The 60,948-nt window shown below is 34.6% G+C and overlaps 5 protein-coding genes across 11 annotated transcripts; 3 read left to right on the forward strand and 2 right to left on the reverse strand.

Moving 5' to 3' along the window:
• Positions 1 to 30,594: 30,594 nt before the first annotated feature.
• On the forward strand, positions 30,595 to 32,300 carry LOC112785375 (protein FAR-RED IMPAIRED RESPONSE 1-like). The gene is made up of 3 exons (XM_025828848.1): positions 30,595 to 31,420; positions 31,508 to 31,585; positions 31,633 to 32,300. Exons 1-3 carry the CDS (start codon positions 30,595 to 30,597, stop codon positions 32,298 to 32,300), a joined length of 1,572 nt encoding a protein of 523 aa, XP_025684633.1.
• Positions 32,301 to 34,615: 2,315 nt separating this feature from the next.
• On the reverse strand, positions 34,616 to 39,134 carry LOC112785376 (uncharacterized). 7 transcript variants are annotated; one of them, XM_072230014.1, is made up of 9 exons: positions 38,839 to 39,120; positions 37,585 to 38,139; positions 37,178 to 37,471; positions 36,976 to 37,073; positions 36,795 to 36,885; positions 36,270 to 36,694; positions 36,043 to 36,164; positions 35,201 to 35,276; positions 34,616 to 35,068 (listed from the first exon to the last, which is right to left on the reverse strand). In XM_072230014.1, the coding sequence occupies exons 3-6, from the start codon at positions 37,391 to 37,393 to the stop codon at positions 36,686 to 36,688; spliced, it is 414 nt and encodes a 137-aa protein (XP_072086115.1). In that variant the 5' UTR covers positions 37,394 to 37,471; positions 37,585 to 38,139; positions 38,839 to 39,120; the 3' UTR covers positions 34,616 to 35,068; positions 35,201 to 35,276; positions 36,043 to 36,164; positions 36,270 to 36,685. The 7 variants fall into 7 exon arrangements, with proteins under 7 accessions (XP_072086115.1, XP_072086112.1, XP_072086113.1 ...); XM_072230011.1 differs by having other exon boundaries at positions 36,270 to 36,671; positions 38,839 to 39,100; XM_072230012.1 differs by having other exon boundaries at positions 36,270 to 36,407; positions 36,477 to 36,671; positions 37,585 to 39,100.
• A 3,427-nt stretch (positions 39,135 to 42,561) lies between these two features.
• Positions 42,562 to 43,775, forward strand: LOC112784047 (uncharacterized). Its single transcript, XM_025827143.3, has 2 exons — positions 42,562 to 42,933; positions 43,015 to 43,775. The coding sequence occupies exons 1-2, from the start codon at positions 42,606 to 42,608 to the stop codon at positions 43,494 to 43,496; spliced, it is 810 nt and encodes a 269-aa protein (XP_025682928.1). The 5' UTR covers positions 42,562 to 42,605; the 3' UTR covers positions 43,497 to 43,775.
• Positions 43,776 to 50,811: 7,036 nt separating this feature from the next.
• LOC112785377 (protein MAIN-LIKE 1-like) lies at positions 50,812 to 51,917 on the forward strand. Its single transcript, XM_025828850.1, has 3 exons — positions 50,812 to 50,892; positions 51,016 to 51,782; positions 51,878 to 51,917. The coding sequence occupies exons 1-3, from the start codon at positions 50,812 to 50,814 to the stop codon at positions 51,915 to 51,917; spliced, it is 888 nt and encodes a 295-aa protein (XP_025684635.1).
• A 1,620-nt stretch (positions 51,918 to 53,537) lies between these two features.
• LOC112785378 (uncharacterized) lies at positions 53,538 to 55,414 on the reverse strand. Its single transcript, XM_025828851.1, has 2 exons — positions 54,922 to 55,414; positions 53,538 to 54,829 (listed from the first exon to the last, which is right to left on the reverse strand). The coding sequence occupies exons 1-2, from the start codon at positions 55,412 to 55,414 to the stop codon at positions 53,538 to 53,540; spliced, it is 1,785 nt and encodes a 594-aa protein (XP_025684636.1).
• Between the last annotated feature and the right edge of the window lie 5,534 nt (positions 55,415 to 60,948).

Here is a 60,948-nt window from a genome sequence, read left to right on the forward strand (position 1 = left end):
ATTACTGATCATATTGTGGATATATAGAGTATAGGCTGAGAGAGTTATTGGAACTGATTTTTAAATAGATTTTGGTTGTCTGTTAATTGAAGGGAAACATGTAAGAATGGGATTTTTCACGAATAAAATCATTTAAATGCCCAAATTAAATTCCGAAAAGTTAGAATGAGAATTTGGGGATTTAAATATGATTTTTGGACTCAGTAGGTCCTTCTGATTCAGAAAATGTGCTTTTTGTGAAAAATCGTGAAAAACTACGAACTGGCAGTTGAACCGATTCGAATATGCCCGGTACCGCACGAGAAAAAGTAAAAACCGTCAAAAACCTTAGAAAAATATTAGAAATGAAAAATCGGACGTTAATCTTAAAGATTTGGCCCGAAGTTGGGCCAAACAGGCTAAAAACGCTAACGGGTTGGACCGGGCCCAAGTTGGACCCAAGCCCAACATATATAAGGTTCATTTAATGAACCTATGCAGCCACAACACCAATTAAACACAACACACACATCAGAAATTGAAAGAGGGAGAGGAGAAGAGATTGAACACTATTCACTTCAATCTTCTCAAACTCATATCTTGAGCTACAGAGCTCCGATTGCTGCACCGTTTGCGGCTACGCGTTTCTTGTGAAGAGCTCTACAAAACCCATATAAGAAACTGGTAAGAAAAATCTCGAATCCCTCTCAGTTGTTCTCTTCAAAATTTCGGTTCTTAGGGCTTTGGGATTAAGTGATTTTTTCTGATTTTGGATGTTTAGGTTCACTCTAATCCTTGATTAGCATTGGGTTTTGGCTCCCAAATCTATTGGGAAAGGTAAGAGCTCTTGAACCTTTATGAGATTATGTTTATATTGAACCCTAGGTTGATTTGTGGTGATTTATATGTGTATAGCTTGATTGTTGTGAGTTTGGGAGCTATTGGAACATATTGGTGCTTGTTGAAGTGGAATTGAAAGCTTGGTTTGGAGTTGAGAGCTTGCTTGTGCTTGTTTTGGGTTTTGGTGCATATAGGGAATCGGCCAAGGTATGGTTTCGGTTTCTTCTATGTAGTATATAATATTCATGGACACTTAGGCTAGTGACCCATAGGATAGGTCTGAATTTAAATGGTTGTTGAGTTGTTAAATGATGGTATGTGGTGATTTATGATGAATTAATGATTGTTGGGTTTGAGTATGATGAATGATGGTAATATGATAATGATGATTGATTGTGTAAATTGAAAAGGTATGGTGATGATATAAGTGATGTTGAAATTGATGATTTGGTATTGTGGTTGTAAAAATGTGATATATTGGTGTCGATGTTGAAGATGATGAGATGTGAATGGAAATGTGGTAAGTTTGGTGTATTGTGATATAAAGGGTGATATTTGATAAAAATTAGAGTTTGGAATGGTTTGTTATTGTTTTGGTTGGTTTGAGATATGAAAGTTGGAAAAATTGATAATTTGGGAACAATTGGTAAAAGTGAATTTTGGTGAACTTTGTCTGATCATAACTTTTGCCTCAGTTTTCAAATTCGGTTAAAATTGGTTTAGAATTAAAGTTTATTGAAAACTCTTCGAAATGATATAAAGTTTGAAAGAATTGGAATTTTGTAGAGGAAGTTATGATCATTCAAAGTTGGTGTTGAAAATATGAAATTCTGCAGAGTTGCAGAATTCTGTGTTTTCTGGTATGTGCATATGCACACTCGTGTGCGGACACACACCTCTGTGAAAATTTCAATATGTGCCCACGCACAGACCTATGCGCACGCACACGAAGAGGCAGGCAGTTTGCTTGCGGCGCTAGCACAGCTTGTGCGCTCACACACCAAGGAGAAAATACAACCTATGCGCACGCACACATTGAGAAGGCCAGTCTGTTGGGGGCGCTAGCACAGGTTGTGCGAGCGAAGACTTTGTAAATTTTGACACCTGTGTGTACGCACACATTTTAAAACTCTCCGGACCGTGCGCGCGCACACCTCTGTGCGGACGCACACGCCCTGTTTCTCAAATTTTACTTTGTTTTCAACTATTCTACCTTCCCAACAAGGTTGTAAGATTCTTTAACACTATTTTAGGACTCTTGGGCCTAGTTTTAGACATTTAAAACATTGGAAAAGAATTTGGGGGGTTTTAGATGACATTATTTGGAAAACTTAGAAAACGGAGGCCTAGGTTTCTGGCGTGCTGAGGACGGTTTGACATTATGTGATGAATGGTTAATGTATGATAGTATGAGATAAAGAATTGAGAAACTATTGAGTTCAGAACTGAGATGTGAATTTACAGTGGTTGAGATGAGTCGAGGACTCTGAATGAGATGATGGATCCATGTATATTGAAAATGTTTTCTGAAAAACCACTGAACTACTGTTTTATGATTATGAGACACTATGCACTCGGCAGGGACGGCGGTTGGATCCCACTTACGTTAAGATGCGAGGTCGGTGGCAAGAGTATCATGCTCGTATCCCTTCGGATCATCAGAGTGTGTAGGCACAAAACCCTGGACAGTGATCCGAGCACTATATCTCGGGGGTTCCCAATAATGATTCCGAAGGGCGACATATCCATGGAGATTTGTTAGGTGGCAGTTGAACCGACAATGTGATATCATAGCCAGTAGGATAGGCATTCATCATATGCATTTTCTATCTGTTTGTATGCTTTGACTGAAATGGCTTGCCTATTTGTATAACATGCCTAATTGCTATTTGAATTAATTGTCTTATATGCTTCAACTTGTGTTTTACTTGCATTGTACATTATCTGTGTTTTCTACTGGGATTGAGGAGGTTCGAAAGGCAGTGGCGATGGGATCGCATGGAGGATCGGTTGGTGAAGGCTGTGGGACAGCGATGTTTGGTTAGAATAGAAATCCCCTAAGATAGATTACCCCGTTTATTTATGTTAAGATTTATATAGCTATGCTTATTTGTTTTAGAATGCTTTAAGTTTGAACTCTTGTGATGGATATGAAGCTTAGGATTGCCTTTGGCGTCCTGGGGTCTTATATCCTACATCACTGGGCACTGTTACCATATTGAGAACCTCCGGTTCTCATACCATATTTCTGTTGTGTTTTGAAGATGCAGGTCACAACCCACCTTAGTGAGTTGTCTGGTTGGTGATAGAAGCGGAAGATCCGGATACTTCTTTTGAGTCATTTGAGTTATTTTGTATATGTCTCTCACTTTTGTATTTTGTTTTGCCTAGAGCCTTGTATTGAGAGAACAAAATTTGTATAAGCTGTTTTTACTGTCAGATCTCTGTTAGTCTGTATATGGCTAGCCGGCTTAAACTCCGCGAGTCGTGGCTAGTTTTCTATAATATTATATACTTATCTTTTTCTATATCACCTTTGTTTCTTGTGCTTCAAGTTAGAAGCTACGCTAGTACGTTTTGTGCTTTTCAAATCCTGTATTTGAGCTATATCCTTCATCGGGCTTCTAAATTATACTATTCTTTCTATATATGGAAAAACTACCAAAAGTACCCATGAAGTTTACGAACGCTGATAAAAGTACCCATAAACTAAGGAAATTAACGCTGTACCCATGAAAGATGGGTTCCGTATGACAAAACTATCCAAATCTAAATTTTTTGTTGATTTTTTAATAAAATTCCTAAACTACCCTACACTCAACCTCAACTCACTTTTCAACCTTTTATAACTCAATTTGCACCAACTCTTGCCATGGAGTCCAAAACTACTACAATAAACCAGACGAAAATCAATGGTAGTGGTGGTGGTGGTAGAAGATCAGACCTCAACCGATTCACTCATAAGTTTATAATCCATACCCAAATCAAATTAATCGAACACAAAAAAAATACTCAAAACATAAAAATTTTCAAATCCATTCATCCAATTTCAATTCACTTTAGCAAAACTAGAAATAGAAAAAGCCATCAACCATAAAAAATCAACAAATCCATTCATCAAATTTGAAATTTATTTCAGCAAAAATCAGAAGTAGAAGTAGCCATCAACTGGATCTTCTGTAAATCAATCTCAGCCTTTATAAAAAATAAAAGCAGATTTAAAAAAATAGAACAGTATCATTTTAGTAGTAACTAAATCAATTTCTGAAAAGAAGAAAAATAAAATAAAAATATTTTAAAAAAAAGAAATACCTTTTTCTTTGCCGGCCGACTGTAACATCGTCAATGGCAGAACCTCCATCCACAGTGCCGCCTCCCTTTCTTCTCTGATTTCTCTTTACCGAACCCGCTTTCTGCATGCAAGAGTACCACGACCCCTCTCTCTTCTCAGGTGTGCGATGACGGTATTCTCCTCGGCTGGGTCAGACACGCCACGACGACGTTCTCCTCGGCTACAACAGGCGTGCCACGGCAGCATTCTCCTCAGGTTGGGTCACAGGTGTGCGATGAAGGTGTTGTAGTCACCTTAATAGTGAGAGGAAGAAGCAGTGAGAGGGGAAGAGATTGGCGGTAATGGAGTAGGTGGGTAGCGGACGGCAATGAGAAAGTAGGAGGAGAGTTTCTGTGATTCTGTAAGGGTTTTTGAGGGATAAGTGAGGAGAGAGGAAGAAGAGAAGAGAGGGAGTGACGGTAGAATGGGGTTAAGGTGGGGTAGTTTAGGAATTTTATTAAAAAATCAACAAAAAATTAGGATTTGGATACTTTTGTCATACGGAACCTATCTTTCATGTGTATAGCGTTAATTTCCTTAGTTTATGGATACTTTTGTCAGCGTTCGTAAACTTCTTGGGTACTTTTGGTAGTTTTTCCTTCTATATATATTATATGTATGAGCTTAAAACTGTCGTAATCTCTGATTAACCTTTGCTTTACGACGCGAGGTAAAGCTTAGGCTAATTAGGGTGTTACAAAACAAATGTATGTTCCTTTAATGGGTATTTGGTTCTTTTCGTGTGGATAATTTTGGGTAGCTGGAAAAAGGGGTTTTGCAAGGACTTATTTGAATTTTATTTTGAATTTATGACTGTGTAATTGTGTTTATTTTACTTCCTCTGAATTTTTGTTAGTGTGTTTTTTATTATTCATTATTTTATATCAGTAAAATGTTTTGTATCCCTTACTATTTTGATTGGTGGATTGGGATTTTGAAGAGTGATAGGATAAAAAAAGCAGATGAAGGTCAATGTTATTAGCTTGTCACTGTTCATCATGTATAGGGTTGTTATGCTAATGTATACATTTTGGTGTCTTTGTCTTCGTTTTATCTTTTTTCCTTGGTGGTTGTTTGATCTTCCATGCTTTGTATGTATCTTAATTTGAAAGGGTTTATTATCTGTAGTTTTTTTTTTAGTTTTTGGTGTTACTGTAAGCATCAAGTTTATGTCTTTTTCGATTTTTAGATTTTTTTACATCGGGATTTTTGTCTTGATTTTTATTTGGGTATCTGTTTCTTTTTGTGTGTGTTATTTAAGGGATTGGTGGATTGGGACTTTGAACAGGGATAGGATAAGAAAGAGCAAATGAAGGTCAATGTTATTAGCTTGCCACTGTTCATCATGTATAGTGTTGTTATGCTAATGTATATATTTTGGTGTCTTTGTTTTTGGTTGTGATTGAGCTGTCTCGTGGATGAAAAGATTCGCTGCACTGCCTAAAACCTTGCTCACCTTCTCAGAGAATCCCCCTTTTGGTTGTCCTACTTTCTCTGATGTCTCTGTCATCTGCTTTGGTCCAAATTGTCGCGGTGGTAGTGCTGTCTCCAATGGTGAAGGTGATGTGTTTTGCATGTGTTCTCTGATTTTGTTTCAAATAAATATTAATTTACTTTTTTGTAACTGTGATGTGTTGGGAAAAAAATTGCAAATCTTTTATTTGTGAAAAGATAAATTAAAATCTTCTTTCCCGTGATTCTCTATGTATTTGTGAGTGTTCTTTGTGTGTTTTGTAGTTTTTATTTTTTAATTGAGATACTTGTATATATTTTATTCGGTTGGGTGATACTAATACTGATAATAGTATTAGTAAATCATTGGAAGTTGCTTGTGATTATGTTGTTTCGGTATAAGTTTATTGGGATTTTAGATAGAAGTTGTGTATTTTTAGGTAGATTACTGATATTTACAGTTGTTGGTTACAGAAATTGTGTATTGTTTACGTAGCTTACTAAGCAACTTCATCTCCAATGGGTCCTCAAAATCTCTATTGGTGGCTAACTATTGGGTGGACACTGATTAGCTGGTTGAACCAGGTGATTTGAAGAATTTTCGCTCCTGTCTGGGTTAGCTACAGGCTTCGGAGAAATATTTCTTCTAGCACCAAGTTAAGTTAAATCATTTTTCTTCTTATCTCTTCTAAGAAAAATTGTTCAAACCTTAATATTTTGAATTGTGTCTAATTCCACGGTGTCCTCTGTTAAAAATGATATAGTGTATTTGTTGAAAATGATATACCTGACATATTGTTTATTTTTATGACTCAATATATATAGCACTTATTTTTTAATCAAATAATGATGGAGTCTTATTTATGAGAAGAATTGAATAGATGTGCCATATTTTTCATTGTGTGTGAAAGTTTCTGTGTTGGTTGTAAATGTGGTTGGTTTATTGGCTGTTTGTTTCTTTTAGATTAATAGTAAATTCTTTTATTTTTAACTTTATATTTTATCTTTTTTCTTTGGTGGTTGTTTGATCTTCCACGTTTTGTATGTATCTTAATTTGAAAGGGTTTATTATATGTGGTTTTTGGTGTTATTATAAGCATCAAGTTTATGTCTTTTTCTATTTTTGGATTTTTTTACAGTCGGGGTTTTTGTCTTGATTTTATTTGGGTATCTGTTTCTTTTGTGTGTGTTATTTAGGGCTGTTGCGAAAAAATTGTATTGCATCCACTTGTTTAAAGGCTTATAAGTTCTTCTTTTGCTTTGGTTGATTTTTGATGGGTATATCGGTTATGACGTCGATTTTGAAGATGAAGATTAATTGCTACTCCCGTCCTTTGGATTTTTTACAATTGTGGTTTTGGACTTTTTTTTAATGGGTATTTGGTTCTTTCCGTGTGGATAATTTTGGATAGCTGGAAAAATGGGTTTTGCAAGGACTTATTTGAACTTTATTTTGAATTTATTACTGTGTAATTGTGTTTATTTTACTTGCTCTGAATTTCTGTTAGTGTGTTTTTTATTACTTATTATTTTATATCAGTAAAATGTTTTGTATCCCCTATTAATTTGATTGGTGTATTGGGACTTTGAACAGTGATAGGATAAGAAAAAGTAGATCAAGGTCAATGTTATGAGCTTGCCACTATTCATCATGTATAGTGTTGTTATGCTAATGTATATATTTTGGTGTTTTTGTTTTTGGTTGTGATTGAGGTGTCTCGTGGACCAAGAGATTCGCTGCACCACCTAAAATGTTGCTCACGTTCTCAGAGAATCCCCCCTTTTGGCTGTCCTACTTTCTCTCATGTGTCTGTCATCTGCTTTGGTCCAAATCGTCGCGGTGGTAGTGCTGTCTCCAATGGTGAAGGTGATGTGTTTTTCATGTGTTCTTTGATTTTGTTTCAAATAAATATTAATTTACTTTTTTTTAATTGTGATGTGTTAGGAAAAAAATTGGAAATCTTTTATTTGTGAAAAAATAAATTGAAACCTTCTTTCCCGTGATTGTCTATGTATTTTTTAGTGTTCTTTGTGTGTTTTATAGTATTTATTTTTTAATTCAGATACCTGTATATATTTTATTCGGCTGGGTGATACTAATACTAATAATAGTATTAGTAAACCATTGGAAGTTGCCTGTGATTATGTTGTTTTGGCATAAGTTGATTGGAATTTTAGATAGAATTTGTGTATTTTTGGGTAGATTGCTAACATTTATGGTTGTTGGTTACAGAAATTGTGTATTGCTTAAGTAGCTTACTAAGCAACTTTATCTCTATTCTAAGAAAAATTTTCAAACCTTGATATTTTGAATTGTGTCTAATTCCATGATGTCCCCTGTGAAAAATGATATAGTGTATTTGTTGAAAATGATATAATTGAGGTATTGTTTATTTTTATCAGTCAATATATATAGCACTTATTTTTTAATCAAGTAACGATAGAGTCTTATTTATGAGAAGAATTGAATAGATGTGCCATATTTTTCATTGTGTGTGAAAGTTTCTATGTTGGTTGTAAATGTGGTTGGTTTATTGGCTGTTTGTTCCTTTTAGATTAATATTAAATTCTTTTATTTTTAACTTTATATTTTATCTTTTTTCCTTGGTGGTTGTTTGATCTTCCACGTTTTGTATGTATCTTAATTTGAAAGGGTTTATTATATGTGGTTTTTGACGTTAATGGAACACAACCATTGTTTATTGCTAATGAGGGCAAGGGTGTTTCATTAGAAGATGATTTTATGCGGCTTACTAGGAGATGTACTATTGAGGAACTCCATGATAACAATGAGGTTTATTGAGTTTTTTTCATGTCTTTAATCAATTTTGACTTAGTTGTCCTTTGATGAAAAAATTATACAAAATTATGTTTTCCATTTATATCTCAATGTTTATTTTTTATGTTATAATAGGAAGGGTCTTTTGTGGTTTTTGGTATTGTGAGATCTATTGTGGATGAGGAACCTTGGTGGTATTCAGCTTGTGTTTGTGGGAAGTCAATTAAGCCTCAAGGTGGTGCATATTATTGTGATTTTTGTCAGCACTATGCTACCAATGTGACTCCTAGGTACGTTGTGTTTATTCCTTTAGGTGTGATATTCTTTTTTTTTCTTTCTTTTTCCTGCTGTTGTTTAATTCTCCTTGTTCCATTTTTTTAATTATAGTTATTTTGTTGTTTTTTTGTTTTTTGTGTTAAATTTTTTATTGGGTAATTCTTCTATGGTCAGATATAGGATCAAAATAGCTGTTGAGGATGATAATGGACATGGTGTATTTGTCTTATTCGATCGTGAGGCTGCTTACTTATTGAAAAAATCATGTGCTGATCTGTTTGGAGAGGTTTAAAAGGATGCAAGTGTATGGTTTATTCTTTTTTTCTGTTGTTGAGTTTAATAGTGGATGAGATCTGTTTGTGCCATCTATAATTATTTGTTGACTGTGTTTGAGTGTGTATTTGGTCCTTGATTTTTCTAAGAACCATGTGTTCAAATTATTTCACAGGTTGTTTATAGAGATAGTTATCCTGTGATGTTCCAGCAATTGTTGGGGAAAAATTGCTTCTTAAGATAGATACCAAGAGTGTTAGTGTAGACAAATATTTCGGAACTTTTCGTGTGAAAAGAGTTTGCGATGATGCTGCTATTATTTCCATGTTTGAGTTGCCTAACTATGATGCGGATAATGAGCGCACTCCATTGAAGGTTGCATCTTCAAACTCGTGTATTTTATATGTACCTTGATGGGTGGAAATCAGATTCTACACAAAACTCACCGGCAAGTGTACAGGGTCGCATCAAGTAGTAATAACTCACAAGAGTGAGGTCGATCCCACAGAGATTGATGGATCAAGCAACTCTAGTGGGTGATTAGTTTAGTCAAGCTAACATTGGTTAATTGAATGAAATTGAAGCAACAGAACACAACTTGCAGGAATTGTAAAATGCAGAAGGTAAATGGCAGAAGCTTAGAGAGCAAGGAATATAAATTGACAGAATCTTAAATGACAAGAAAGATAAATTACATGAAATGTAAAGAGAGCTGGGTGCTGGAAATTAAAGAAAGTAATAGATCAATCAATCGGAACAATTGCAGAAAATATAAATGTGCAGGAAAGTAAATCAAGCTCAATGTGAATGTGAAATTGCAGAAGAAGAGAATTGCTTAGAATTGCAGGAAAAGTAAATTTGGATCTCAACCATTTCAAATGTAAAGTTACAGAAAGTAAAACTGCAGAAAAGAAAATTGGAGCTGAGAATTGTAGAAAGTGAAATTTGCATAAACTGAATTCAATACTTGGAATGTAACAGTGCAGAAAAATTAAAAGTGTATCCAAGGGAACTTTCTATTCTACCCTACTCTTAATGCTCTCTAGCAGAGCCAGCCTCCTTCTTGAAATGAAACTGCTGCCTTTTTATAGGCTTTCACAAAATTAAAATGAAATTGAAATTAAAAACAAATTACAATTAAATGAAACTCCTATTCTAACTATCTCTTGTGCCTTTGAGTGATGACAGGGACGGATTCATGTAGAAGGGAGTGGGGGCAAGTGCCCCCAGTGAAATTTAAAAATTTGTTAATTAATACATAGTAATAAAATTTATTTGCCCCCACTATATAATTAAATTTGACTCCATTATAATTAAACTTTACTCGTCAATTTCAATAATCTAAAAACAAATAGTAATTTAAGATTCAAATAAATTTGTTATAATAACATTTAAAAAGAAGGAGTGAAATAATTATAGATTTGTTATTTTATAATTGCAACTAATAAATAAATTTAAAATTAAAAAAATATGTTTATATACTTAGTGAATATCACTACTATTATGCGTGTATATATATTATATATATTTGATTATTTGTTCAAAATAGAGGTAACTACTAATATAATATCCAAAAGATCCAGGCGCAGAAAAAATAATTGTTAACTAATTTTAAAATTATGATAAAAAATAACTAATAAATATTATATTTATTAAAAGTGACAAAAAAATCTTTTAATATTTAACAAATGACATATTCATTTAATCTAAATATTTAATAGTCAATAGAATTCAGCCTAATATTTTATTAGATTTGATTATAAATATATAAATTTATTCTGTTAAATTAATTTCAAATTAAATAGATTATCTTATTAAACTAATTTTAATATTAAATTAAAAATGACTAATAAAAATATTAATCTTATATTGACTATTAAAAATGATTAAATAAATAATAATAATAATAATAATAATAATAATAATAATAATAATAAATCAAAATAATACTGTTTATTCATTGGTATTTTTTTTAAGTTAACTTTAGTTTTTTCTAGATAACATTAGTTGAAAAAACTTTTTTAAATATGAATATTATAAAGAATCGATTTCGTAATCGCATGAGAGATGAATTTTTAAATGATTATTTAACGACATATATAAAAAGAAAGACATTTGATTGTATTGACAATGAAAAAATTAAATAATATAAAACCTAAAAAAATGAAATTTTAATTTATATATTATTATTTAAATATTATTTTAGTATTTTAATTTGTTGATTAGATAATTTAAAGACTAATTATATTTTATAATAACAAAGTATAATTATAAAAATTATTATCATATTATGTATATTTTGCCCCCACTCACAAAACTTTCTGGATCCGTCATTGAGTGATGATAATGAGCTTTGCTTGCTTTGGATTTGAAGAAGAGTGGATCCGGATGGCTTGGTTCAAATGGCATGGGTCAGGGTTGCTTGGTGAGGCTCTAGTGGAGCACTCGGTTAAGTAAGAAAACGTAGCGCTCCCTTGCTTAGTGTCAAGCCTTCGAACCAAGCCTTGTGCCAAAGTAGCGCTCAGTGAATGATTTGAACGTAGCGCTACATGCTTGAGTTGGTCTCCACTTTCAAACCTTGCTGGCTTCATTTGCTAGCAATTTCCTCATGCCAAGGTAGCACTCAGTGAGGTTAAGCAACGTAGCGTTACTTTGCTTCCCTTGTGTGCATGGTTCGAACCTTCATAGGCCACGAAAACGCTCAATCACATGAACGTAGCGCTCAATTATTTGAACGCTCTTCCTTGCCTAATGAACGCTTGTGTTCATTTATTTATTCATTGGCATTTAATAATCATGCATGCATTCATTAATTAATGCCAATGCATTACGTTAAAGCAATTTGCTTTAATAATGTACTTCATGCATTCTTCCATTGGCTTTAATTAATAATGCATTCATTTCATTCATTCTTCAATGCCAATGCATGGTTCATGATGACATCAATTAATCAAATGCATGCATGCTTTCATTAATTTTAATTACTTAGTAATGCCGTAAAGCTCATTCATTTAATTCATTCTAATTAAATGCATGCATGCATAATATTTCATGATAATAAGGCCACGGCTTCATGGTCATGGGCCACGCTTTTAAAAGCGTGGCCTAAGGTTCCAAAGCGTACTCAATCTTCAAAGAGTGCCACAAAATTCTTCTTTTCTTCTTTTGAGCTGTTTTTGTGTTATTTTGCTTCTTTTTTCACTTATTTTCTACAAAATTTATAAAATCAAAAGATCAAGGAAATATACCATTTAAGCACAAAAGAATGCAATATTTAAGCACTAATCATCAATTTCTTGTATAAAAAAGTATAGAAAAACATGACATGATGACATATCATCACAACACCAAACTTAAATCTTGCTTGTCCCCAAGCAAGAAAAGAATCATGCAATAGAGATTGACAATCCAAGGTGAGAAGAATAGCAAGTTAATGTTCATGGTAGGCTAGTTTTCTATGCATGCTACAATCACAAAAGAAATGTAAATGATTGATGCTTCTATCTAGCTCAATTTATGAAATCTTTTCCTTATATTTCTTCCTTGAAACAAGCTTTTGATTTTCTTATTAGCTTCTCCTTTTGGGTGCTTTGCCCCATGAGTTGATAACAAAACTACGACTCTAAATGCTTTGTTTTCAAGTATTACCACTTGACACATAAGCACCACAAGCATTTAATTAGAGGACTTCTTTAAGCTCATTTGTTTCTTTTCTTAACTCTCTAATCATTGATGCTCAGAGCCTTGAGTTTTGAGGGAGTGCATTTGCACTTGAGCCTAACCTTGACTCTAAGTGTTTTGTTTTCAAGCTTTTTGCTTGATACATAAACACCACAAGTACTTAACAACTTAATTGTCATTAGTACTCAGAGCCTTCAGCTTTCTCATTCTTTCCCTTTTTCTTTTCTTGCCTTAATTTGCAAATGCTTCTTCAAGGTTTTCATGATTTCAAAAAGATTTCATAAAATGTCCTAGATGAAAACTTCAATTAAATAAAATCCAATGTAATTGAGCAAGAATTAATCATACTAGCCTTCCAATACTTGTATGCACATGCTAAATTCTTCTTTAATGACCCTGTTTGTTTATGATCATGATATTTTATTGCTTTTGAATTCACAAAACTCAAGTTGGTAGTCATAATGTCACAGCAACATGTTACAAATCAAGATTCAGGCTATGCTTATTCATACCACACATGTATACAGAGAAGATAAAGACAATCATGCAATTTAAAGTGCTGGAAACACATGAGAGGAAAAGGAACTTTACAACCTTGTAATTCATCTTCTCTATTGTTGTCATTTTCCTCTTATTCTTCCCTTTCCCTTGCCAAACTCAGAATGCTTGCTCATCCTCAAGCAACAATTAGAACAATGGCTATAGGGCTAAGATGGATCATGAATGTCTTACACAATGAAACATTAGTAGTACATGTGTTTTAAGCAAGCAAAATTCAAGATACTATCAAGGCATAGGAAACAGAGACATTGTGATTGCAAACATAAGAGGGTGTGCATGATACATTGCATAAAAATATAAGTGGCACACCAAACTTAGTGTGACACTCTCACTTGGAATTGATGCAAGTATCTAGTAAAGATTGGAACCAAATTTTTGTTGCATAGCAACACCAAACTTAGAATGCAACCATATGTCAATTTAATTGAACTAAAACTAAGCAAATGAAACTGTCATTTGTTAAATACAATCACCAAGTGAAGCATCTGTCATGAATAAGGATTTCTTGGTGAGGTATTAACAAAAACAGTTGATAAAAGAAAGCATTAAAAATAAGAAAATGACTAAAACAAAGAGAAAACTAAAATTGTCTAACTAAAAGAAAGATAACACTGCAAAGGGCATTATGATTGTGCAGACAAGTGGTGTTGCTTAATAAATTGCATAGAGAATTAAGTGGCACACCAAACTTAGAATCTTAGTGTGACACTTTCATTTTTGATGCAATCATCAAGAAAGATTGAAAACAAATTGTTGCAGGGCAACACCAAACTTAGAATGTACCCATATGCCAATTTACTTAAATTTAAACAAAGCAGACAGAGAAAGTAAACAAAGCAAAGAAAAGAAATGTTACCTACAGTTGACATGTTCTTCAGTTTCTTCCTCTTCTTCCAGTTTGTTAAGAGGAATTACCTCAAGGGGGGAGAGGATTCAGCTATTGCCCCCTATCTTGGTCTCTCCTCAGTAAGCTTTCTTTTGTTAATGGCTTGATTGAGCTTGCTTGCTGGATCAGGGGCAGGATTTGTGCTCTTGTTAGTTGCCTTCACTTCTTTGGATTCAAGACTTAGTTGCTGTGTGATTGTTGGAGCTTTATCTTCATCAAAAGCCTTTTGAATTGGTGGTTCAATGATCCCTTCTTCTGTGCAACTTTCTGCCTCACTTGAGTATGGACTTCCTTGATTGTCTTCCTCCATTTCTTCTTCATGATTTTCCATTAATTCCTTTGGGAGGGAATCTTCATGTTTCATTTTCACCTCAAGTAGCTTTTGTGGACTTCGAATCTCCGGTTCAAATACCTCCACCACCTCATTCTCCATTGAAATTTTACTTGATACAGGGACCTCTTCTTCCTCTTCTTCACTCACAGATTGTTCTTCATCCTTAACACTTGGTAATCCTAATTGAGTCCTCCTCTGCTCTAAATGCCCCTCTATCTTCTTGAAGAGAAATTCTTGTTTTGTACGAAATTGTTGTTGTTCCTCCAGGAATTGTTCTTGTCTTTCCAATAATTCTCTAGACTTTTGAAGGGGGTCCTCAACTACTGGCTCAAGAGATGAAGGCTGAGAGTGATTTTTTGGACATAGATGTGCTATGGTGAAGTTGTTTTGAGGGATATGGAATGAGTTTTATGGGTAGTGAAATGAGTTGTATGGATCTTGGAAAGAGTTTTGTGTTGAGGTATATTCAAGTGATGGAGAATTCTGACATGAGAAATCAGGAGGTAGGGTTTCACTTAGTTCAGGAGCCTCTCCATTTTGCTCTTTTACCTCCTCCCTTGCATTCAATATTTGGTCTACCAGCACTTCCATATTTTTGAAGAAGTTCTCTTGTTCATTCCAGGATATCTGTGCATTTTTCTCATATTTTTCAAGCATGGTCTCAAGCTTTGAGAGGCTTTGGTTCAAGGAAGTTTGTGGCGGTGGTAAGTTTGTGGATGGCTCTTGATAAGTGGAGTTTGAACTATCAAATGCTTTCTAGTTTTGATCCTCCCACCCACAATTTGAATGATTATTGAATTCATCACAGTGTGGATTATTTTGTGGCATGGAGGAACAATCTTCCATGTATGTACTGACAGCATAATCAAATGATGATGTTCCTTGATGAATAGAAGATGAAACATTGAAATTCCCTTCCCAGCCATAATTTATGTCAGTATCATAGCAATATGAGTCACTTTGTGGCTTTGGGAAATAGTTCATTTCACTTGATTGTTCATACTCTTGTTGATATGCCCAGCTACCATGAGAATAGTGACATAAATCATTTTGTGGTTCTGGACAATATCTCATGTGATTTGCTTGATCATTTATCATTTCTTGGGGATACTCTCAGCCACCATTAGAATAATGACTTGCATCATTTTGTGGTGGAGTGAAATATCCCATATGATTCTTTTGCTCATCTTGTGTCTCTGAAGCAAATCTCCGTGGATTGGAGTGTTAAGAATTTGTATTTTCTTGGTGATATTCCCAGCCACCATTAGAGATTGGTGATGGTGGATAATATCCCATAACATTTGTTCAATCATAAGATGAGTTGAACTCCATTTGAATTTTGTAAAACACAACACCAAGGAAAATTGAAATTCATATCTCAGAGAAGAATTTCTTAGTGAAGCAATAACTCAAACACCTTGGTGTCAATTTAAAACAGAAAACAAAAACAAAGAAAATGCTTAATCTAGACTTCTCACCCACTTGATCATTGTTGATCTAAATCAATCCCCGGCAACGGCGCCAAAAACTTGATGGGTGGAAATCAGATTCCACACAAAACTCACCGGCAAGTGTATCAGGTCGCATCAAGTAGTAATAACTCACAAGAGTGAGGTCGATCCCACAGGGATTGATGGATCAAGCAACTTTAGTGGGTGATTATTTTAGTCAAGCTAACATTGGTTAATTAAATGAAATTGAAGCAACAGAACACAACTTGCAGGAATTGTAAAATGCAGAAGGTAAATGGCAGAAGCTTAGAGAGCAAGGAATATAAATTGACAGAATCTTAAATGACAAGAAAGGTAAATTGCATGAAATATAAAGGGGGCTGGGTGCTGGAAATTAAAAAAAGTAATAGATCAATCAATCGGAACAATTGCAGAAAATATAAATGTGCAGGAAAGTAAATCAAGCTCAATGTGAATGTGAAATTGCAGAAGAAGAGAATTGCTTAGAATTGCAGGAAAAGTAAATTTGGATCTCAACAATTTCAAATGTAAAGTTGCAGAAAGTAAAACTGCAGAGAAGAAAATTGGAGCTGAGAATTGTAGAAAGTGAAATTTGCATAAACTAAATTCAATACTTGGAATGTAACAGTGCAGAAAAATTAAAAGTGTATCCAAGGGAACTTTCTATTCTACCCTACTCCTAATGCTCTCTAGTAGAGCTAGCCTCCTTCTTGAAATGAAACTGCTGCCTTTTTATAGGCTTTCACAAAATTAAAATGAAATTGAAATTAAAAATAAATTACAATTAAATGAAATTCCTATTCTAACTATCTCTTGTGCCTTTGAGTGATGATAATGGGCTTTGCTTGCTTTGGATTTGAAGAAGAGTAGATCCGGATGGTTTGGTTCAAATGGCATGGGTCAGGGTTGCTTAGTGTGGCTCCAGTGGAGTGCTCGGTTAAGTAAGAAAACGTAGCACTCCCTTGTTGATGATAATGTACTTGTTAATAGGGAGTGTAGCCTCGAAATTGAGGTCCTCTTGAATTCTCCTCCGGTGAAAATTACGGTAAGTTGTTTATTGGAAGTGATTTAAATTATGAATGTGTTGGTTGGTTAAATTATTTATTGTGTTCCATGAATTATGGAGGATAATCAATTTAATCGGGCTGGAAAATTAAGATGATTTGTCAATCTATATGGATGCGTGTTCTCTGCTATTTACATTTATTCAATTATTCTATTCTTTTGCATTATAGGGTGTACTTTCTGCTGTTCATGGATCCCCTGTTCATGTGATCAAGAAAGAGACTGTTTACAATCCTCCTAGGGGTGGAAAGGTTAAGAGAAATCTAAAAAAAGCTTTTGATGATGTTGCTGATGAGGAGCTTGGCCCAACTTCCAAGGTTCTCAAGAACCGTGATCTTTGAGATGTTTTAATGGAGCTACTGGTGTTACTATGAAATAGTTTACTAATCTAAGAAGTAGTTAACTTATATACACTGAATCCAATATTTCAATCAGATATGAAGATGTTGTCTCTGTCCCATCTATTTTTTGAGCTGTGTCCAAAGACTAGCATGGTTTCATAGTTTCCTTTTGTTTGTTTGTACTTTGCTAGGGATTGTACATAGTGTCCTATATAAATGATGCGATATGGTCAGGTTATGGATTCTAGGTTATTTTGAAATTTGCACCTATGATGTTTATTTATATATATGTATGTACTTTCTTGTGAAAGTACAAGACTAAATGAAATCCAGCAGCTTTTCTATTTATTAATATATTGTGTACTTTTAATTTTCTTAAGTGTTGTTTTGTAGTTATTCGAGTATTCTATCAAGATATTTTTCTTTTTACACTGTCCCAGCTAGAAGATAATAATAATAATAATAATAATAATAATAATAATAATAATAATAATAATAATAATAATTTTGTCAACGTTAAAGATAAACATGTAAGATTACTGCCAGTGTCAAACAAGGAATTATGAGTTAAATGTTGTTCTTTTATCTAGCTATGTACTAGGTATATTGTGTTATTAGGTATAGCTTAGATACTATGGTTGGTGAGTCACCTTTTCTACATATTTTTGTTAGATTAGCCTCACATTAATATTAAATATTTAGGTTTTACATTTTTCCTCTCATTCCTATTGTAGCTTTAATTTATAGATATTTATATATGTGTGTGTTTATATATATGTGTATAGTTTTGTTTGTTGAAGTGATTTATTGGTATCCTTTCACAAAAAAAAAATTACTCAAGTGTCATCTTGAAGATTTTTTGTTCTATAGTGATGTATTTATCTTCTATTATTTTTGTGAGAGAAATCAAGTTTAAATGTCTCACTTATGTGCTTCTACAAGGTTATATAGAAAAGAATGTTTAAAAAGAAAACGAAGTCAAAGAACTCAACATTCACATGGTTCGGGTAAATTTTTTCACGTATTTCTCAACTAAATGTTACATATGATATATATTGTGCCGTGCTCATTGTTGTTTGTGATATTTTGTAGGAAATGTTGTTGGCTCATTAACTAGCACTACATCCACAAATACTATAAGTTATTTTTTTTTTCCTAATGGTTAAATATTGTAGATTTTCATTCCTTTTCACCTATCATATTTGTTGTTGTTACTATGGATTTTTTTTATATATGGGCTTTCTTTTTTACTTTTCTTGTTTTTTATAATTTTTCTTACTATTATCTTGTTTCTTTCTTTATTTGAATGTTCTTTTAATTTATTTTAAATATCGGATGATGTAGGTGTTGATCGAGATTCTAGCGGTCTAACACAATTTATTAGTTTCAGGTATTATCATATGTTTAAGTTCTATTTTAATTATTTATAACATAGTCTTATATTTCGTGTATTCATGTGTGTTTTATAAAACTTAGTTTCATACCAACAACAACAACAACAACAACAATAATAATAATAATAATAATAATAATAATAGTAACAGTGGTAGTCGTGGTGATTGTAGTAATGTTTAATTTAATATATCTTGAATATTAGTTTTCTTTAATTTTTTTTATTTCATATTCTATGTTTAATTTTATTTTTATTTTCTAGGGGATTTTTTTTATTTCGTATTGTAAATAATATGTGTGTAACATGTATTTAAAATATCAAAGATTAATTATGCTTATTCCATAATCATTTTTTTTCCAAAAAACAGATGAATCAGATATATATGATCCTTCCATAAATTCATGTAATCCATTTGGTTCTCTGATTGATCATCCTCTTTTTTTGCAAAGTGAGCTTCAAGGTATTTTTTTTTTTGTTTCGTTCTATGATAATATTTCTTTTTATCGTTCTATTTAATTTATTCATACTAATTTTCTTCAGTGTGTTTGTGGTGTAAGGTGATTGCAGTGATTTTTTCTTTCTGTTTGAAATCTATACAAGGTGTCTTGATATTGGTGATGCTGATTACACTTGTTCATTTTGTGGGGCAAACTTTTGGTTGTTAGAGCGTGTTGAAAAATATTCAACAGTAAATCAACCAGTATTTACACTTTGTTGCTCGAAAGGAAAAGTTCAACTACCCTATTTGCAAAGGCCTCTAGAATTATTGTGTAACCTTATAGATGGTCATGATAATAAGTCTTTGCATTTTCAAAAAAATATCAGATCGTACAATAGTATGTTTGCATTCACTTCTTTTGGATGTAAAGTGCATGACTCAATTAATGATGGTAGTGGACTGCCTCAATTTATCATAAATGGGCAAGTTTATCATGGAATTGGGAGTTTGCTACCAACTATTGGTGAAAATCCAAAATTTGCACAGTTATATATCTATGACACAGCACGAAGTAGTCAATCGCTAGGGAATTTTTGGGTACGTTCTTTTCAACTTCTATGGTTGATTATTAGTATGATTATTTTCCATTATATGTGTATCATTTTTAGTTTCTTGTTTTATACTATGGGCTAGAGATATTTTAAATGAATTGTTATATTATGTCTTTCTTTAGGCAAACAACTGAAATAGATAAGGAATTGATAGTTAGTCTAATGCAAATGGTTGATGAACACAATGTTATAGCCCAATTGTTTCGGAGAGCTCGACAATTTTATGAGTATCATCCTTCGCAAGAATTTTGTTTGAGATTGTTTTCTCAGCAAGTACATGATCTAAGAATTTACAATTATCCTTCATGTGATGAGATTGCTGCTTTGATAGTTAGAGATTTCGAATCATCCGACCGTGGTTGTGATGTTATTGTTTAGTCCACCAGTGGTCAATTGCAACGGATTTATGAAACTCATGCTTTATACTTGCCATTACAGTATCCTTTACTTTTTCCTTATGGTGAGGATGGGTATCAATTGAACATCCCGTATCGAGGGGTTCAAAATACTTATGTACGTGGAAAAAGGAAGAGGATGTCTTTGCGTGAGTTTGTGAGTTTTCGATTACAAATGAGAGAAGATGAGGGAAGCATCATTCACAAAGCTAGGAAGTTGTTCCAACAATTTTTTGTTGATTGTTTTGCTTTGATAGAATCACAGAGACTCTTTGAAATTAGGAAGAAACAAAGTACAATTAAAGGAGAGTTTTTGCATGGTATAGAGGAAGCTATGCAACGTGGTGATGTTGAAGCATCCTCAATTGGGACAAAAGGTTATACTACCATCTTCATTTACAGGTGATAAACGTTATATGTTTAATAATTGCCAGGATGCTATGGCAATTTGCAAGCATTATGGTTATCCTGATTTGTTTCTCACTATTACTTGTAATCCAAATTGGCCTGAATTTCAAAGATATACCCGTCGTGAAGGGATTCCAATTGTTGATAGACCGGATATTTCTTGTCGAGTTTTTCATGCTAACCTGAAGTGTCTTCTAACTGACCTTAAAGGTGGCACTTTTTTCGGTCCTCTCAATGCTGGTATATTTTTCTATTTCTTTGATTTTATATTTTTTTTAGGACAAACTTATAATAACTTGTTTTTATTGTATAATTTATTTTTATATTTATTGATTTATTAGTTGTTATTTTATGTAGGTATGTATACAATCGAGTTTCAAAAAAGAGGTCTACCCCATGCACATTTTTTCCTTTGGCTTGATAGAAGAAACACGTTGCAGAATGTTGAACTTGTTGATGAATTAATTTGTGCAGAATTACCTAATCTTGCAACATTTTCTAATTTGTATAGGATGGTCATAAAATATATGATTCATGGTCCGTGTGGTTGAATACGACCGACTTCTCCTTGTATGAAAGATGGTAAATGTTCAAAGTTTTACCCTAAGCAGTTTGTGAATGAGACTACATTTGATGATGATGGGTATCCAGTATATAAACATCGTGACATGGGCATTACTGTCAAGTTGAGCGGTACAAATATTGATAACAGATTTGTAGTACCTTATAATCCGTTATTGTTAATGAAATATCAGGCTCACATAAAATTAGAGTTTTGTAACAAGTCAAATGTTATCAAATATCTTTTTAAGTATGTCAACAAGGGCCCTGATCATTTGACTGCTATAATGGACCAATCAACGAGTGGTTGTCAAAATTTGCAGGTTCTGGATGAGATTAAACAGTATTATGATGTCGTTATCTTTCTCCTTCAGAGTCCATATGGAGAATATTTGCTTATGATAAACATCATAGATGGCCTGCTATGCAGCGGTTGACTTTTCATTCTCCAAGTCAACAGTATGTTGTGTTTGATGATAGTGACATTGTTAGTTCAGTATTTGCTCGGGATAGAGATTTGATGACGATGTTTACTGCTTGGATGTTAGCTAATAGGCGATATGCTGAAGGGCAATGTTTGACATATGTTGAGTACCCAAGTAAATTTGTATATGATCCAGAATCTAGGGAATGGATGCCAAGACAAAAGCGGTTTTCAATTGGTAGATTAAGTTTTGCTCATCCATCTACAGTTGAATTGTTTTACATGCGATTATTGTTGAATGTTCAAAGAGGTTGCACCAATTTCCGAAGTATAAGAACAGTTAATTCAATTGTATATGATACATTTCAAGATCCATGTTCAGCTATGGGTTTTTTGGTTGATGATAATGAATTTGTTTATGCTATTAAAGAAGTTGCTGAGTTGTCATCGGGAGAGCAATTAAGGAAGTTTTTTGTGACATTGTTGTTGTTTGATTCTATTATGCGGCCATTGTTTGTTTGGAAGGAGACTTGGAAGTTGTTATCTAATGGTATCCTTTATTATAGACGACGAGAACTTGGATTTTCAGGAATAATTTTTTTATTACATTGTGAAACTTGTCTAATAGGAATTGTTCGTGTGTATGTATAGATTAATATGCACGCGTGTCTGTACGTGCACACATGTGTATATAGACACACAGTTTGTTTTAAATCTAGATGCTAAATCTTTATTTTGGGTTTCTAAGCAACTTGTAATTGTAGAATTACAAATGATTGAAAGTGAATTACAGACTTTCTATCTGATTGAGATTGGGAAGTTGCTCCAAAATAATAGAAAGTCATTAAGAGATTATGCTGGTATGCCATGTCCAGATATGCAATTGGTTTCTCAATTTAGTAACTCGATGTTGTTACGAAAAATGCAATATGATATTGCTTTATTAATCCAGGAACATGATTCAAATTTATTGAAGTTGAATGAAGAACAGAGAGTTATATATGAGAAAATTGTCAATTGTGTTTGTAACAAAGAAGGTGGGTGGTTTTTTATATATGGATTCGGCGGAACTGGAAAAACTTCTTGTACAAGACATTATCAGCTAGGTTGCGATCTGAAAGGAAAATTGTCATTAATATTGCATCGAGTGGAATTGCAGCATTATTGTTACCAGGGGGTAAGATAGCTCATTCAATGTTCAACATTCCAATTGAGTTAAATGAGGATATTGTTTGCAGAATCTCAAAAGATAGTGCTAAGGCAGAATTGATTCGATGTGCTGCTTTGATTATTTGGGACGAAGCACCAATGACTAATAAGTTGGCTTTTGAGGCATTGGATAGAACGCTTCGTGATATAATGCCGTCTGTGTCCTATATGCACAATGAATGTACTGGCAGTATTCTAAAAGGTATGACATTTTTTACCTATTCTTTTTGAATGCTACATTATAGCTTGTCACTTCTTATTTATTTTTCTCCGATTCCCTTGCACATATCTCATATTTTTCAATTATGTTTAAATAATGGCTCTTTATTTATGGTCAAATTTTCAAATTTTGTTGGATTTCTTTTGTTTTCATAATAAAAGGAAGGAAAAATACATGATATTTTGAGTTGGGGTTCTTCTTTTGTACCATAACTTTATTTTTATCACTAATGTGGTGATGCATAATTTTTTATTGTAACCAATATCTTGGAAAACATATCTCTTTTTTGTGATAATAATCTAATTCAGGGATCACTGCTGTGCAAAAAAAAAAGTGTATACATACATCTATTATAGCATCAACTGTTGAAAAATTGTTTCTGCTTTGTTGATTTGTCTTATATTTTAAAGTTCAAGTCATGTATCTTTATTTATTTACCTACCTTTTTGTGTCTAGAAATAAGATATAAATATGTATTCTTTAATTTGATTAAAGAGTTTCGGACAACTGCATTAAAAATCTGTTGGAAAATGGAGGATGTACTGCATATTGATGCTCCTTTAGATCATGCTTCAATTCAGATTTTCTTCAACCAAAATAGGTTGGTATTAGAATAGTAATGTGATGAAGAGTATTGCTTATTTGCTCTAGTCTTTTATATTGTTAGTATTAAAATAGTAATAATAATAATAATATTACAGTGAAAAATAATAATTATAGTATTAAAATGCTAGAAACATAAAATTAGTATTGATATAGTTTTTTCATGAGAAAGTAAAAAATTAGGGTTTTCATAACAATTTTAAATTCAGTTTCAAATAATGTAATATATCATCATGTAATCTAAAAATAAAGTATATCCTATTTAATATGGATAACATGTGACGTTATTATTGTGATATTTATTGTTATTAGTTTTGCACTCATAACTAATAATTGTAGAGTCTTGAAATACATAAAGAAAATGGTGATATTTATAATTAACATTTAGTATATGATAAAAAGGATTTTTTTTACTTATTATTGTTATTATTATTTGAAAAGGATTTAAACTTTTAATAGCTGACAATTAATTTTAGTATGCCTCTTCAGATACTTGACAGAATTTAGTGTATACAGGTTTATATTTATTATTTAAAAATAACTTCTTTTCGTTCTCTTATAATTTTTAATATATATACTTCTCTTGATGACATATGTATTTTTGTATAATAAAAGGTTAAATATGCTTCATGATAATTATCTGCAAATATTTAAATCATAGCTTAAAGAATTTGATGGGTCACGTTCAAGGCAAAATCCAAAAGTCACAATTAAATGATTTTTCTACTCCTTATATTAGACTCGATTCTCTCCCTCAAGAATCACTCGGACTCAATGTTTCTCAATTTCAATCTGTAGCTTGTGATCTCCAACATTTTGCAATTTGCGCCATCTTCCCTGATTTTCTTTTTTCACACTTCTAGTGATTTCATTTTTTTTCTTTGGATCGGATTGTTTGTTCCTGATTTTGTTAACATTTGCTGCTGCTATTTATTTAATCATTATAAAAAATTCTTTTTTTATATTAGATAAAATATTAGATTTTTTCTACAGTGTTTATAAGGATTTTTGAAGGATCAAACAACTAAATGGCAATGTATGCAGGTACAAATGGTTCCAATAGGTAAATTACTTAGTATAAAGTTCCTTAGATTTGTCAACATTATTTAGATTTCATGACAATCGGTAATGGTACGTATCTTTTTTTTTCTAAGTTGTATTTTAGCATCGTGGTAAATAGACATATATTTTACTATAGTGACTGAAATGTCTATGTGTCCTACAGTAGATATCCTCGATCTCCTTACTATGAGAAGACCATGAGATATTCAGACATGAGCGCAAGTCGATTAGTAAAATATCCTTAATGAAGTCAGTTCTTTTTTTAAGAAACTTACGAAATATTAAGTTTGTATTTATTATTGGTTATGTAGAAAACCCCTCCTGAATCCCTAAATATGAAATATTCATTACAGTACTTGTCCACTAAGTTTGTTGCATATCTGAAACCATCTGGGCAAGGTTCTGTGTGAAAGATAACTAGTCCACCTTCCAATGTAGGGAAAATATCTTTTTTTCCATCTCCTGAGAAGTGGCGGAAGAAATTCAGAGTGAAAATTTGGGGTTGAGTGGAAGGAGTGCTGTAGATTATACAAGTTAAAGAGGAGGGACAAGCTTATCCTGAGATTAGCCTCCATACGGGACCATCACATACAGTTGGAGATCAAAAAATTTTAATTTCTACTTAAAAATGGCTATTTATCTATTATTATGCAGAAACAAATATTTTTGTTTATGTGTTTCATTGTACTGGACATGTTTTTGTTTTCTTTTTTTTTTCTCTGAATATTTGACAACCTATGTTTTAAATTTGCCAAATAATAGGTTTTTTTTTCATTCTGAATCCTTTTAATACTGTTTTAATTTGTCAGTGGTACATCAAATTAATTGAGATCTTTTTTATCTGCATAAAAAAATTACGTTTGTTATTTTTTATTATTAATATAGTGTATATATTCTTATACAATGAAAAACATTATACATATTATAATTATCTGTAAACAAATATTTTTTTATACTGGTAGTATCAAAACAACAACAACAACAACAACAACAACAACAACAACAATAATAATAATAATAATAGTAATAATAGTATTACAATGGAAAATAATAATTATACTATTAAAATTCTAGAATATTAAAATATTGTCAATATAGTATCTTTATGAGAAAATAGAAAATTAATTTTTTGATGAAGTATTTTAAATTCAATTTCAAATAATATAATATACTATCATATAATCTAAAAATAAAATATATCCAATTTAATATGGGTAATATGTGACATTGTTATTATTATGATATTTATTATTATTAATTTCGCATTCATGGTTAATATTTGCACAGTTTTGAAAGATATAAAGAAAATAGTTATATCTATAATTAACATTCAATACAACATAAAAAAATGGTAAAATTTTTAGTAGTTATAATAATAATAATAATAATAATAATAATTATTATTATTATTATTATTATTATTATTATTATTATTATTATTGGAAAAAAGGTTTAAACCTTTTTTAGCTAATCATAATTTCAATATGTTTCTTCGAATATTTAACGAATTTTAATATATGCACTTTTGTATATAAAATGTAAAATGTAAAATTTTATTTGGTAAATGAACAATGTAAAATTTTATTTGGTAAGTGAAAAATAATTCATATATTTAAAGAACTTTTTTATCCGTTATAATTATTAGAAGATCTATTAAAAATTAAATATAAAAAATTGATCCCTATATTAAATGTCTTCTTAATTAAATAAAAATTAAAAAAAATTACTTTATAAGTGAAAAACCAAAAGCAGATGAAGAAAACCAAAAGCCACGGTTCCTCACCCCTTCAAAAAAGAAAAAGGAAACAAAAGTGAATCTGGTGACCCTTCTTCATCTTTCTCTGACTTCTCACCTCATTCAACCAAGAAACTCTAAGATCCAACTTTTTTCACAATAAACCCGCATAACCTCCTACCACAGAGTCGTCGACTACAGTGCATGCCAGCACCCGCGACTCGTCTGATAACAATGTTCCCAGTAGCTTCTTCGCAGACAGTATTTTTTCTTTTGGGTTGTTGACAAATTGAGACTACAACAAAGTAAAGTTTTACCCTAATCATTGTACTCCCAATACACAACTTTTTATTCGTTGTTTCTTCTTTTGCATGTCTTTTCTGTGTTGGTATTTTTCCTTTCATTAATTTGATTAAGTGAAATTTTGGATTTTGAAAAGATTGAGTTCATAAGTTGATTTTTCAAGTCTGAATATGCGGAGTCCAAACATATTTTGTGACAAGGTGGAATGTTGTTTTTTGAAATAACTCATTTGTACTGTTACTATTATTATCACCTTTTTTGTTATAAAAAAAGTTACATTAATAAAAAGTTACTATTGTTGATTTCTTTCTGTTTGTTTGCAGATAAACCAAAGAAGTTTTTTAAATACTGTTCTCCCAACATGAGTGTTTTTGCATGTAGAAGTGATCGCAAAAGGTAGACAATGTATTATTTGTGTTTTCTATTAATGATTTTTTGTTCTGTGTTGTAAACATACTGAATGGAGTTATTTTAGGCGTTTTTCTTTGGCACAAAACAACATTGGCCAAAACAACATTTGCCACTTGATAAAGAATCAAGAATTACATTCGGTGCATACAAAGGACGGATACACATTTAAATTAATATATAATTTGTGCTTTTTTTTAGTAACCATATAAAAACCAGATAAATTACATGTAACAAAATTAATAAAATCTATCATAATAAATTAAATGTATGTGATAAATATTTTTTTTAGGATGATGTGTTGGTTCTAGATAGAATAATTGCTAGATATGGTGCTGAGTTGAAACATGAAATTATCCTAATTGATCTCTGTGACAATTGCATCAAGCTTAAAATAAAAACTCGAGGAAAAAAATCTAGATACCTTCACCTGAAGTAGAGAAGTTACTTGCTTTCTATAACTTCAGAAGCATAGTGAGGATTTGTTTAATGTATGTCACAAGTGGAATATTTTTTATGGCTTCTTTAGATAAGCGAAATAATCCAATCTATATGAATTTTTATGAATCTCAATATGTAAAAGATATTATTGGGATATCTTTGTTAAAAGTTATCCAGGATAAATTAGGGTTAAACTACTTTGATGCATTGGATGATGTTGTTTCTGGTATAGAGGATAATGGGATGCATGAGAATTTGAAAAGGTTAGAATTTACAGTTTTTTTTAATTATTGTTAATTTTGTACATGTTATACTTCAATTATTATATTTGTTAATATATATTTTTTAAATATGTCTATAATTCATTGTATAATATCATGTTGCTATTTGCTTCTTCGGTTGTCTGTTTTTTTTTCAATTATTATTGAATTTTTTTCTCTTTTTTTATTAATAGCACTTGTAGTCCTGAGATGCAAAGAATTGTCAAAAAGAATTCAAAAACAAGCGCTGTTCAGAATAGATCAAAGACAAAAAAGAGAGGGTATGTTCATTTAATATTATACTAGTGTTATATGAGTTCTTGATTTTGTCATTCTCTGTATAAACTAATTAGTAGTTCAGTTTGTTATAATCAAAATGTATTAGGTAGAAGAATTACTTTCTATTTTAGAATATTTTGTATAACATCATTTTACATGTTTGATTGTTACATTTTTAATTTGATGACATTTTTTTTTATAAATTATCATTGAAATAAAAAGATACGTTGTTCTACATCATTGCAAGACATTGACTAAGCATGATTTCAAGGCTGATCGAGTTGTAAGTTTGCATAATGATAGTTTCATATTTATTTGTTACTTTAATTTTTTTGGAATTAATTTTATTTATTTATTTTTTTTGCAGTATATTCCGAATCAATTTGCTAAGTTACTAATTGAGTTAGGAGAATAAAAAAATTGGAAGTTCATTGTTGAGGAATCAAAGATTACTACAAGCTTTGAAATGCATGTTTTGAAAAGTAAAGGCAAAGAACGAGGATACGAAATTAGTCCTAAATGGAAAGATTTTGTGAAAATGCACAAATTTAAAACCAGAGATTCATGTGTGTTTGAGATGGTTTCGAAAGAGGATAAGCTGATTCGAGTTTCTGTAACTAAGAAGTAGTACATTAGCTGGTTTGAAACTTTTTTATGTTATTTTGGGATATGTATTATGTTTTGAGGTTTACGCTTTTCATACTTTGAAAGTTAATGTGCAGTGGGTGAATTTGTGACTTAATCTATGTAATCTTTTGTTATATGGTGTGAATAGTTGCTCTAAACAAAGAGGTAGTATTTGACTTTGTTTTATCTTTTCTTGTAATGACAATCAAATTATTATGGTTTTTTTTAAACTATAATATTGAGATCAGGTATGATTCTTTGTCCAAAATATTTTAGATATATTAAATAGTTTATTTTTCAATATGTTCATAAGACTGTAATCCCATGCAACTGCACGGGTCCTCATGCTAGTTTAGTAATAATGAAGGTTTATAGGGTGTGTGTTTGATCAAGTTAGAATGTTGAACTTGATGTCATATACTTGTAACCAATTACTAAAAGATACCTGCTGTGTAGCAATAATTGAATTTCTTTTGTAAAGACACGGGATTTTTTGAGAAGATTGGATTCCATATTCATTGAATTGTGTTTTATCTTTCGTGCATTGATGCACTGTGTAATGTGTACTGTAGAATTCTTTATGCATTGGTGTTACAGAAATTGTGCAAATGGTGACCTGTATAGTCAAATCTTTATGGTCCATACAGGTGCTTGATACTCATGCTTATAAGGCACGACAAAGAGAGTATGGTTTGAAGGTCATAAACATTTCTATTTTATGACCTTTAATGGAAGTGAGGTATGAGTCACACCTATGTCTGCTTACTACATTGTATAGTAGTTTTTATGATAGTATTTGTTCTACTCTGCTAATCACCCGTGCTTAGTTTGTTAGGTGATAGATGCAAGTGTAAAATGAAACTTGGGCCGTTTGATTAATCATAGTTGTGATCCTAATTGTCAAACTGAAAAGGTTAATATACATGTGTTATTGTTTCCTTTTTTATTTTAAATATCATTGCATCTTTAAGCTGCTTATTTTTTATAGTGGTTTTTACTTGGAGCTAAGTTATATATGTTAGCATATGTATTTGCTGGAAATATGCATGTTGCATGCATATGAGTATGTAGATGTATGTTAATTAGTACAGGTATCGTTTGAGATTGAATGTTGATGTATGGTTTTTGATATGTATTTGCATGATGTTGGATTCTGTGGTTTGTTATGTTCTTGCTTAGTTAGAGTTGACAGTAGAACGGGCGCATATCCGACGTGAGGGAAGAAGGAGCGTTTGGGAGATGGCATCATGTAGTAGAGTAGTTCATGAAATGGGATGCAGGAATGGTGATGATTCGAATCCGGCTGGTGAAATGGCTACAGTGACCGGCGATGAGGAGGTACGAATTATGTAAAATTGAAGAGCACGATGTTGGGTATGGGTGTGAGGTGAAGAATTTTTTTAAGGGTTTCTTTTGAGTTATTCAAAATTTATAAGCTTATGTGGAAGGTATTTAACATGTCAACTTGTGAATTCGTGCAGGAAAAAATGCTTGACATAGGAATGGAAGAGGATGAGTTTGAGGGTTTCGGCTATAAGCAGAGTGAAGGCACTACCAACACGATATCTAATGCAGGACGGGTTACTGTGGCAGATGTACTTAAGATGGAGTTCAATAGTCCAAAGGAAGCAACTATTTTCTATGAAGAGTATAGTAGGGCAAAGGGTTTTGCGATGTGACAAGGGGAGAAGTTGAAAAATAAGAATGGTGATTTTGTTCGTTACACGTATCTGTGTAATAGACAAGGGTTCAGAGACAAGAAGTGGCTAGAAAAGGTGGATCAGAAGAGGGAGCACAAGGTGGTGACTCGTTGCGGGTGTCCTGTGGAGATACGTATTAAGTCTAAAGGGGATAGTGGGAGATGGTTTGTGTCTCGTTTTGTGGAGGAACATAACCATGAGCTCTTGCCTATGAAGTAGGTGGACTATCTACCTACACACAGTAAGATGTCTGATGTTGATATTGCACACATGGAAAGCATGAGGCAAGTTGGGATATCAATTCCAAAGATCTATGAGTCTATTGCTGCACAGGTGGGTGGTTTTAATTTGGTTCCATTTACAAAGCGAGATATGTACAACGAGGTTAGGCGACAAAGGGCGATGGAGAATGGTGACGTGAATGCTGCGTTGAGGGTTTTGGAGGGTGCAGCCCAGACGGATGAGAAATTGTATTGGAGGTACGAGGTTAGTGAGGGGCAGCACATGTACGATCTATTTTGGAGTGATGGACGAAGCCAGGATGATTATAAAGTATTTGGAGATGTACTAGCATTCGATGCAACTTACGGGCAGTACAAGTACAATCTGCCAGTAATTGTTTTTTCTGGGATTAATCATCACAACCAGACCTGTGTATTTGCAACTGCGATGGTTTCATGCGAATCAATTGCATCATATGTATGGGTTTTAAGAAATTTATTGGAATGCATGGGGGGTAAAGCACCCACAGCGGTGATAACTAATGGCGATCGATCAATGCGCGTAGCTATTCAGGAAGTGTTTCCTAATGCTCACCACCGCTTATGCGCTTGGCACCTCCTGAAGAATGCGACGGTTAATGTGTGTAAACCCCAATTCACATCGTTGTTTAGACATTGCATGCTTGCCGATGTTGAGGTTGAGGAGTTTGAGTTGCTTTGGGATGCCATGCTGGAGGAGTGTGGGGTTAGGGAGTTAGAGCGGGTCAAGGACGTATACGAGAAGAAGTCTTCATGGGCAACTGCTTACATACGGGGCAAGTTTTATGATGGGCTCCGCACAACATCTCGGTGTAAGTCGTTGCACGCAAAGTTAGGCAGATTTGTGGAAAGGCGATACGACATACTTGAGTTTGTAACCAATTTTCAATGATGTGTAGACTTTTTGAGGAACAATGAAGAAGAGCTTGACTTCCGATCATCGTACGGGATGCCAGTCTTCAAACGCAGTTCCTGGAGTTAGAAAAGTCAGGGGCAATAAACTTCACACGGAAAATTTTCTCAGGATATCGTGAGTCACTTAAAAGGTGTGTTCGGGTCACCATATTGGAGTGCATCGAAGGTGAGGATAGGTGTGTGTATGTGACACAGAAGTATAGAAGACCGAATTCACGGTGGGATGTGGTTCATATGAAAAGGAAAGAGGAGTTTTTTTGCAGTTGCTTGAGGATGGAGTCATTCGGTTTGCCTTGTGTTCACATACTAGCAATTTTGGTTAGGTTAGACATTGATTCCCTTCCTAAAAGTCTGGTGTTGGCGCGGTGGTCCAAAGCAGCGAAGGAAGATCTTTGTTACGAACTGTTAAGCAGCCAATATGGTGATGCGGGTGTTTTGTATTGGAGTAGATTGGGTGCATTCCTCCAGCACTGCAAGCGGTTAGCAAAAGCAGCATGTATTAGGGATGAGGACTTCAGGCAGTATTTAGCTAAGGTTGTAGAGGATACGTGCTTGCTTGAAAAAACAAATGGACTACGAGTTGCAGTTTTTGGGACCGGAGTTAGCAACAGTGGGGGAAGGGTTAGGGATCCTGTTAGTGTCAGGACAAAAGGCACAGAATGTGGTAATGAACCTCTTGGGTCTAGGGGTATCAAGCGGTGTAAGTGCAGCACATGTGGTTGTCTTGGTCATCGAAGGACCCGCTGTCCCAATACTCCACCGACATCAGCACCGTGAACCCAGGGCGAGGGTGCGAATATGTTATCACAAACTATTAACATGGTAAGCACGAAAACCATGATTCACTTCAGACATACCTTCCCCTAGAGTGGATGTATCATGGTATGAATGTTGTTCTAAAATATTGCAAACACGTGTACAAGAATTGGTGGTACTGGACAGTGTGTGAAATTAATATGATGAAAATTATGTGTTCATGATGGCATGCAGGGTCCGTAAAGGTAGGAAGAAGGGAGAATTGTTTGGTGGTGATCGTTGAAGCGGTTTCGATCTATACATAGCTAGGTATTCGCAAGTGGTCGTTTCGCTTGGGTCGCTAACGGTGCAAGTATGTATTATTGGTCATGCTGATGTCTTGGGATGTATGTGGGTTAAAGTGTGTTGAGTATGTAATGTTCCTGAATTTTTAACTAGATTTGTTAGCCTTTTAATGACAGCGAATTCTGTGGTTGGGTTGATCATAAGATATGGTCATTTTAATATCACTATGAAAGTATTGTATGTTGATTTTAAAGATAATTTTCGGATGGCACATTAGCTTAGGTGTAAGCATCAGTTTGTGGGATTTAACATGTATCAATGAGTTATAAGTGGCACTTTACCGGGTATGGTATGAATACCACATTATATCTTGGAATGGTTTAATTGGTTATGTTATGTTTTTCCCCATGGTATGAATACCACAACATGTTAAGTAGCGATGTGCTTTTGATGTTTACAGTAAAACAGAAAGCTTGTAGGCCATCCCACACAGTGGAAGCAACAAAAACAAGAGGAGGAGGAGAAATTGATGTTACAAAAGGCTGAAGAGCTTCATGCGTTGGATCAGCAAAATCATGGTATTGTACCACATTACATTGATAGAAATTATAGCCGTGATAAAAAAGGTTTTAAAGAGACAAATAGTGTATAATTCAACATGATACGAGGAAGCCCTGCAGACAATGAAGGCATTTTGGCAACGTCTTACTATGGCAGCAGCTGCTGTTAAAGTAGATGCGGCTGATACCAGAATTATCTGCCAAGAAGGTAGGGAGAAACTGAGGTTAAAGACACTTTTAACTGAACAGGCCAAGACTCTTGATAGGACATACCTTTCTCCTAGCTGCAAAGTTACTCTCACCAACACTCCGGATCAGAATCATAATGGCAATAAATTCTCTTGATTAAGTTATGTTGCCCAAGAACCCATTATTTTGATGTCCTTATCATGATGCCTTTATGTTCTGTATTTTGTTTTCGATTTCCTTTTTTTCCAAGTAGTAAACGATCATAATTTTAAGGAGCACGTATGTTCATTAATTTTTGGTGCTTGGAAATGTAAAATGTAGTGGGAAAAGTCTTGTAAATGTTCTATAATTCTCTTATGAAGAAAGGTATGGAACCTTTGGAACAGTGTACGGTTAGCCAGGTGTGGTTGAATAGTGCACCTATACGGGAAAGACTTGACTAGATAAATAGTAGGGTTAACCACTAAAAATACTCCCAAATTATTCAGACGTTGACAAAAATACCCCCGAATTTTATTATCGACAAAAATGCCTTCAAATAATTTAAAAACACAACAAAAATATCCAATAGTAAATATATATTTTCAAAAAATGCCTTAGAGATTGAATTTTCATGTAATGTTTTGCAAGAATGATTATAAAAATAAGATATTATTATTCTTAAAATTTGGTAATTTTTTGTTAAGTATATATTTTTTTTATAATTTTTTTGTTAACAACCAATAATACTTTTAAAAAATCACAAAAAAATATATACTTAACAAAAAATTACCAAATTTTAAGAATAATAATATCTCATTTTTCTAATTATTTTTGCAAAAAATTGCAATAAAATTCAATATCTAATATATTTTTTGAGAAATACATATTTAATGTTAGTTTTTTTGCAAGATTATCTAACATTAAATATGTATTTCTCAAAAAATATATTAGAGATTGAATTTTGATATAATTTTTTGCAAGAATGATTATAAAAATAAGATATTATTATCCTTAAATTTTGGTGATTTTTTGTTAAGTATATAATTTTTTATAATTTTTTTGTTAACAACCCATAATACTTTAAAAAATCACAAAAAAATATATACTTAGTAAAAAATTACCAAATTTTAAGAATAATAATATCTCATTTTTTTAATAATTCTTACAAAAATTACATCAAAATTTAATCTCTAAGGTATTTTTTGAAAATATATATTTACTGTTAGGCATTTTTGTTATGTTTTTAAATTATTTAAGGGCATTTTTGTCGATAATAAAATTCGGGTGTATTTTTGTCAGCGTTTAAATTATTCGGGAGTATTTTTGGTAGTTAACCCTAAATAGTATTTTAAATTAAGCCATATTCACGTATAATTCACTGCAGTACATGCGACATCTACGGCTTTGTGCCAAACGTGAATATGCGCTCACATAGACCACATGGTTGTAACAATCCTAAAGCCAAAATAGAGGCAATCTAGTTACTCACATCACAGCGACCGAGAACTGAAGCCTAACATCCCTAACATTAGCGTAATCTTGAGTAATAGAAGGTACTTGACATTTCTATTCACAATAAATCCAAAAGGCAAAAATTACAAGTCACATGGTTATCAAAATAGAGAGGGATCAAAGTAGACAGCTCTATTCGGTGCAATCCATGAGATCATGCCAAAGTAGCTCAGCTTTAACATGTATGAAGCATGCATGTTCATTTGCATCACAGCTAACAATGCTAGTAGCAGTCCGCATTCTCACAGCTTCCAGGTGGATCTGCGTAATGATAGTTACACAATGTCATGAACATTTCAAGTAAAATAAGCACAAACAGCGTAATAAGGGGAACAGTTACCAATTGTTGTGACCTGAAGCAATTATTTAACAAAGGCATTGCATGAAACTCACCATGGGAGAGAAAATTTGAGTAGAAAATCCCCAATCCTGCTGCAGCCAGTACAATAGCCACGTAGATGTCTCATTGCTGCATCATAAAATCGTGCATCATTGGGTCAACACGATAGCGTGACGGAGCGTATCAAAAAGTTTTGGTGGAAAGCAAAAAACTCAGGCAAGGAAAACAAAGATCTATCCCACATATAGTCGTGCATAACTTCTTGGTTCACACTAGTTTTTGTTGAATATTTATGCTGTAAATAACTAAGATGTTGGGTTTCCCTTTCTTCTATTTTGTATAGTCGAAGGAGCTTTGTGTACACCTCTCTTAGAAATATGTGTATAGATAATACTAAACAGAAATAACGAATATGTGAAGAAAATTGGGGAATATAATGGTGCATAAGAAGTAAGACAATGTTACAAGAAAATATAGTTTGAAGAAGAATTAAAAAAGCCATCAGTTAATCATATATCATATTTTAAAACAACCAAAGACTGGTCAGCTGGTGACCTGGTGTTACAGATGTAGAAAAAACAAGAGAACGATAAAATAATTGATCGTCCCCTTTACGTGTACGTCAGGTTTGGTGATAAATGATAATTTCTCCTTTAAACTTTGATCACACCGCTTTTTTATAATTATATTTCTTTTATCTTCTACCCCCAACAACCACTGAAGAATATTTATGCTATAGAATAAAATCATTGCAAAATAAATATAATAATAAACGAGAAACAAGAAACAGTTAACAAAATGGAACCAGAAAAAATTATTTTCCTACATCGCAGACATGGTTATGGTATTCATCATTCCACATATTATGCAAATAGCTTAAAGTAACTTGAGTTACCTATCCACTGCATTTATGGCTCCAGGATACTAGAAGGATCCCCAATTAAAAGGGTCTGGATTTGTGTGTCTGAAGTTGACAATGTTCTTGTCCACTGAGAAGATTTTCCCTAGGACATGGCACTGGGAGGGAAGAAAGAGTAGTTACAATTGTAGCAGGCAGGCAAAAGTGTTCACGAACAAGGTAAAGTTACACAGTTTGAAGGTACGTGTGAAGAGAATACTTACTATGCGCTGCATGTTAGCCTCTCGACGGACAATACTCTCAGGACTTCTGCTTACATCTAGAACGTACAATCTTGCAGCCTTGACATCCAACAACAGCATATAGCACATATCGATGGCCTCCCAAACAGGCACATAGACCTACATTATCGAAGGTGAAAATGTTTTTCTAATTAACGGTAAAAGTTCATTCGAGGGAATAATAATTACACAGGCGGCAATAACGAAATGACATCCATAACAGGGTTTCAAGGATAGATATCATATGTGTTCCAGTTGGTTTGTCTCATGCATCCACTTTGGCTGGTAATGTTGGGCCATCTCACTAACTGGGGTGTCAAGCAGGACATCCGTTGCGAAGTTAGTTGGAAGATACCAGGCACGGGGAGTCTTGCTCTTGCGTGCCTGAACCGACCCCATCAAGTATGCTGCGTTAATTATTTGCAACCATGCCAAAAATTGAATATGTATACACATGGTGGTTGAAGGTACAAAGTTTACATTCAAAAAATATTTTGGATGACTTACATCAAGACATGGGGTATGTGGGGGGGGGGGGGACAGTGACATGAAAAGCGCTTGTGGCAAGTCGAAGAATGAATACTTAAACAAGATCTCCCTGAAATAACATCGGAACTAGTTAGTCAAAATTAAAGTTGACGTACTAGCACATTAGTACAGAATAGAATACTTGTGTTAGATGTCTCACTCAAGTGGAAGTTCTTTGCCGAAAATGTATGCCGTTAACTTGCACTCCTGCAACGAGAGTCCCATATTGTTAAATGGCCTGAACACCATTTCGTACGTCTGCGAGACTTAGAGGATTAGAGTTACATGGGGTATAGATTGATGGTAGCATAGGTAAGGTAATTTGATAACAGTGTCATTGTTACACAAAGCATGGCAACTACCTTTGGGATTCTGGGTTCAGTGGGATCAACTCGGTTGTTGCGACGGCCACGCCCGCAGCCTCGTGCGGCCTGCTTGAGGACGGTCCTCTTCAGACAACTTTGGGTAACAGAATCCTGCATCAGCACCTGCATGTCGTGTGTCATTAAGGATGCTGGCCTGCCTAAACATGTCATCTCAATGCGCTCCAGTTTCGGCAGCTTAGCAGGTTTGGTCATATCTGGAGTCGATGTGAATAGGCCACACAGTTCAGTTGTGCTGTCAAAGTCAGACCACGCTGGGAGGCTCGAAATGTCCTGTTATTATGAAATATGTTTAGAGTAATTTCAACACATGCAAACACCTTCAGAGAACAATCCATGATGTAGGATGACCACCAAATTATTCAGAATCAACAACTACAACGTACCTTGTCATAAGTGGACGAAGGAATTTGAGATATCCTGCCGTGCCACTGCCCAGTTCCCTTTGATAGCCCAACAGCCTAGTGTTGTTGGGTAGTCATTTGTTGACTGAGGAGAGAGGCCCCTGTGATATTTCTTGGTGTTGATTTTGTTTCATCTATGAGAAGGTCATCCTCCTCATACGGCGAGTCAGGTACAAAGAAGTCAAAATGGGACCCCTCTGCATTTGGGCCTTGCTGTATGCTTTTGCCCTTCTCGGAGGGTGGCCTCAGATGGGTGAACGAGCCTCCTTGTTGTCTGATGATTTTGACCTCAGGTTGGCCAAAAACACTCGTGACATTACTTGATTGGGGCACGACGTCTGAGGAGGACTTCGTCTTTGTGGTGTCCTCTTGCGGCGGGGGCATACACAGCCTAGGAACCATGACGATGCTACCGCTTCGGTTATGCTGCCGTTGAGCCAAGTCCAGAATTTGGAGCAAATACCCATCAAACGTGGTTGTCCTCTTCTCGATGATGGCCAACCGAGACTTAATATCGGCAAGCTTTTCATTGGAACCCTTCGTTCACATAGCACATCACAAGAATAAATAAAAAATCGATTATCATGAACAAATAAGATTGTTATCCTCATAAAAACGGAATGCTGCATAAACATTGCCAACTAAACAATGGGTATTGTAGACTTAATCTCTCATGAACAACACAATGACAATGACTCAGTAATATAGGCAATGCATATTGTCATCAAGGAACTGTAATAAAATTTTTAACAACGGAAAAAAGGGCCCAAAATTGAGTAGCGAATCGGCAGCATGGGCACAACACAATTTTACATCATGCAGTAAGCTGGTAATAGAGTTATGAAACTAGACATAAAAACACTGCAATTCGTTGACATAAGCACCAAATAATCCTATTCGATTTCCTATAGTAGGCATCAAAGGTTCAGTAAAACAGTAAAACAATAAAACAAATGAACTTCTTTTACTTCAAGTTATACGCACATAGCGGATTACTTTAGCTCATTATACTAATTCTTCGCAGACAAAATATCATACCTTGTTTACTTAGAAAATGATGTAACCAAGGAAAGAATAAAAATGGATTTCGTAAGAATGCAATTGGGAATAGGTTGCATGTCTCAGGTGGACAATGCAATATATTATCAAATGATATACCTGCAAAGTATCCTACGAAAGTTATGAAGGAAAATCGAAAGAATAAAATTGGTCACTAATATTGCGGACCACCATTACATTATTGCAAAATATGTCAGGCAAACGAAGCTAACGAAGAACACAACTTAAACCCAAATTCACCGTCCCCTCAAACTGACGCAGAAAGAATGACGGCAAAAGGACGGCAGCGGCGACATAGCTTTAAGAAGAGGGATGGGGTGGAGGCTAAGGGCTTTGTGGGTCTGTGATTAAATCTCTCACCAGACAAGGATGTAAAGGTAGGGATGACAGAATCACGGTTCGCAGAAGAAAACCAAGGAAGAAGCCTTTCAAACTTCCCGTTTTTTTTTTTTAAAACTTGCTTAAGTAAAATTGTTTTCGGCCTTTTGCTTCAATCAAATAATAACCTTTTCCTTTGTGTGGAGCGGCCCGAATATAGGCCCGTTTTTAATATCCCATTTGAGTCATTATTACCCATTTACATGGATTAGTAAGGCACATTTTAAGAGCCTATTTTCACTGGAGTCACATTAGCCAACTAGTTATGTCTCTCAAAAACGAAAGATCCAACCTTTATAGAGTAGCGTTATTGTTGTCTTTACTTTTGTGAATAAAAAAAGTCTACTAAATTACTGAATAAGTGACAAGTAATGGTGTGAAACGTCCAAATAAATTGTTCAAAATATTAAAAACATATATCTTTTTCTTAATATATAAAAAATTATTTTTATATAAATTATAAACTATGATTAACTTATAAATTTATTTATAACTATACTTAATTTTGTATCATTTTAAAAGCAACGTACTTTTTGGTTAAATATTGATTTTTTTCATAATCAAAACTAACTTATTTTTTACAATTAATTTTATAATTGGTTATCACATAATTTTATTTTTTAAAATAAACTTTTAAAGTAATCTTACATGTTAATAACAAATTTTGGAAAAAATTATATTGTTAATCAAAATCAAATATAGTTTTTTACTTAAATTTAATTATATGCAATCTTATATGTTAATAACAAATTTTGAAAAAAATTATATTATACTTTTAATTTTAATTTAAATATTACTTTTAATTGAAAATGAGTTTATTTATTTGTTCCAACTATCTATTCTTAAATTACCGTTAATTATTCGACATATATTTGAGACTTGTTATATCATTATTAGTTATTTAAAATTTTATGTTGAATCTTGTTATATAAATTTCATTTTTTGTAGCAACAAAAGCGTAAATCTAATCCAATCCAAACCACTTTAAAATATTTTGGATCGAATCAAATTTTCTTAATAAAATTATGTAATTCTAACTTCACCGCAATAAATTTTGTATTCCAATTAGATCAATTTTTGACGCAAAACTGATCCGAATGGCTTCACGGATACCTCTACCATCACACACATCCCTCAGCACCAACGTTGATCCAATCCAAGCCGTGTAAGTTGAATCATGCCGTATACATCTCATCCCAAAGTAATCTGCTGCATAAAGAATATCACACCATGTCAAGTCTCACCATTAATCAGACAATCACGTGCTTTACAATATTCGAGGTACAAGATCATGCATAACTACAGTACAATCACAGCTTAATGGAGGGAAATATAGATCGCTCTTCCGCCAGATAATAAAATGACACAAGGGTGCATTCAAGGCACTTTGTTATGGGCCATAGAAAAAGATTGCATGCTAAGTTTTAATCAAATGGTTGCTTACTGTGTTTCTTAATACACGAATTTTATTTTCTGAAATTTTAACTTCTAAATAAGACATTCCAAATTCTAATAATTATAAAATACAAATGTCAAGGTTTAACTTTTATATTTAAATAAAATTTTAAATAAACAAAACACTTACCTTCCAATGGGCATGTTTTAAGAAAAAAAAAATACAAATTAACAAATTTAATTTTGAAATTTACAATCATCCCATAAAAAATAATATATTAAATCTTGACATTATTAAAAAAATACCACTAAAAGGATAACACCAACATAAATAAAATGGGCCTTCCAGTGCTAAATTATTTACTACACCTTCGTTAACAATTTTTCCCAGCCACGAATTAACGAAGAAAACCCTTGTTGAATTTTCCCATCTTCTCCTCAATACATCTTTTACCTCTTAAATCTAAATTTACACTTGAAGCTTATGCATAGTAGTATGAACATTATCATTAAGTCATTAACAATTGCCTACGCTTTCTTTTTGTCTTATTATCCATCATTAATCATTACCAACGACGCCATCAATACTTCTAACGTCGACATTGTTTCATATAAACAAATACAATCAAAACCCCTTACATGATCTACCTCCCACTTGGCTTTCACATTGTGATCCAACAAAATTCTTACCCATTCCTCTTTAAACTAATTGAACCACAAGGTTAACATTTCCAAAATTGCCGCACCAAATATATCGGAACGACACCACCAAATTTGTGCTAACAAATTTTGTTACCAAACAAATTTAAATAGGAACTGAAATCATAAGCTTTTCCAAACCAATCACTAGGGGTGGAGGGGTCCACAAGGCTAATTAGGAATCAGATTCTCCTGCAACTACGTCAGCTAAGCCCACCCAATTGTAGCCGAAAAATTCCCACTCTTGCATCCAAGCCTTCACCTCACCAGTGACTGATTTAGTGAGGATTTTGCTCGTCGGTATAGGATTTCACACAAATTGAATTCTCCTTGCAAAGTATAGTTCTACACCAACAAACAATTCTCCCAATCAAAAATTTTGGTTTTGTCACGAATAACAGACCCCAATTAAGAATTAACCGAAGTATTTAGACTTCGGATCGTCTCCCTAGAAAATAATGTAGTGCTTAATTATTGGCTATGAAGGGGTAAAGGGGGGGGTTGGTTCATAAGAAGGCAAGAAAGTAAATTAAGCGATTAAGTAAAGAAAGCAAAATAAAGAACTCTTGGCTAAGACTTAGGTAATTGAGGTCACCATTCTTGTCAACAAATTGAATATTGGTAATTAAGAGAGGCCAACCTATTAAGTCTACTTCCCAAAAGCTTTAAGTACATAACATTTACTCCTAAGCTTGAAGTACGTCAAATAGATTTGATCACATCAACCCTTAAGTCCTAACCTACCTACTAATTAACTTAGTAGTGGGTTAGCGTCAATGGGTATCAAATTGATCACCATGGGTTCTCAAATCACCAATTCCATCATACCCAATAACTCAAGTTTACCCAATTCCCTTGGCTTAGACCAAGAGTTGATAAAACTACTCAAAAACTAAAGAGAACATTTCATCAAACACATAGAGTGCAATAAAGGTAAACATCATAAATGGCAAGAATAGTAAAATCTAACAACTACTAAGTGCAAGAAAAGTAAGATCAACAACTCAATTCAACAATAAAGAAACATCAAACATTAAATTGCATTAAAAGTAAATCAAATCTAACATGAGTTCATCATCACAAAAGAGAGCAAAATGAGAAATTAACATCACAATTAAGAGAATCAAGATGTAGAAATGAGAAATTATAAAAGAAACAAGATAAGATCAAGTGATTAAACATGAATCTAAGATAATCTATCCTAATCCTAACCTAATTCTAGAGAGAAGAGGGAGCTTCTCTCTCTAGAAAACTAACTAAAAGTTCATGTTGGCTAAACTAATTGCTCCCCCTTTGCTTGGACTTTAATTCTGCATGAAATACACTCAGAAACAAGTCGGATTTGGGCCTGGGCAGCTCAGAAATCGCCCCCTGCTCAGAAATCGGGGTTTATCAGTGACCACACTTGCACGTCTATAAAACCTCCATTTTTTTTCATTTCTAAACCGTTCCTTCGACAACCAACATTCACAATGGCTGGTCAAACCTCACCAGATTACTACTGTGTCTTCAACGGATGGATCCCCGGGATATACACATCCTTGGAAGAACTTCTTGAGCAGATTAATGAGTTCGACGACTGTTGCTGGGAAAAATACCAGACATTAGCCCTGGCGGAGCAGGCATGGCTTTCTTTCTTTGGCGGTGGAGACGCCGAAGAGGGCAAGAGACGCATACAACTTGGGGAAGCACCGGACGCCGTTGAGACCGATGACTATCGCGACAAGCAGAGGCTTGCCTTGAGAGCCTTGCATGCAAGGTTCCACCAGTTTCAATACGACTTAGCAAATAACCCAGAACGTAAGTCCTCCCCTATACTCATTGAATACCTCCTTCACTTTTCCTTCACACTATGTCCTTACCAAATGCACTACCGCGTAGGTCGTGACCTAGTTCCGGAGACTCCGCCGAATGAGCCATTGCTTCACCAAAGCATGAGATCCTACCTAGCCATGGCTTGCGAGAAGCTGGACATTCCTGGCCCCATATATAGGATCCTCAACCAAAGATACCCTGATGGTTGTACTTGCTATCAACATCTCGTTTCCGTCGTCCCTCCTTCATCATTTGAAGCCCTGGTAGTTATCGGACCTATAGCTTTCAACCCGACCATCTCCATCGAGGACGCTGCTCGGCTATGCATTCGAGAGATCTGTAAGAAGGAAGATTGCTACGTCCTAGACTACAACTATGATCTGGTGGGCATGTGGAAACAGAAATACATTCAACTCTGCAAAGAAACTTGCACCCTCAAGGCCAGGCTCAAAGACGTCACTGACTCAAAGGTTGCGCTGCAAGAGAGGATCTTCACCATTGACGGCCTTCGCCATGGCAGGTGTGGCGGTCAAACTTCCAATCGCTGAGGCCGACGACGAAGGTACTTGCCATGTAACACCTCTGCCTGCCTTCCGTCTCTTCCCACCGCCACCTTAAAAGCAACTCCTCCACTTCAATGACAACCAAAGTCTACATCCTCCGTCTTTTCTACTTTTTCTTTTTAGTTTATTATCCTCTGTTCGGCTAGCACCCATGTATACGCCCATCATCCGTCTACTACAACCTTATGCTTCTATTGTCTACAAATTATCTTACTATTACAATGCAAGTCATTGCAACTTATAATGATCCCAGCATTCTGTAGATGTCTAATGCCCATCTTCCTTAACATTCGTTAAAGACTTCCCTCAGCTACGGCTCGAATCAAACTGACACTTTTACTAGACACATGCAACCAACAACACAAGTTATAATCCACCAGTAAATAGCCCGTCAACGCGCTTCAACCTTGTGCTTTAATGACGACCCAATAAAAACAACCAACCCTACCCACTGATCATTATCTCAAATTTATTATACGGCCTCAACAACCACAACAATGCAAAAAAAATTCAAGCTTAACCTACTTCAGAAAAATACCAAAATAATCCACATTGATCATCCATTCCCTTACTATTTTCTTACTCAACAAACGCTATGTTATTTACCCCCTCATGTCGTCATCAAACTAAACCACGCTTATTTTTAACTATATACGTTTGAATTTGAATTTTAATTTTATTTATATGGCTGTCTAAAAAATATTTCTCTCACATCTTTCAAATAAATGCGATCACAAAAATTATAATTCACATGTATATAATTACAAAATCTCAATTCATTTTAATTTAATACAAATAACACTATTTGTATTATTCAATTCTTTATATATGATGTTAATGTATTTACACACTCAAATTTTTAGTACAACTTACAATTAAATAGCTTGTTTTTATTAAACCTTGGATTTTTAACTATCACATAATCATGAATTGTCTGTCTTTGTATTTGAAATTCTTTTAAAGCTGAATTAAGTACTTATTACTCGTCCCACTGCAATAATACGAGTGCGTTACTTTTATTTGATAAAATTGTGTCGTTAATTTAAATTACATTAACTTACATATTCAATATCAATTTTCTTACTTTTCATGTTTTAAATTATATGCATCAAAAATTTAAAAAAATAAAAATCAAATGAACACAATATCGTCGTGTTAAACGATTTTGCATATATCTTCAGTAATTTTAAAATTTTAAATTGTTAATTTTAAAATTTTAAAAAAATATTTGTTATTTTGTTTACCAAACCACATATAACCTAACGACTAGGTAATATTGTGGTTGATTGTTTCGATAATACACGTATTTTTCATAACCATTTTCTTTATTTTATTTAAATAAAAAATATCAACTAAATATGTAACACATCTTAAGACCATCCCTTTGTTGTTTCATTTTTCTTTTGGATGGATTTCATGCTTCATTATTTATGTACTTTGTCTGTATTTTTGGTTGTATTATTTAAACTTTTCAACACATTAGCCTCGTTAACCCATCAATACTCTCTACCACTATATCCATAATCATTGGTCCACTTACTCCGCTTATAAAGCCCAACGCATTATCTGCTATTCAATACATCACTGATGCCAATTAAAATGGGCCACAAACGACAAACCTCGTAGTAAATTAATCGGCCCACTACCATTTGGCTCGGCTCACCGTCCACTACGGTTTCGCAGGATACTCCCACTCCGCCAATGCAGTCTTCAATAATATTGGACAAATCCGACACTCTCTGCCAATATGTACAGCAAAACTTTTACATCGGTTGCTATCCTACCTTGCACTTTCTTTCCATGTTTTTCACAAAAGGAAGCGACCCTTCAATCAATGCCAGTCGAATATTTTAAATTAAATCTGTACCGCCATAACACTTGCAATACTGCTGTTCCGTGAAAGTACATTGCTACACCTGAACACCTTCCTTTTATATTATTTATTCTTGTATCTAGCAACTATTAAACCCTATGGTACTTATGACATACCCTCAACTATGTTTAATGATGTCATTAATATTTTTTTAAAAGTGTCAAAACTTTAACTTTTTTTTAAGATATTCGTAAAAATAACAAACCCTCGAGGTCATTTTCTATTTTTAAAATATTAGTAAATAAACAAATAAAGGTTTAAATTTAATGCATTTGATAAATTAATTGTAGGTATATAATATATGTAGAGACCAACAAAATATAAAATATACAAAGTGTGAACAGATATATTAAATTGTTACGTTTATTATATAATAATACAAATACATTTATTTTTTCACTTAAAATTTATGGTCTTAAGAAGTTAATTTTTATTTAAGTTCCAAAAAACTTAATTAATACATTTGGTGCAATAATACAACTATGTCTGTTTCTATCAAATTAAAATAAATTAAATTGTTAACTGAAACTATGTCAATTTAAATAAAAAAATTTATAATTTAGGATTTTAAATTATGTCCATAAATATAGATTAACCAAAAAAATATACTAACACGATCTAGGAGTTTTGGTTAGGACTCATGTCGCACACTTAGAAAATTGGACTTACAATGGTTGGATTATGTTTTTTGGTATAGGGATTATAGGTGAGGGCCTTTTTCGCTTAAGGCTTAGTATTTAGTGTTTAGGATTACGGTTATGGTTAATGAATTTGGGATTAAGGTATTCGGTTTATAGTTTGTAGTTTACTATAATACCGCTTAAGGTGATATAGTTTAGGGTCTTCGATTTAGTGTATATACTTTAGAGTTTATGGTATAAATGTTACGTTTTAGAGTTTTTAGTTTAAGATTTAGGGTTTAGAGTTTGTAGTTTATGTTATCAGGGTTTATGGTTTAGGTTATTTAGGTTTACGGCTTTTGGTTTCAGATTTAGAATTTAAGGCTTTATGCAATATGGATTATGGTTTACGAGTTAGGAGTTAGGAGTTGCGGTTTCGAGTTTATGGTTTAGGATTTAGGGTTATGAGTTAGGATTTAGGATTTAGGATTTAGAGTTTAGGGTTTACAATTTAGGGTTTATGGGCTATGGGTTAAGCTTTTATATTTAGGGTTTATGGTTTAGGATTTAGAGTTTGTAGTTTATGATTTACAGTTTCGGTTTTGGAGTTTCGGATTTCAGTTTTAGGGGTTTTCGATTTTTAGTTTGGGGATTGTGGTTCAGGGTTTATGGTTTTACGATTTACAGTTTATGTTTTAGGATTTAGTGATCAATCATTATGATTTAGGGTTTAGCATTCGGTTTGAAGATTTAGTGTGTAGGGTTTAGTGTTTTGTATTTAGAGTTTATGGTTTTTGGTTACGAATTTATGTTTTTATGGTTTATGGTCTAAGATTTGATGTTTAGGATTTACCGTTTAGAATTTAGGATTTATGGTTTATACTTTAGGATTTAGGGTATAGAGTTTAGGATTCAACGCTGAGGGTTTATAGTTAAGTGTTTATAGTTTTATATTTTAGGGTTTAGGATTTATGGTTTAAGGTTTACGATTCATGATTTAGTCCTCTCAATGTTTACAGTTTTGGAATTAGGGTTCAAGATTCATTATTTAGGATTTAGTGTTTAGTGTTTATGGTTTAAGTTTTAAGGTTTGGGGGAATGATATTAGGGTTTGTGGTTTAAGATTTATGGTTTATGATTTATAGTTTAGAGTTTATGATTAATGAGTTTATGATTCAGTGTTTAGGGCTTGTTTGGACGCCATTTTCAGAAAGATCTTTTACAAAAGTAAAAGTAATTTTATGTTTGGATATCTCATGTAAAAAGATCTTTTTATCTATCAATTATGTTTGGGTAAAATAAGGTAAAAGCACTTTTTTGTTCATTTATTATGTGAAAAACATCTTTTTTTTTAAATCTTTTTAAAAAAGATGTAAATTGTAGCTTCTCAAAAAATATCTTTTTTTTCTAGTGCTTTTATTTTTACTATTAAAAATTTGTCCAATACACTAAGAGCTTGTTTAGGCGTCATTCTCAAAAAATATCCTTTTTTAAATGATATTTTTCTAAAAGATCTTTTACAAAAGTAAAAATGATTTTATGTTTGGATATTTCATGTAAAAAGATCTTTTTATCTATCAATTACATTTGGGTAAAATAAGATAAAAGTATTTTTTTGTTCATTTATTGTAGTTTCTTAAAAAAGATATTTTTTTTCTATTACTTTTACTTTTACTATTAGAAATTTACCAAACACACTAAAAAATAAAAAAAAAAGATATTTTTCATTGAAAAATGATTTTTTTATCGATTTAATAGTGCCCAAACAAGTACTAAAAAATAAAAATAAAAAATATATTTTTTTAATAAAAAAAATCTTTTTTTATCAATTTAATAACGTCCAAACAAACACTTAGTATTAGCGGTTTAAGTCTTATAGTTTACTATTTAGGGTATAGTTCTGAGCATCTATAGTTTAGGGCTTACGAGTTCTGGATTTTAGGTTTAGGATTTAGCATTATTATTGTTATCCTCATTTATGTTAATAATAATATAAAATATATTTATTATTGCTATGGTCAAATAATTAATACACAACTTATTATGTTTACAATACGCATTTTTTTTTAAATATTTTAAATGTTTTGTTTACTGATATAAGTAATTTGGGAGTTAAGTCTTAAAGTAATTTTTGAAGTTGCACTCGAATTTTAAAGTAGTCTTTGAAATTAATTGTTATCCAATTTCATCCTTGAACTTATATTCCAAGACTCATACTAATTCCTAAGACGCTTTCCGTTTATCAGAACCTTGAAACGACGTCGTTTTAAAAGAAAATAAAAAAAATAAAAAAAGAAAGAAAACACGCTCCCCTTCCCCTTCTCCAACCTGTCCCCTTCCTTTTCTGCTTTCCCAACCTGAAGCCCTTCCCCGTCCCCAACCATACTCTTACACTCATAACGCTAAACACACAAAGTTCTCCTCAACACTCGCTGTCGCTGCATCTCGCTGGCCTCCGTTTTAGTAACGCCCCGCTCACCCCCTCCCCAACCTAGTCTCTCACACTCAAACACAGTAGAGGCAGAGGCAGAGTACAAAGTCTCAACCTTCTTTGTCATCGTCGCGCTGCTCGCCAACCCCTCTGCGTCAACACATCGTCTCGTTTCTCGCCGTCACTGCTCGCTTCTACGTCCCTCTCTAGTCGTTACTGTCACTGCTCGCACATCGGCGATCTTCTCTTGTCTCCTATCTGTCTTCCTCTGCCTCCCTCTTCTCTTCTCTGGATCGATTCTTTGTCTCATCTATGGTAAGTTTTTTTTTAGTTATTCAATCATTGTTCTTTAATGTTTTGGGTGATTGTTGCTGCTGATCCTGTTTCAATACAACAACAATGGTTGATTTTAGCTGTTTTCTATTCTGTAATTATTGATGGTTTTTTTGTTGTTGCTATTTTATGGATGCTTGCTATTTAGGTTGATTAATCTTTTCTAATTGATGCTGATTTTTTTTGTGATATTTTGTGTTGCTGGTTTTTATTTTTGTGATCTGTTGAAGAAGTAGAAGAACAGAGTTGAAGAAGAAGGGATTAAGGTTTTAGAAGGGGATTGCTATTTTTTTTAATATAAAACGATAACATTTTATCAGAAATCAGTCCAGTTCAACTTTTCGATGGACGAAAAATGCCTTAGGGACTACTATGAGTCCCGGAGTGCAACTTCGAGAATAAATTTGGGTAATTATTAACTTTATGCATCACTTTGAGACTCGAGTGCAACTTTAAAGATTACTTTGAGACTTAACTCATTATTTAGACATAATTTATATTTATTTGTCCAAATTACCTCGATAAATAAAATATTTGAAATGTTTATTCAAAAAAAAATTACAATACCATGATTATTGTTACATAATATGAAATATTTTACTTTTCCTCAAATACATTTTGTTCAAAAAAATTTAATATATTGGATCATTAATATAATAAATAAAATAAATTAAATCTATTATATGTATACATATATTTCTTATTATTATTCTTTTCTATTACAATAACATTAATAGTAAGAGTTTAGTTTTAATGCACTAGTAGTATAAATAGTTTTACACAGTCGTACAATCACATCGGTTCTTTCGGATGATCATTCACATCGTCAATGTGAAAAGTGATTTTTTTTGCTGATGTCGTATCACATAATTATATTGAATGTACGTGTAAAACTACTTTACACTGACAGTGGATCAAAATTAAATTCTAATAATAATATGAAGTATATTTCTATTAATGTAATCTTTTTTAATTATTTTTCATATTTTTTACTCATCATAAAACATACAAAATTTGGAATTACATATTTCCATAAGAGCCTGTTTAGAATGCTAGGAATTAGAATTCACTCAAGAGTTGAATTCTGGTTCTTGCTTTGGAACAACTAAAAATGAATGATTTGAATTTTCTTGAGAATTCCAATTTCCATTTTTCCTTCATTTGTAAATCAGACCAAAAAGGGTCTGATCTTCAAATCAACTCTCACACTCTTTAAACTTGAATTCTATTCCATTAATATATTATAGTTATTCCAAATCATGAAATTGAATTTCAAATAGAAATGAATTCTTTTCTTAAAGGAAATAGAATTCTTTTCTCATGTTAAATGGTTTCCAAACAAGCAGTAACGTGTTCAATTTTTTGAAAAATAAAATCTATTACAATTGCAATAGGAACATATATTAGATATTATTATTTATTTTTTGAAAACAAATGTATAACTATCTTTCATTTGTACATAAAAATAATTATTACGATGTAATTTTTTCTAATAAATATTAGGGCTTTTTTATATAAATAAGCAGGGGAGAAACATTAATTCCAGGAATACGCATGGCTGGAATTATTCACTGAAATACGCATGGCCAACTCATTGCAACTGGCCACGAAATGGATTTTCAAACCAATTCGCAGCAAGCGACCACGAAATGGGGGGGGGGGGAGCAGCAGCAGCTTTTCCAATTCGTGGCTGCCACAAAGGAGGTGAACCACATCAACAACGGCGCCCACAAAATGGGCCATGTCAAGGCCAGCATCCACGAAATGGCCATTTAGCTGGCGGCGACAATGAAGTGGGTGGATTCGTGCCTGGCGCCCACGAGTTGGGTGTTCTGAACGGCAGCAGCATGCATTGGCTGTGTCTGGTGGCAGGGGACACTTGGAAATGGAGCCGAGAGTTGTATAAAAGGTGGGTTGGGAGAGCTTTCATGCACGGTTAAATTCCAAGTGGGGTAGGAAAAAAAAGTGGTTAGCATGGTAAGTGTAACTTGAGAGGAGGTGAGGTTCTGGTAGTGAGTTTTTCAATTTAAAAAATAACTTAATATGAGTGGGGGTGGGGTGAATGTGGAGGAAAACTTGAACCGGCTGGACGAACATCATATAGCGGCACACTTATTTCATAAGGTTTGTTTACACCATTAATCAATTTGCTAGTGTAATGGATTCTTAGTAATTTTTTATTTCGATATTAACCTTTTTTTAAAGAGTATTTCTAACTGTTGTGTTTCTTGGTTTCATATGTTGTAGCCCACACGTGTTCTTACTCCTCATGGCACGCTCGTAGATGTATTCATGTTAGAGCCTAGGGATCCAACGATGGAAATTAGGCGGGAGAGGCTCGACCCTTATTTGAGACGTACCGGATTTTATCATGCCTCTTTGATCAAGCATTTCGAGTACGACAATCCACTTATCATTGCCTTTGTGGAATGGTGGCGTCTTGAGACGCACACATTTCATCTCCCTTGGGGTGAGTGTACTATAACTCTGGAGGATGTAGCCATGCAGCTAGGGCTACCTATAGACGGACAGCCTGTTAGCGGTACGTTGAGGTCATGGAGTAAGTTTCATCAGAGAGATATTTGGGAATGGTGTCATGAACTTCTAGGTGAGGTTCCCCCCGGCCACGTAGGGACAACGAAGTACAACATCAAGTTGAAGTGGCTGAGAACTCGTCTTCAGCAGATGCCGCTTGAGTTAGATGATAATGGTCGCATGCAGTATGCACGGTGTTACATACTTTACTTGTTGGGAGGCGTGCTTCTCCCGGACAAGGCCAACAACACAGTCCATGTACGATATCTGCCATTATTGGCTGACTTTGATGCCATTGGTACCTACAGTTGGGGTAGTGCCGTCCTCTGTTGGTTATATCGTTCTATGTGCCTAGCAACAGAATACAGTGTTGAGGGTATGGCCGGGTGTCATACGTTGCTCATGTCGTGGATTTACTACAGATTACCGTTCTGGGCCCCGAATGTTACAACACCCTTTAGTTTTCCTTTGGCCACGAGGTATTTATTTCATGCTTCACACTTAGTGACTTTTATGAAGTATCCTTTAATGTTGGAACTGTATTTTTTTTATTAATTATGTGGTTGTCCAACAGGTGGGCAGGGAAAAAAGGACAGAATGACTATGCTGAGTAACGCCTACTTAGGCACCGTCTGCGCTTGGACAATCTGCAAGTGGATGAGGTAGGGTGGCCGTTGTTACTTTTATGTACTCAATACCTGCCTATGTCGCTGTAGTGACGGCGTACCTTTATATTTGCAGTTTGTTTGGCAACCGTACATGGACCCCCGAATTCTGTCTAGAGTTCCCGCAGAATTCCTCGGACACCCGTATGGAGATTTCTATAGCGCCGTTGTGCCTCTAATATTTTTCAGGTGGATTGAGATCCTAAATGTTGACCGGGTGTTACGACAGTTTGGGGGTAAGCAAGGACCTCCAAACCCGCCGCTTAATATTGATACATTCCATCGACAATCAGCCCGTAATGACGACGGTTGGTGGCCGGTTCGACTATCAGAATGGTTTGAGGTATGGGGCAATAGACGCACGGATGCATACCGGCTGCATATTGATCGTGCAGATATATTGCGTCCCAGCCATGATTATTATAGGTGGTACTGTGAGAGAACAAGGAGGTTTCTGTCCGCCCCGGATGCACTGCATGACCCGCGGGGTGACGCTGTCCCCGCAGATGCCCCCGCAGAGTATGGACGAGGCCCTGTGGTTAATTTGCCTCCCGTTCCCCGAGACCATCGGCGGCGCCGTTCCCGCAGAGGCAGAGTTGAGGGTCATGTTGACCATGGGGAGGATGAGCAAGAGTTGCCAGAGCAAGACCGACCCAGTTTTGAGCCAGATTTCGGGCACCATATGACCAAGAGTTGAGGCTCCTCCAGTTGCAGGGGACTGCTACTACCCGCAACCTGCTGGACCAACAGATCCCCCGCAGCCATCTTCCATTCAGCAGTTTATGCCATATCAGAGTAGCTACGAGATTGGCGGTTCATCCCAGGGAGGTACGCAGGACTTGATTGATTCAATGGACAGAGTTGGTTAGACAAATTTCTCTTCATTATTCGACGGGTTGGACCATTTTATCCCTCAGCAGTCATCCCCACACACCCCCACTGATCTTGGGCTCGCCCTGCCTCGCTCAGACACATTCACGCAGCCTGCCTATGCGGGGATGAGATCCGCTTCTCTTGGTGACATAGCTGGTTCTGCACTTCGACCCTATGATGCCATGCAGATACCTGGCCGACGTCTTTCTTACACAGGAGCTGATGCTACAGCAGACGAGGTTGAGGTACTAGCAGCTCGTCCCCGCCGGGACACTCGAGCCCCTTCGTGTGGCACAGGCGGCAGATTGGGTCACGAGCACCGTTAGTCTTGTGTTAGTTTGTTGATGTTGTTCGCTTTACTGTTTAGTGTTGGTGTTATTTATTTTTCCTTTTTACCGTTTGCTGTTTCGTATGTTATGTAGAGTTTATGTCCTGTACTGTTTCTTGTATGAAGTTGATGTGCTGTTTCGGTTATTTTATTAAGCATGCTTTTACTTTACGTCATTTCTTTGTTGACGAATATTTTTAGTATTCCTTTTTACCTCGCATTTTATTATCTTTATAAAAAAATGAGAATGCAAATGTGAAAAAGACAACAGAATCAAGAACAATAGACGAAACATTTGGGTCTTGTCCAGTACAACGAAACATAAACAATAAAAAAAAAACATTACAGTAGTAGACATTGGCTAAAAATTAGGTTGCAGAAGCATGCGGACAATGTCGCCTGGTATGCCCGGGTTGCCTGCAAATCCCGCACCTCTTACCTGGTCCCGGCTCAACATCGTCCATTTCATTCCGAATCCTAGTAGATACCGGACGCCCTTCCATTGTACGTCGTAGGAGGGGGCTGTGCCGGATATGTGCTCCTTCAGAAGGGGGCCACATCTCCTCATCCGGCACGGGCTGGAATTCCATCTGATAAACCCGAAACACGCTCTCAACACGGTACACTAAATCAACATACTCTTGCCAGTCCAACCTCGCATATGCACACGCGGCCAGAGCATGTGCACAAGGATAATGTAATGCCTGGAAGTAACCACAATCACATCTGCGGTACCGAAGGTTAACTCGGAACCGTGACTGCACCCCTGCAGCAGCTATCTCGTCGACTGTGAATTTAGTGGTAGCTCTATCGTATGACGTCACCAACATCTGGGGAATGCCCTCAAGGTTCGCTAGTATGGCTTTCTGCAAGAACTGTGAGAACACCTGACCACTTGCAACCTGCGCCTGTGCTTGCCGACCCTTCATGACGAATAACTCGTTCAGGCGATAGTAATAGGACTTCACAATTGCACACACCGGCAAATTTTTAGTGCCCTTGAGGACGGAGTTGATACACTCAGACAGATTCGTTGTCATGTGGCCGTATCGTTGGCCCTCATCTAGGTGCTGTAACCATTTAGGTGGCTCTAACCCACGGATCCACTCCATCATCTGCGGGGATGTTACCGGATCTTCGCTACTGATTAGCTCCAGGTAGTACTGCGACTGCTCTTGTGTCTTCGAATATGCAGCGTTAACCAGGTGTCTCTTGGCTTCCTTACTCTTGAAGCTTGTAGCAAAGTTGGAGGCAATATGTCGAACACAGTACACATTGTGTTTCCAGCCACACCCCTCGCGTTCCAATGCGGCCTTTATTGCAGCATGCCTGTCGGATATAAGCAGAACTCCCGGCCGAGTTGCGACATGCCTCCTCAAATTGGTCAGGAAGAAGTACCATGAATCTGTATTTTCTCTTTCGACAAGTGCGAAAGCGACGGGTAGAATGTTGTTATTCCCGTCCTGTGCAATGCCCATGAGAAGGGTGCCTGCGTACTTACCATACAGATGTGTCCTGTCCACTGAGACCAGCGGTTTACAGTGCCTAAAAGCTTCAACACATGAAGGGAACGACCAAAAAACCTGGTGAAACATGACACTTCCACGGTCTAGTGTGTTCCCGACATAGTACGGCAGAGTTTGGAGGTCAACAATTGTCCCTGTTGCGAAAATGCTTACTTAGTTAAACATGTAAACGACTAAACGGACAGTAAAGACCAAAGACCTTTGCATAATAAAATACAACTAATACCTGGGACGAAAGCTTGGAGAGCACTGAGATATCTACGCAGCTGGTCATATGATTCGTCCCAATCACCATAGATCCTTGCGATTGCCTTCTGCTTCGCGTGCCAAACCTTCTTGTAAGAAACCTTGTAACCGTACGCTGACTCTACTGATCCTTGCAACACCTTTACACAAATGGTCACATCGGCATGCACCATGGGAAATATGTGCTGGCAGATGACGTTGCTATCGAGTTGGGCGTGGTCTTGAGACATTGTACTTGCCAAGCAACTATGAGGACCTTCATACTTTCGGATTTCCCAAAATCTACAGGACCTTGTCTTCGCCACCCGTACCATCCAACGACATCGGTCCCCGAACTGCTTACATCGACATACATACCTACTTTGGTCTGACTCTACAACCTTATATTCTGCACTCCTACGGATATTGTAGTTTTTTACCGCTAGCATCGCTGATTCCCGGTTAAGAAATTTCAACCCAACCTCAAGCTCCATCTCGCCTGACAAAGGATACGTGCTCGGTCTGTCCTCTGCGTTAGTCGAATGCATTGCACCCAAATTTAAGGATAGGTAGTGTGACGGCGTGGAGGAAGAACCACCACCACCTCCAGGTTCGACCCCCTATTGGAGGAACATCATCGCCATGTAGAGGCTGCGTCTCTGGAACGACATCTGCTTCATCACCGCTGAAATATTCAATCTCGTCCTCGTCAGACGTATCTGCAATAGCAGCCTCTGGAACCCTATCGACCCCCACATGTGTAGAAGGGGCGGGGCGTGCTTCACAAATAACTAAATTTTGTACCCTCAGGACAAATGCATTGAAGCTTGGACTTGGGGCCCTACTGATGTCCCGATCTGGAACAAAATCACCAGCTCCGCGGTTTCCAACACCCTCCACATTATTCGAACTGGACGAGCTTCCACCAATGTCCTGAAGATTCAGACAAAGCTCCAATGAATAGTTGCTTCCTATGCTGCGATGATAAGAAAACATCATCGACACATGCTGATCAGCTTTTATCTGCATTTTTTGATATGAAAACGAGTTGGCCACCGCAACCGGCATTCTGTAGGTCAGCTTCGTAATTTCCTTTTTCCCAACCATTCCGGTGTGCATCAGAATCAGATTCTTCAAATCTTGCAACGATGTTTGTGGTGGAATCATTATCCACAGCGGATCATCGCAAACGAATGTAATACCTTCTGCCGTGTGAGAAATTTCTCCATTAGGATATATAATCAGGTAAACATTTTCCCCCGCCATACAAATCTCAGATTCAAATTCACTACCTAAAAATTATAAAGAAAGAAAGAGGGTGCAGAGGTTGAGGGGAAGTTTGGAGTGTGAGACGAGAGTGATAATGTTTTCTCTCGTTGCTGATCCACGAGCGTTTATATTGGCGAATTATGTCTCCAATTCGTGGCCGGTACGCCTGAGGTGCAGCATTTCGTGCTCGCCCTCCACGCAATACCCATTTTGTGGGCGCCAGCCACTAAATGGCTGCTTCCCCATTTCGTGGACGGCGCAGCTGAGATGGCCTCTGCTACTGCTCCCCCCCCCATTTCGTGGTCGCTTGCTGCGAATTGGTTTGAAAATCCATTTCGTGGCCGGTGGCAATGACTTGGCCATGCGTATTTCAGTGAATAATTCCAGCCATGCGTATTCTTGGAATTAATGTTTCTCCCCTGCTTATTTATATAAAAAAGCCTAAATATTAGGGTGCAATTTAGTGAACTTAGACACATCACATGTTACACTCTTCAGTTGAAAGATTTTTTTGGCCAGGCATAGTTTTTATCCTAGGCCATGCCCAACAACCTAACCCAACCCGGCAACCCCCTTATATAACAAACCCCTGACCCATTATCTAATACAATCACACGCCTAAGCCGATCTCTCTTATATTTGTTGCGTTACTAAATCTCTGTACACAAGTCCTACAAGCATTCCTACTGTAAAGGTCAAGAGTAGTTGTTTGGACATCTTAACACAAGAAGGATTTTTTTCCCTCAATTCTATTTTCTCATACTCTAACTGTTTGCATGAACCTCTAAACAAGTCCAAATAACTTCAGTCCACTTCTCAAAAATCACAAACACAAAACTCACACTAACCAAACTGTTTAACCCATGACCAAAAAAAAAAAAAAAAAAAAAACTGTTTTCCTAACCTAAACAGCCAACAAAATATGACACTATTTTGCGTCAACCTGCGCTGCAGGCTTTTGGGTTTGCACCTCCCCATGTATAGTTGACGAAGGAAGCCACGCGTCACTCCCTTCTCTACGCACCTCAAAATTTATATGTATGGATGTTTTTTTCTAATCATATCGAATTTTTTATTTAAATAAATATAATAATTACTTAATTAAATAATTTTAAAAGTTATTATCGAAATCCGTCGACCTCTCTTATTTCGTTTACACTATAAACGAAATATGTGTAAAAGTATTTTATTTACACTGTAAACGAGATACATTATAGTGTATAAAATTATGTGCGACTACCTTAACCATGGCTACATACACACATCTCTCTATATGAGATTGCATAAAATTCAACACAAATGAACTAACCACAAAGTCGGCTGCCCCGGCGTAATGAGAAGTCTCGTTCACTCTGTTGATGTCTCTATCGTTATTAACTGCGCGCGCCATCGTCGTATTTATCGATATGGTCAGAAAGGGATAAAAGAGAGGAGAAAAGTGGTTGAAAAGTTCAAATTGAAGCCCAGTCAAACGCTGTCAACGATATATATTTATAACTGTCGCCCGGCCTTATCTCGTTTATACTGTAAACGAGATAAGCTTGCACGTATCTCCTTTACAGTGTAAACGATATATACACATGTTACGTCCACGTGTTTTATCTCGTTTACCCTATCTCGTTTACACGGTAAACGAGATACGTGTAAAATTATTTCGTTTACAGTGTAAACGAGATAAGAGAGGCGGATGAATTTCGATAATAACTTTTAAAATTATTTAATTTAGTAATTATTATATTTATTTAATTTATTTAAATAAAAAATCCTAACCATATTAGATAATTTTCCATAGTGATATCCTATGTGAATCAATATCGGTCATACCAATTTATCGGGTTTTATAGTTCATTGTGTTTGAATAGATTAGACTAATCTGACGAAAATTGGTTTATAGCTCAATCACTCAAACTGAACCTGCCTATTTTTATACCAACAGTTAATTTCTTGAACTCATAATAAGTAAAGTTATGAAATATTTGATTTTTATTTCGTGCTGATACAAATTATACTAGATAATTACGTATCATATAATAGTCCCATAGTATGATTAAAAAATTGGAACAGAAATAATTGAGCATATCTTAAAAATGATTAAATGTCATGATGAAGACCTGCGAGTTGCGATGGTTACATATGTGAAAATCTCTCTCAAGTCTCAACGGTAATTAACCAAAAACGATTAATAGAGGAATCAATTATTGATTTTGGAAAAAAAAGTTTGAAGGGGGACGGGTTGGTGATTTCCTGATTGGTGATGATTGAGGAAAATTAAAAAGGGAACAATAAAAAAGAACAATAAATACAAAGTTCATGACCTGAGAGATTGAGGACATTTTGTAAATCTCTCACCAAAATGTTTGACGAAGGGAACAAAGGTTGTTGATTCTTTAACTATTGTTGGTCTTGAAGATTCGTTAAGGTTAGATGGACAATAATTAAAAATGATTTCATTTAATTTAATATCTATAATTATACTTTATTATATTTAATATTAGTCAATTAATTTAGTAATAATTAATAAATATAAAATAAAAAAATAAATTATTTTAGATCTATTTATATTATCTCTAAAATATTTTTTTTGGTTTAATTAATTTATATATATTTATAATTTTATTAAATTTTTAATTAAATTTTATAAAAAATGTTAATAAAATATAAATTTACTTATTTATCTATATCCTATTTTTATAATTTTCATCCTCATCGTCCTCCACCACTCCTCGCCTCGTCCATCATCTCCTGATCCAGAATATATTGAATATAAGCTAAACAAAACCTATAATGATGCATACATAGCAATCTTGAGAATGAAGGTATGAAAATAGAACAACGTGAAGCAGTTGCAATGAATTTATATGTCATCACAATCACCTAGAATCCAAAACTGTGGTAATAGAAGAAAAAAGCCAAATCACTAATTTTGACAAGAAAATACACTCAACGACTACTAATTAAAGGCTAAAATCTATAATAGTCTGCTACTCAACAATGTCTGAATGAATATTCATCGAGATGCAGTCCAAGATATTTAAGTTTACACTAATTTATGAGAAAGTCTAGAAAATCAATATTTTTATTAAAATTTAGCTTGTACACTAATTTATAAAAAAGTCTAAAGAATCAATATTTTTATTAAAATTTAATCCGTACTTAATTAATAAAAAAATGAGTTATTTCACATTATTAAATGTAATTTTATACTATTAAAAACATTAATAATAACTAATTGATGACTACAAATCACAAAATTTACTAACCTCTTAACACTTTTTTTAATTTATTATTGCTACAACAAATAAAAATAATAAAAAAATGAATACTAATATCTTTGTGCTTAGGATAAGATAACACTAAGAGCATCTCTAATGCATAATTTTAATTTAGCAGCATTTTTAATACATAGTTTTAATTTCATTTTATTTTAGGTCTTACAAAGTTTTACATAAATATTTGTACGATCATATATCATAAAATTTAATTTGAAACTCAATGTAAAATTTGTCGTTCCAATGCTTAGTCTCATTTCAATAATAACATTATAATAATGTTGCAATGTTTATTTAATAGATTATATAAGTAGTAGCATTTCACTGATTTTTTTTCAAAATAATAGGTATCTCCTTACTGATATCAATTCAAAAATAATATCCAATACAAATTTTAATTTTAAATCATTTTAATTATTATAAAGTTAAAAATAATACTCAAATTCCCAAAATTAATCTCATTGGAGTTACTCTAAGTTTAACTTCTTGGAAGATTTTATGATACGAAAGCAAGCTTTACAGAGGCCATTATTGTAATTAAACGAGGATAACAAAAGAAAAATCGTATCCTTTCTACCCATAAATCTTTGTACTCTATTATAAATGTATTTCTTAGTTTGGAAATGAGCTCCATCTACAAAGAACAAAATGAAAAAAAGAAGAATGATATAAATATTTATTTCTCTCTAACTACGAATATTCTTGTTCATATCCTGACCCAACGCCAAGGCCCAGTAACAAAGGAGAGGCCCAATCTAAGATATTGACCCACACTCTGCACCGACCTTCCCTTAAGAGGTCGGTTCTTACCACGACTTGCTCTAGAGAAGTCGGGGACGAGGATTAGCTGGCAGATAATACTCATTCAAATAAGTAACTGCCACTAAAATCTCTCAACCCACTTCCAGAAGCCATATCCCAACTTCCCTAAGATAAAGGGACGGTTATCCTCCTTAAAAGGTGGAACTGCTCCAACGGTGATTATTGGTTCACCACTATAAATACACTGACACCCCTCAGGTATTACAAAGTCCCAATACTTTTTAGACCTGCTTACACCCTTGCTAACTTAGGCATCGGAGTGTCTTTGCAGGTACCACCCTCCATTCACTCTCACCTACAAGTCGGACGGAAGCTCTCAAACACAAACCAGCTCGAAGGCTTCCTCCCTCAAACAATTGGGCCAACCCAATGTATCTAGCCCATTAATCTCCGGTTACCCAACGTAACATTGGCGCCGTTGCCGGGGACCCGAGAGATCAACCAGTAATGGCGGACAATTCACCAGAAGATGGTCATACGGCATCCGATTCAAAACAAGAAAATCTAGACACCGGGAATAATGACGCAGACATGACCCTCCACCAAGGAGCGAACAACCAGCACAGAGAAGGCACCTCTGGGTTAAAAAATCCAAAGGTAAACTCTTCGGAGGGACGCAAATCAGGAAAAGAAGGACCACTCCATGCAGCCGAGCTAATGGGATTGGT

This window comes from Arachis hypogaea, chromosome 20 (assembly GCF_003086295.3).
Source record: "Arachis hypogaea cultivar Tifrunner chromosome 20, arahy.Tifrunner.gnm2.J5K5, whole genome shotgun sequence".
In the NCBI taxonomy this organism is placed as follows: Eukaryota; Viridiplantae; Streptophyta; class Magnoliopsida; order Fabales; family Fabaceae; genus Arachis; species Arachis hypogaea.

Excerpts from the sequence above, each read along its gene's own strand:
- LOC112785376 (XM_072230011.1), bottom strand. The coding sequence starts at position 37,393 with ATGACCAAACCTGCTAAGCTGCCGAAACTGGAGCGCATTGAGATGACA. Across the intron at positions 37,074-37,177 it reads CTGAACCCAGAATCCCAAAG|ACGTACGAAATGGTGTTCAG; the intron begins GTAGTTGCCATG and ends TAAGTCTCGCAG. Across the intron at positions 36,672-36,794 it reads CACATACCCCATGTCTTGAT|GCACGCAAGAGCAAGACTCC; the intron begins GTAAGTCATCCA and ends GGGTCGGTTCAG.
- LOC112785375 (XM_025828848.1), top strand. The coding sequence starts at position 30,595 with ATGTCTGATGTTGATATTGCACACATGGAAAGCATGAGGCAAGTTGGG. Across the intron at positions 31,421-31,507 it reads GCTCCGCACAACATCTCGGT|ACTTTTTGAGGAACAATGAA; the intron begins GTAAGTCGTTGC and ends AATGATGTGTAG. Across the intron at positions 31,586-31,632 it reads CTTCAAACGCAGTTCCTGGA|GATATCGTGAGTCACTTAAA; the intron begins GTTAGAAAAGTC and ends AAATTTTCTCAG.
- LOC112785378 (XM_025828851.1), bottom strand. The coding sequence starts at position 55,414 with ATGGAGCTTGAGGTTGGGTTGAAATTTCTTAACCGGGAATCAGCGATG. Across the intron at positions 54,830-54,921 it reads TCTCCAAGCTTTCGTCCCAG|GGACAATTGTTGACCTCCAA; the intron begins GTATTAGTTGTA and ends TTTTCGCAACAG.
- LOC112785377 (XM_025828850.1), top strand. The coding sequence starts at position 50,812 with ATGAGTGGGGGTGGGGTGAATGTGGAGGAAAACTTGAACCGGCTGGAC. Across the intron at positions 50,893-51,015 it reads CGGCACACTTATTTCATAAG|CCCACACGTGTTCTTACTCC; the intron begins GTTTGTTTACAC and ends CATATGTTGTAG. Across the intron at positions 51,783-51,877 it reads AGTTTTCCTTTGGCCACGAG|GTGGGCAGGGAAAAAAGGAC; the intron begins GTATTTATTTCA and ends GTTGTCCAACAG.
- LOC112784047 (XM_025827143.3), top strand. The coding sequence starts at position 42,606 with ATGGCTGGTCAAACCTCACCAGATTACTACTGTGTCTTCAACGGATGG. Across the intron at positions 42,934-43,014 it reads CTTAGCAAATAACCCAGAAC|GTCGTGACCTAGTTCCGGAG; the intron begins GTAAGTCCTCCC and ends ACTACCGCGTAG.